This window comes from Equus quagga, chromosome 5 (genome assembly GCF_021613505.1).
Source record: "Equus quagga isolate Etosha38 chromosome 5, UCLA_HA_Equagga_1.0, whole genome shotgun sequence".
Taxonomy (NCBI): domain Eukaryota; kingdom Metazoa; phylum Chordata; class Mammalia; order Perissodactyla; family Equidae; genus Equus; species Equus quagga.
This window is the reverse complement of record NC_060271.1, coordinates 60863297-60921105: the sequence shown is the minus strand read 5'-3', so window position 1 is coordinate 60921105 and position 57809 is coordinate 60863297. Positions and strand designations below refer to the sequence as shown.

General features: G+C 43.5%; 2 protein-coding genes and 1 long non-coding RNA gene across 11 annotated transcripts; all 3 read left to right on the top strand.

The window, feature by feature from the left end:
- The first annotated feature begins 2760 nt into the window (after window positions 1–2760).
- ZNF2 (zinc finger protein 2) lies at window positions 2761–18026 on the top strand. Of its 7 annotated transcripts, XR_006888656.1 has the most exons (6): window positions 2911–5305; window positions 10281–10469; window positions 11904–12030; window positions 14523–14636; window positions 15145–16441; window positions 17710–18026. XR_006888656.1 is itself a non-coding variant. In XM_046661695.1 (5 exons), the coding sequence occupies exons 2-5, from the start codon at window positions 10437–10439 to the stop codon at window positions 16149–16151; spliced, it is 1281 nt and encodes a 426-aa protein (XP_046517651.1). In that variant the 5' UTR covers window positions 2761–2813; window positions 10399–10436; the 3' UTR covers window positions 16152–18026. The 7 variants fall into 7 exon arrangements, 6 of the variants coding, with proteins under 6 accessions (XP_046517651.1, XP_046517649.1, XP_046517650.1 ...); XM_046661695.1 differs by lacking the exon at window positions 2911–5305 and adding an exon at window positions 2761–2813 and having other exon boundaries at window positions 10399–10469; window positions 15145–18026; XM_046661693.1 differs by lacking the exon at window positions 2911–5305 and adding an exon at window positions 2773–2813 and having other exon boundaries at window positions 15145–18026.
- A 4043-nt stretch (window positions 18027–22069) lies between these two features.
- LOC124239550 (uncharacterized) lies at window positions 22070–34117 on the top strand. Its single transcript, XR_006888657.1, has 4 exons — window positions 22070–22127; window positions 22529–22888; window positions 26548–26632; window positions 30771–34117. It is a non-coding gene; the product is annotated as an uncharacterized LOC124239550 (long non-coding RNA).
- A 9165-nt stretch (window positions 34118–43282) lies between these two features.
- ZNF892 (zinc finger protein 892) lies at window positions 43283–55508 on the top strand. Of its 3 annotated transcripts, none has more exons than XM_046661689.1 (5): window positions 43283–43886; window positions 44685–44768; window positions 48072–48177; window positions 48671–48757; window positions 51037–55508. In XM_046661689.1, the coding sequence occupies exons 2-5, from the start codon at window positions 44736–44738 to the stop codon at window positions 52305–52307; spliced, it is 1497 nt and encodes a 498-aa protein (XP_046517645.1). In that variant the 5' UTR covers window positions 43283–43886; window positions 44685–44735; the 3' UTR covers window positions 52308–55508. The 3 variants fall into 3 exon arrangements, with proteins under 3 accessions (XP_046517645.1, XP_046517647.1, XP_046517646.1); XM_046661691.1 differs by having other exon boundaries at window positions 48004–48177; XM_046661690.1 differs by lacking the exon at window positions 43283–43886 and having other exon boundaries at window positions 44425–44768.
- The last annotated feature ends 2301 nt before the right edge of the window (window positions 55509–57809 follow it).

Genomic DNA, 57809 nt, shown 5'->3' with positions numbered 1-57809 from the left:
TAGATATGGATACAGGGTATTAGGTAGCAGCAGCAAAGAGGAGAAATGCTCAGAGAGAGAAGGTCAAAGGGTGTCCAAGAAGAGGGATCTTAGAACTGCAAGAGGTGGCCTGGGAGGAACAGAAATGGCTGGTAGAAGCAACTTGCAACAGCTTAGGAGACAACCACCCAGGCAAGCAGAACAACAGTGAGGCACAGCAAAAATGTTCGTTGAAACATGGACACTGCAAAGGTACCACCAGGGTCTCTGATTACAAGTGACCCTTCTCTTCTTTCTACACTCCACCCCGGCCTCCACCTCTCTCACAGAAAAACACCCATCCAAGATGAAGGTTAAAATCCACGTGGCAGGTTTTTTATTTTAATGGCTACAGATTCTTTGGCATGTCTCCCTTTCAGAGCTGGGCTGTCTGTTCCTTGCCCTTGAATCCGGGCATGTTTGTGGCTGTTTCAACCAATAGCGTACAGCACATGTGACACTATTGATTTTTGAGGCTAGGTCATAAAAGGCCATGCAGCTTCTGTCTTGTTCACTGGGACACTCCCTCTTGGAGCCCTGAGCTGCCATGTAAGAAGCCTGATTCCCCTGAGAGACTGCCAGGCTGTGAGAAAGTCCAAGCACAAAGAGAGGCAATATGTAGGGACTCAGTCCCAGCTGAGTCCAGCCACTGGAGCCAGTCCAGGTACCAGACCCATGGATGAAGAAGCCATTTGAGTCCTCTCAACCGAGGGTCCAGAAATCGTGAAGCACCAAAGCAAAGACAAGCCATCCTTGCTGTGCCCTGTCCAAATTCCTTACCCACAGAACCTGTTAGTATAATAATCTTGTTGTTATAAGCCACTAAATTTGGAGTGGTTTGTTACACAGCAGCAGACAGCCACAACATCCTGCAATTTGGCAGAGCCCACAGCTGGCGGAGCTAGGAGACATCTGTTTTATTCTAAACAAGATGAATATCTGTTGTTTCTTGGCATCCATATGCCCTTCCTAACTCTTTTGAGGAAATCAGCTAAAATTCTCTTAATCTTTCCAGCAATATGGCCAATTGGATACCCTGAACAACCCTCCTAAATGAAAAATCTAACAATGCTGAAAAGTTACATCTTTAGAAACACACTGGTCATCAGGCATGAAAATGAGAAATTTTCAAAGATTTTTTAAAAATGAAGTGAAAGCTAGAACTCTGAGAGGTAAGCTAGCAGCAAACCCAACTTTTACACTGCTAAACCCTGGAGAACTTCAGTTTCCACTCTGACAGCTACCCGGGGCCGTAAAGAGAGAGATGAAGACTAGGGCATGCCCAGGGGTGGGAAATTCTAGAAGGAAACTCATCTAGGACCGCAAGATTTCTGCTGTCAGCATAAGGCTAAACGAATAATAAAAGCCACTATGCAGAAGGCAACAGCAGGAAAATATGTCTGTCTTGGACATCATGACTTTAATCAAGTCCTAATCTTCTTGGAAGGTCCAAACCCCTTACTACAGCACAAAATCGTCCTCAACCTGGCCCCAAGTTACGGTTTATCAGCCCCTAAACCTTATCTGCCAGCCACTCATCTTGCTACTAATTCTTTGCACTTTGATCCTCTAGTCTCTATCTTTGCAGGTGCTATTCTCTCTGCTTAGGTTGCACTTTTCTTTCTTCTTAAGAAACTAATTACTCTTCTTCCAGTGTACCAGTTAGAGGAAGCCTTTGCCAACTTTCCCAGCCACAGTTAATTGCTTCCTCCGTTGGACTCCTATAGTATCTTGGAGGTGACGTAATTGTAGAACATAGTGCACTGTATTATAATAATTTCACATTCTCATTTTTCCATTGGACCTTGAGTTCCCTGGGGGCAGTAACTGTGCCATTTATATTTGTAACAATGCCTTGCAGTTTAGATTTTTTTAGTGAAAGTGTAGACTTCTTCCTGAAGTAGGATTTTATCATATTCTTTGTGTAATCTCCAGTCTTCCCTGAACCTCTAGCTCAGGGGTTCTTAGCTTTAGCTGCACATTAGAATCACCTGCAGATCTTTTCAAACCCTCGCTTTTCAGACTGGGCCCCCGGCATCAGTATGTTGAAAGCTCTTCAGGTGATTCCGGCCTGCGGCCAAGGCTGAAAATCCCTGCGATATGTCCAACAAGGGCCCTTCCAGACGTACCAACACGGGCAGGCCGGTGTGTGCTCAAAGTGTCGGAAGTCGGGCCGGCTGCCCAGTTAACTATACGTATATCGTGGACTCTTCTCTTCTTCCAACGCACAAATGTGCACGTTCCCTGCTTCAGGCCCAGCCCCGTCCTCAGAAAACTCTGGGTCTCTCCGGCCCAAATTTTAGAACCAAATTCCTTAACGTTGACAAACTGAAGCAAAAACAAGCCCCTTCCGAGCGCCAGAAAACAATGTCGTTGGCAGTCTTCTCGGGCGGTAAGAACCAGGGGTAGGGACGGGCCCCACGGATCAGAGAGACACATTTCCTTCGGACGGCCTTCTCATCGAAGGACTGGAGGGACGTGACACCACACGTAGGCAGTACTTCTAGGGTGACCACAAGCCTCCCAAGGATCCACAACAGCTCCCTCTTTCCGAACTGCAGCGTTTGACGCGATTCGGCGTTGCCTAACCCTGTCTCAGAAGCGTACGCTTGCGCAGATTGTCAGACGTCATATTAAAGCGCGCCGACCGCTAAGACTTCTGGGAAATGGAGTCCGTGCGAAGGCCGAGCATTGATTGGGGGCGCGGACGTGAGAACCCTCTGCGCAGGCGCATTTCTTTCCCCACCTGAAGAGGCGCCGTCTTCCTGGGTCCCGAGCACTCTGTGCCGGAGGAGGTGAGGGTTGTGGGTGTGTGTTTTCGAGGAGCGGAGTGAGCGCAGCGGCCGAGAGAAGGGGACCCTGAGAACTTGGGGGAGGTGCTGTGGGAGATAGAACGGGGTGACGCGAGCGGAGCCAGCCTGCAGAGTGTGTGTGTTTGTGTGTGGGGGTGTGTGTCTGTGTGTGTCTGGCGACGTCTCGGTTTGGAGAGGTGCTGATGGAGAGTTGTCCACACCTCCCCACCACGTGTGCGTGTGTTCCGTGGGGTGTGGATACTGTTACCAGTGGTCTTTCGGCGTGCACCCACTGTATGTCAGATCCTAGTTTTCAGGTGGGAAGTTTGGAGCCTTCCCGTACCTTCTTCGCATAATGGACGCTTAATAAACGTGGGTGGAATTGACACTAGATCTAGGGTGCCACCCACTCCAGCCCTCCCTCTTTCCCAGCAAGCTCCTCAGATGATTTAGCTCCCTCATTTGGGCCTCCACACAAGTGATCAGGGGGCCTTCATAAGGAGGTGTGATTTGCCATGAAAAAAAACACGAAAGAAGTAGCAAAGTGCTAGGCAGATTTGAGAGGGAAACTGTTTTTACTGGAGTGAAGTATGGAGGAATAGTGGGAAGCAAAGGTGAAGAAAGGTGCAGTAGGGCTGGGGCATAGAGGATCAGGACAAGACGCAGTAGGCAGCATGGATCGTCTGGGTCTGATCCCGGGACTGACAGGAATAAAACTGTCTAGAGACAGTTATTCTGCAAGTCATATCCAGGACAGAGAGAGAAAGGGCCTAGTGGCAGGGAGCCAGTTAGCAATGTGTGGTAGTGGTGGAAGTTCTCAAGCAAGCTGATAGGGACCTCAATTATGATAGTGTCAGTGGGAGCAAGGGATACAAATGACATTGCAAAAGAAGAGTCCAAAGGACCTGGTGACTAACTAGATTTGGGAGGAAAGAGCAAGTTAAGAGTTTGAATTTGGGGCAACTGGGAGAATAATAGAACATCTGATAGAAATGTAATGCCAAGGAGAGGGGTTGATGTGGGGAGTTACATAGGGGAAGATGGTTTTGAGGTGCTGGCAGAATGCCTAATTCAAAGTCTGGAGTCATTTAGAAATTCAAGATGAGTTTGGAAGAGGGATTGAGACTAAACTGAGCAACCATCTCTCTAGAGGTGGAAATAGAGCGCCTGGTGTGGGTAGACTTTCTGAGGGATAGGAAAAAGAACATTGTACAAATACTGTACACAGACGGAGCCTTGGCCAGCATCCATGTTTCCAGGGCAAGAGTGGGAAAAAGTCACAGAGAGATGCACTTTTAGTTGTAGGAAGAAATTCAGGCTAATATAGTATCCTAGCAGCTGCAGTATCTGCTTGAAGAAGCAGAAACTTGTCAAAACAGTCAAAAGCTGCAGAGAAATAAGGAGAAAAGGATCGTTGGAATTAGAGATCAGAAATTCATTGGTAATTTTCAAGCATGCAGTTTCAGGTGTGTGTGGGGTGTCGCGAGCAGAATAAGGAATTCAAGAGGAGGTGGTGATGATGATGTGGAGTCACTAGGTATGTAGTACTCATCCAAGAAGTTTGATTGTCAAAGGAAACCTAAATGAGAACTCTCTTGCTAGAGGGAGGCCATGGAATTCAGTGAAGATACTTTCACATAGAGGAGGATTGTATCTGTTTGAAGATATGGGAAGAAGCTACTGGAATGGTGGGAGATGCTTGAGAGAGAAAGACCGGATAATGCAGGGAGCAGATTCTGAGAGGGAATAGTAACGGAAAAGAAAGTAGGACAGATGTAGGACACTAGGGTAAAGTTCTGGAGACAGAGACATTTCTGTTTGGTTGACCTCACACCCATGCTGCCTAGCACATAACAGGTACTTGGAAATATTCGTTGAATGGTGGAAAGAATGAGTGGATGAATGGGTTGGTGTTGGGCAGTAGAAAGGAAAGAAACAGACTGTAAGATAAATGCTTTACATGAATTGTCTCCTTTACTATTTATGACTACTCTGTGAAGTAGGTATTAAACATCTGGAGGTTGACTGTTAGCTTGAGTAACTTGCTCAAGCCTTCACAGTTAATAGTTCCAGGCCTGTGGAATGCTTTCTACCACACAGTCCTGCCTCCCTTGGAACTCACTTCTGTGAAGCTTCAGTGTAGTAAAAGACGGTCTTCTGCCGAAATTGAGCGGTAGCCGTGGGGGTTTGGAATAGCTCTATAGCTAAGATGGGAATAGTAAAAGCTTTCTAGGCAAGAGCTCCTTTGAAGATCTAGAAGAATTTGAAGAGTGTTTTCTCCTGAAATGCTCTGAGATTCAGGAATAGGGAAAGAGAAAATGGAAGTGGAGGTGACCCTTTGCTGGCAGTGACTCCGTGTGAATTTGGGTGGATTCGAGGAGTCTTGAGTGCTATTGAGGACTTACTGAAGTGACTGCTGGTGGAGTCTAAACGTAGCAGAGAGTGAAGTCGGCCTGGCAGGGAGCCCACGGATGATGAGCACCCTGGGAATATCGGTGGGTTGTTTTATGGCCGGGGAGCTTTTACGCTCACCACCATGTGTAATTTGTTTAATGCTCACTTTATTATAGTCATGATCTAATAAATGAAAACATTTAAACATTGAGCACTTTCGACTGCAATTTCAGATGTAGTTCAACGGATTTGTTCAAAGGCTCAAACACTTTAGATAACGTATACAAATACTTTGATCCCAACGTTATTACTACAGTTACACTAAGCCTACTCTAAAACAGCAACAACACAGTGTAATCAATATTTTCATTACTTCTACCTGCCTAGCTTTATGACGTGACTTTTGGCTAATGCTAACACTTACCTAGCACGTTATTCTAAATGCTTTTTACATATTACCTATGTAAGCATCACGATAATTGTAGGAGATAAGTACTTTCATTATTCCAATTTTACAGATGGGCAAACTGAGAAGTTAAGACACTTGCCCAAGATCGCACAGGTAGGAAGAGGCAGAGCTGGACTGAGGTTTCAGGCAGTCTGCCAGAGCCTCTCCTCCTAATGGCTGTAGTCTCCTGTATCTCTAAATGCTAATTGTGACATCTTCTTAGGGCTTAAGAGTAATATTCTGAGATCCTCCTGGGGATGGAGGAATCTTAACAGACCAACAGGTGATAGAATACCGTCTTAGACAACACAGGTTGCAGGCTCCGCTTATCAACTGTTGATATGTATTTGTTTCCCTCTGTACATGGATCACTGTCTGCCTCTTCCTAGCAAGATTCAAACCCCAATCTCTCCTCCTCAGGTTGAGATTCTTTTTTATAGTTAACACTAAACCTGTTTTTCCAGTAAGATATTTTTTTTTAAGTTTTTGCCTTTCACATAGGTTTAAGTTTTTGCAAACTGGTATTCACTCTCAAGGGAATATTCTTTTAAAGTTTTGCTTGGCCACTGTTGACCTATTGTCTAGTAAATGTATAGTGATCTGGTCTTTCGGCTTTTTTGAAAACTTAACTGTACCTTACTAGTATCTTATAATTGCTAAGGCCAGCTGGAGGACCCATCTCCTAAGGGAGGAAGGATTAAGTCTGCATGCTTCCTTTGCCTCTTTAGAATCTGAGATTGGTTCCTCATGAGGAGCCCATGTTCTTCTTTCTACCTGGCCCCATTGCTGGTTAGTCCTTCCTGTTTGGGGTACTTCGTTCCTATTTCTGGGGTTACTTGGTTTATCCCCTTTCCCTAGGTTTCTGTTTTCATGCTTGTATGAATGGATACAAGTACACATCCCAAGGATACATCTATACTTTATGAATAGTCATGTAATTTATAGAAAAAAATAAAGTACCTATTTATATAACCAAAGGCTTAAACGTTGCCTTCTTTGGTGTTACAACCATTTTTAAAATACTTTATATTGACTTTCCTATTTTGACTATGAAACTCATGGTTTTTCAAAGTTCACATTATTTCATTTAGCAATAATAATTTTTACAACTTGGCAAGGGAAGCCAGCGTCATCTCATTTTTCCTTCAAGAAGGTGGGAACAGCTCAAATTCTAAATGTCCAAAACCGTACTTATTAGCTTTCCCCCAAATCTCCTTTTCTGTTGCTCCTCTCTGTGAATGGTACCATTATCCACACCATTACTGACATCAGTGACTGGGAGTCATCCTTGCCTCTCCCATCACCTTCAGCCTCCATTTCCAGTCAGTCTAATGTCTATTCTTAATGTCTTGACAGTAGTTCCCCTTCTCTCCATTTCTGCTGCCACTGCTTTTGTTCAGTTTTTCATCGTTTCTTGCTTAGTTAATGTAACAGTCCCCTCACTGGTCTACTCACCTCCATTCTTGCCCTCCTCTGATCCCATTCTGCCACAGCTACCCAGAGAAGTGTGGCTGCCTGTGCCAGGGGTCCCCAAGATCACCCCACATGCAGGGATTTGATAGGACTCAAGACTTGGCCTCTAGTTGTACTCATAGCTAAGATTATGACAGCAGTCTTGCAAGGATACACAGCCAGGTCATAAGGGGATGATAGGTAGAGTCTGGAGGAATCCGTGTCCAGGCTTCCTCATGCTCTCTCTCTCCCATGATTGGTCACACAGAGCACAGCCTCCTCCAGCAACGAAAATGCAGCAAAATGTGTGTGATGTTTCAGCCCAAGGAAGCTCATTGGAGACTCAGAGCCCAAGTTTTTTATTGAAGGCCAGTCACATAGGTACCCTTTGCCTAACACATACCAAAGTTCCAGACCCTCTAGCAGGAAAGCAAATGTTCAGCATATTCCACATTGTTTGCACAAATAGTTTAGGCGTAATGGGCCCCCTTATCTCTTAGGGAACCCTCCAAAATTGAAGTTCCCAGACCCCAGCCAAGGGCCAACCGTACAAGTAGACCTTTGTAAGAGTAGCAGTCTCGGGTCTACTATAACTTTTCTGCACGCCACCTTTCCTTCCTTCCTGTTATTTTCCTGTACACCAAAGTAAATACATACTTTTGTTAACAAATCAGAATGTAAAGAAGTGTAAGAAATAAAATAAAAATCACTTGTAATGCCATCACTCAAATTCCATTTACATTTTTGTATATATTCTTCCAGTCTTTTTTCTGTACTTATATGCATGCACAAATATGTCATTTTAAAAGTATGCATTCTTCATTTAATTTTGTGTGAATTTCTTTGGGTTTTGTTTTCTTTGGATTTTTTTTTGACAAAGAAAACATTACAAAGTTGAAGTCTCCTGGGTGTCCCTCCCCAATCCCATTTCCCTACCTTCCCAGAGATGCTCACAACTTGGTGCTTAGTCTCCTGGGTTCACATTCTACCTCAGCCTCTTACAAAGCCTAAATTTCCAATCTGCAAAACAGTACCTAACTTATTGATTTACGAGAATGAGATTAAACCATCCTTGTAAAGAGTACTTAACACAGTGCCTGGTAAATAGCAATAGCTCAATGAATGCTGGTTATTGTTAATATGATGTTTAATGATATTCCATTGTATGCAAAGACTGGACCATAAATTATTTAATCAAATCTCCTATTTTAAGAGGAAGATTGGCACGGATGTTGGCTCAGCAACAATCTTCCTTAAGCAAAAAGAGGAAGATTGGCAACAGATGTTAGCTCATGGCCAGTTGTTCTCACACACACACACACACACACACACACAAACCTCCTGTTTTAGAAACAGGATACTTCAAATTTTTGCTGTATTGTAAAGATTAAATGAGATAATTCTTGTAAAGTACTTAGGAAGCTGCCTCATAAAACTCAATAAAGATTAGTGTTAATGATGAGTAATAAAAAGCTTTGCATGTATTCTTGTTTCCTTAGGATAAACTTCTAGGAGAGAATTGCTGTGTTTATGATTAAGTGTTTCAAGGCCTTTGATACAAATTACCATGATCTTTCTAAAACACAAATCTGATGATGACACTTCCACGCTTAAATCTTTCTGTGATCGCATGCTTGTGGAAAAAGGACCATACAAAGCTCTCCTTGATCTCTCTGGCCTCTGCCTGCTACTCCTTCAACCTCATCTTTTCCCACAGCACTGCTCACAACCTGGACATCTACCGTTCTAAACTAATTATAGTTGTTAATCCTTTCCACGTAAGGATTAACGTTTTGGGAAAACTTGGTGTTTTTCCTGCCTAGAATGTTCCACCTCTTCCCCCAAATCAAAACTTATCTTAGGTCCCACTTCTGCCAAAAAACCTGCAACATTCCTCCCTCCCATCCAGGTTAGGCAAGTTTCTGATGTGCTCTCATAGTTTGCTGTGCACATCTCTTTACATCCTGCCGTGAAATATTATTTTGGTTACTTGTTAGCCCTGTGTGCTAAGCTGTAAGCTTTTAGAGGACAAGGAGAGTGTCATACAGTTTTTGTGCTTGGCATAAATAGTTGCTGCTGAGTAAATGTTGGTTGGATGGATGGATGAATGCAGAACAAGTATCAGTGAATATATTCGCTTGACTGCAGGAGAGTAGTCAGTGAGCCACAAACACACCTTTTCCTACTTCTCAGGACGACACTCCCACCCCACCCCACTCATGAATCCCAGAAATGCTTGATTTAACTAAGTTTTAATTGGACTCTTGACTGTGAGAAACTGAGATGTACTCAGTTAACTCAAGTAAAGGGAGTTTTGTGATAAAGATTCGTACAAAGCCTAAGAAGGTTAAGAGTTTTATGGAAATCCAAGAATAAATAACAATGAATAGGGCTGGTCTGCATTCAGAGTGGAGCCCGGGCTGGTACTAGGTGAATTGAGGGACTTCAGGGCCAAGAATTCTTGGGTCTTTGCTTCAGTGCTTCCCCACTAATGTGGCTGGGCTGTCCTTCCCCTGCCTGTGTTAGTCCCACTGTCTACTGTAGCCTGTTCTCTACCTCGTACCTCACACGTACTCATGGGTTCTGCTTCCTTGTGACCTTGGCTCCCCTCATCCTCATGGCTACTTCTGTCCCTCATGATATCCTTTCAGCTCATCACTCACTTTTTGTCTTGACATTTTTTTAGTTCACGTTGCTGAGGAAGGGTGGCATCTTTTCAAGCCAGATCACATCTTAGTCTACTGGTCAGCATGTGCATTGCCCACCTGTGGCCTAATCAATGTAGCTCCAGGAGGGAGACACAGGGTCACATGGAACAAATCGTGGCTGCCCAAGCACTGTTCCTTTAGCACAGACTATTGCTGTGAATGAGGTATTTTTCCTTTAAAGAGGCTACAGGTATTTACTTGATGTGACTTGTCCATATAGCCATTTATAAAATTTCTTATGCTTTTTGTCTAGTAATGATTTAGGGCAATATTGAGTGTGAATTTATAAACAGAGTATGAGCTTTAATAAGTTCTTGACTCCCAGGAACAGAACTTTGTCTTTATGATCATGATAAAACAAGCACCACATTTTGTTTAGAATAACAATACCCGCAGCCTTTCAATCCAATTCTGGGATGGGGTGGACTTGCTCCTGGCCTTGCTTTCCTTTGCCTTTCCTTTTTGTAGAGTGTCAAGAATGAGAGTGAGTACATAACTCTCTGGTATACAGAGATTTCTTGCTTCCTGGGTCAGAAAAGTACAACACAAGACTGGTCTTTCTCATCGCACACCTCTGCCTCATCAGGACTCTGCCCTTTTCTACACGGAGAGCCGCAGGAGGCAATGGCTGCTGTGTCTCCACTTGCCAGATGCCAGGTGAGGTGGACTTTTGTGTTTCTGAAATACTCTGTCTCCAGAATGTAACCACTTTTCTTTCCCTGTTCTGGAGCTTCTTTGATTGGACCCAACCAGGTGGATTAAGCACTCCATGGGAGTGCTTCCTTGCTATTTGACTTGTGGTATCCTTCAGGGATCTTTTCTTACCTTGAACATGTGCCCACTAGCCCATCACCGGGCACGCAGCCCCTGTGGCCTTCGCTCTGAGTGATTTTGCCTAAAACCCGATGGTATGGGTCTGAGTAGAAGGTTTCGGGAACAGCAGGCTGGTTCTATTCCTGACTTCCCTGTAGTACATCCACGTATGGACTGAGAGTGAGCCCCCATATCCTAGGGAGTGTTGGGTTTGGCAGGGGAATGTGACACTCATGGTAAAGCACCTCAGTGAAGCTGAAAGTATCCTGAAAGAGAGTTTGTGTGGGTAGAGACATGCGGCTTGCCCCATTCCTGCCCAAGGGCAGAGGGTCTTGAATTCTGTGCTCTGGCTTAGATCTTCTGCAGAGACACTGGAGACTCATCTGGGGTTATAGGATTGGGGTAAAGGTACAATCATAGAGTCACAGAGCATCAGAGTGAAATGAGAGGGATCCTGAAGATGATCTAATCAACATCATTATTTTAAGGATTTGTAAAAAAAACAGACAAGGGGCTGGCCTGTGGTGTGGTGGTTAAGTCTGGTGCACTCCACTTCAGTGGCCCAGGTTCACGGGTTTGGATCTCAGGCACAGACCTACACCACTCATCTGCAGCCATGTTGTGGCAGTGACCCAAATACAAAGTAGAGGAAGATTGGCCCCGATGTTAGCTCAGAGTGAATCTTCCTCACCAAAAATAAATGATTAATTTTTTAAAAGCCAGGCAATTGGTGAAATTTGAATAATGTTGTAGATTAGATAACAGTATAATATCAATGCTATCTTGATTTTTATAATTATACTGTGATTATGCAAGACAACGTCCTTGTTTTTACCAAATATACACTGAAATATTTGAGTAAAGGGACATCATATGTGAAGTTACTATCAAGAAGTTCAGAAAAAAGATAGGAGGATGTATTTATATGGAGAGAGACAGAAAAATAAAGCAAAAATGGAAAATGTTAACGTTTGGGGAAGCTGGGTGAAGGGTATATGGGAATTCTTTGTTCTATTCTTGAAAGTTTTCTGTAAGTCTGAAAAAAGAGCCCCTGATATTAACAGGCTCTGCTATGAATATAGTGGTGTGGGATTATGACTGAGAACTTCATGTCTTGAGGGATTATGCCACTTTCCCCAAGTGCTTCAAAGCCCTGCTTTGTCAGAATCATTTCCCTTCCACTCCCCATCCTCCAAGGCTGTCATCTTTATGACAATTTTGTCTGGTCCATGTAAAGAGAAGGATTATGAGTAAGGGAGAATGTGATTGTGTTTCCAGGAATCAGTGACATTTGAGGATGTGGCTGTGATTTTCACAGATGAAGAGTGGAGACATCTGGTCCCTATTCAGAGGGACCTCTACAAGGAGGTGATGCTGGAGAACTATAAGAGCATTGTCTCATTGGGTAAGGAGAGCTTCCCATATGAATTAGACTGTATACTGTGTTAATGTGGAGTTGAGGGGCTAATAAATTGATGCCTCTTCCTCTCCCACCTGAGTTCTGAACCACTCAGAGACAACACATAGGAGCATGTGGCTTAGGTGTGCAGCCACAGTGGGCGTCTGAGTCCTGAACCCCAGCATAGGACAGTCTTGCTTCCAGAGCTGTAAGCAGGCTGGACAACCACAGGCTCCCTTGCTCAGCAGCCTGCCCTGTGACACAGAGGGCCAGGCCAGGAGGAGTAGAGCAGAATGCGTGCCTGCTGCAGGGAGCTGGCTCTCCAGAGGGGTGTGAACAGAAGAGGCTGAGTTACATAAGCCCAGTCCTTCCCCCAACTCACCAGTCCAGTGGCTTACTCAGCTCCATCCAGGGGACTAAGGGTTGGGGGGCAAGTGAAGAAGTGTTTCCCTTTAAAAAGAGGGCAGTGTGGGAGTGGGAATACAAGGTTGTACCTCAGAGTAGGGCAATAGAAATGTTTGATTTTGAATATTTGTCTTAAGTGCAGTCTTAGAGAGATGCCCACAGAAGGCACTTTGCAAATACAGAGACTTACGTGACAAAAGGAAAATTAAGAGCTACTGCTGATGTCAGGTATTTGTGAGAAGTAAAATTGGGCTCCTAGGTAATGAGAAGCTCTCAGGAGCTTCCAGAGTAAGAGGCTGAGAAATGTGCACATTTAGAAACAGGCTTAAAATAAGCAGCAGGTGACAGTAAAAGAAGTCACATTGCAGATTTCGTGCGAGACAGGTCAAAAAAGCAAGCATAACACCCCCTGGATTAGCTTAAACAGGCCAAATATGGAAAATAGAGTAGAATGTTTGGGGAGCATTAAGGGAGACTGCTGAGCCTTTGTCACAGGCTTTGGTGGGATGAAATATTGGGGAAAATGGAATTCCTAAGGTCAGAGAGAGGAAGCCACAGGGAGGTGATGGGTGTGGCCATTTGTCAGCAGAGAATCAACATGCAACTGGATAGATGATCCTTGGGCCCCACAGGAAAGTGCCTCTTTCCTGAGTCGGGGGTCCCAGTGCAAGGAAGTTTAGACCTCAAGACCATTTCTAGGAGGGGATCCTTGTTTTTACATAACCAAAACTGGACAGATTCACCTCTAGAAATTTGTCCTAAGGAAATAATGAGATTGACAGCCTGTGGTCTTCACAATTGTGCATGATACCATTGTATGTTAATACCAAAACATTAAAAGCAGTCGGAAATATCTGTCAGCAGGAGATTAAATAAATAGTTATTCCATACAGTGTAATATCATGTAGCCATTAAAATGGTGAGGTGGAACTGTGCTAATTGAAATAAAATAATATTTTAAATTTATTATTATGTGAAAAAGTCGGATTTACAAATCAGCATTATTTCATCATCCAGTTGTTTTGGGTTTTTCTTTTTTTGCTTTCTTAGTGAGACTCTTCTGCCCAAAATGATCTTTTACACATAAAAGGGACTGGAGTGATATGTATTATATATATAGTGAATCATGTTGGATTTAGAAATTATCTACTTGTGGATGTCAAAATAAATCAAACAAATTATTTTAGATGGAGTAGTCTTAATTATTTTCCAAATAAGTCTCTCCAATAGTTTTTTTATTTATTTTTAAATTGAGATATAATTGTCATTATCCAGTTCTTAAACAGAATTTATCTATAGGTATCTTTCAGTATCAAAATGAATAGAAAAAGAAAAGAAAGAAAAAATGACTACAAAGTACAAACAGTTATTTATTTTTTTACTTGTACATACCCCTGATTTTCCTAGGATGAGCATGGTCCACTTGTTTAAATAAAAGCATAATACTAAAGAGTAAACAAACAAACAAAAATGGACACCTTCATGACATGTTTTTACTCAAGGTGATCTTTGTTCATTCTCTTCTTCCCCGAGCCAAGGACTCTTTCCCCCTGTTCTACCAGTGCCAAAGCTAGGGGCATCCCATTCGCTTCATGGGGAAGAATAAACATATTAATTCAAATGGATTTTATCAACTTTCTGACCAAATACTGCTGCTTCCTTTTTATTTTGTTTTTTTGTTGTTTGGTTTTTAGTTTTGGGGTTTTTTGTGAGGAAGATTGTCACTGAGCTAACATCTGTGCCAATCTTCTTCTATTTTTTTTTTTATGTGGGATGCTGCCACAGCATGGCTTGACGAGCGGTGCTAGGTCCACGCCTGGCATCCAAACCTGCGAACTTCAAGCTGTTGGAGCAGTGTGTGAACTTAACCACTGCGCCACTGGGCCAGCCCCTGCTTGTTCCTTTTTAGAAGCTCAGTCTTGACCTCCGTTCAGAGGTTCCTGCATTCTTTCACATTACTTTGTACTCTGCATTCCTGGTGTGCACTTTCTGCCTTTTGCATTTTCTCTCTGAAAAACTTAGACACTGGGATTAAGCTTTGGAATAGTTGTGTGATTTCACCACATACGGCTTGTTTATTTCTCCATGTGCAGGACTTCCAGTTCCTCGGCCTGATGTGATTTTTCAGTTGAAGAGAGGGGATGAGCCTTGGAGAGTTGATTGCCATGGAGCTGAGGAGAGGGAGTGTTCAGAGACCGTCTCTCTAGGTAACTGGGTATGAACAGAGCAGGGCAGAGTTTTGTTTTGTTTTGTGGTTATTATTTGGGTGCTTGTGGGAGGGAGTATTGGGTAATACCTTTTTCTCAAAATCAAATCTTCTGCTTTAGTGTTTCTTCACTATCACCCACCAGCTTTCATGTTTCCTTGAAGTGTTATTCATCTTTATTCACCAAATGCTTATTTTCTCAGATCTGTCACGTAGCCAAGTCACACTTTGATATTCCCATTCCTCACTATTGCCTCCACTTAGCATACTCTCCTAATTATCCTCTAATGGAAATTCTCCTCTTTTCTGAAATGTCCACTATCAGTTCTATTCCCTCCCTTCTTCATTCCCAAGTCTTGGTCTTTCCCTAGAGTATAAGACTATTTGTGGGAACAAGCAATGCAGTGACCATATAGTACTTCTCAGATTTATCATAGTATCTCTTCTTTCTGCTGTAATATTTGCTAGCCCAGGAAAGAAACTGCATCTGTATTTTCTCTCCATTCCAGGCTGGGAGACTAAACCTGAGATTCAAGGTGCTTCAGAAGAAGAAAAATCAGAAGGAACATTGAGGGAAAAGCTTGGAAGAAAAAATCCTCTGTGTCCTAAATTTGAAGTTCATGCACTGGAGGGGGGGTTGGAAACAGAGAAGGAAAGCCTTGCAGTGGAGACCTACAAGAAGTCCCTCTCCCAGAAGGAGAGCTTGCAGCAAGGGTCAACCCCTCCCAAGAAAATTCTCACTAAAGAGAGAGACCAGGAATGCAGTGACTGCGGCAAGACCTTTTTTGATCACTCATCCCTCATCCGCCATCAGAGGACTCACACTGGAGAGAAGCCCTATGACTGTCACGAGTGTGGGAAAGCCTTCAGTCACAGGAGCAGTCTCAGTAGACATCTGATGTCTCACACTGGGGAGAGCCCCTACGAATGCAACGCGTGTGGGAAAGCCTTTTTTGACCGTTCGTCCCTAACTGTACATCAGCGAATTCATACTGGAGAGAAGCCCTTTAAATGCAACGAGTGTGGGAAAGCCTTCTTTGACCGTTCGTCCCTTACTCGACACCAGAGAATTCATACTGGAGAAAGTCCTTATGAATGTAACCAATGTGGGAAAGCCTTTAGCCAGAAAAGTATTCTTACTCGACATCAGCTAATCCACACTGGCAGGAAGCCTTATGAATGTAACGAGTGTGGGAAAGCCTTCTATGGGGTCTCATCACTGAACAGACATCAGAAAGCTCATGCTGGAGAGCCTCGCTATCAATGCAATGAGTGTGGGAAAGCTTTCTTTGACCGCTCATCCCTTACACAACATCAGAAGATTCACACTGGAGACAAGCCATATGAATGCAGTGAATGTGGGAAAGCCTTCAGCCAAAGATGCCGGCTCACCCGACATCAGAGAGTTCATACAGGAGAGAAACCCTTTGAATGCAGCGTGTGTGGAAAAGTTTTCAGTTCTAAATCATCAGTTATTCAACATCAGCGGCGTTATGCCAAACAGGGAATAGACTGAGTTGGGTGAAAGCTTTAGTCAAGGAGCCTCCATTAAAACTCAAGATAGATCTTCCCCATCTTAAACAAATCCATCATTTGATCATTCTACCTATTCTGGCTACTACTCTTCTTTCCTGCCTCTGCTACCACAGTGTTTGAATAAACACTCTACCTACTGTGTTATAGAAGCAGTGTGGGATGCTGGCAATTAGGATGTGACTGAAGAGTCAACATTTTGCAGAAGTTCATCAGACAATAGGATAAATGTTAGGAGGCAATCCTCAGACACACCTCTTATCTGAGGCCCAGGTATCACTGCACTTTAAATAACCAGAGGCTACAACAGGAGGGGAAAGGCCAAATTATATCAGAGCAGCACTGTTGTTTCCAGAGCAGTTCTCTTTATAGCTGTTAGACCCTCTCTCTTGGAGCTCTTCTGGGCACTGACCTTGTTCTTTTGTGTCCCACCTCTTAGGTCTCTTAATACTACCACTACTACTAGGAGCTAGCACTTACTGAGGCTTGTTATGGGGTAAGCACTCAGCTGAGAGTTTTGCAAGGAGTAGATTATTTAGTCCTCTCACCAATCCTATGAAGTAGGTACTGTTACTATCCTCACCTTACAGATGTGCAAACTGAAGTTTAGAGGGGTTAGATAATTTTCCCAACGTGACACAGCTAGTAAAAGGTGAAGCCAAGTCTTGAATACAGGTCTTCATTCAAAGTCTGTTTTCTTTACCATTAGGCTATAGGGTTTGTTTTATAATTTATGCACATGTATTATCTCCTCAGCTAGATTGTAAGCACTTGGAGGTGTGACTTATTTGTCTTTGTATCTCACACAGTGCCTTGCAAATAATAGGTGCTCAGTAAATACTTACCTGAAGTAATGACTTTTCTACTTACCAAATTCTATTTAAAACACCTGTTGGATTTATATCCTTTCTCTGAATTTTCACAGTTTAGCCTATTCCTTTATCACTTCCTGATGCAGATTCTTCCCTCTTCTTTGTTGAAGAAGGGTATGCTAAGCTAGGGTGCCATGACAACTTAACTCCCAAATAATCAAAGACACATTTCTCACACAAAATCTGATGTGAGACAGTCTGTCTTACTCCATCCTGGTCATTTAGAACATGTTGCCTCCAAGATTGTTATGGAAGAGAAAGCTGGAGGATGTTTTGGGATGTTTTTAAAGACCATTACTTCTGTCCACATCTCATAAACCAGAACCCAGCACCAAGAGGCTAGGAAAGTAAACAAGTACCTCAATATTTGGCTAACATCAACAGCCTCTGTCACAAGTTCCATTTTGCTTGTTACTGTTAGTCCAGTCTTTCCAAATGACCCCTTCTTGCCCATCATCGCCTTACTCCAGACCTAAAATAGCTCCCAGTTTATTGAAAGCTTCTCTGAATATTTAAGATCTGCCTTGATGTGATCCCACATTGCTGAATCTTAAGTACTCACTCCCAAAGCTTTTCCCTGGGCCCAGCCCTATATTTTTATTTCATTAAAGGTCAGGCACTAGGCAACTTTCACTCTAGGCATCTGTGTTCCCTTTCTATTTGCTTAAGGTGAAGGCTGGAAGAGGACTTGATTCTGAAAGGCTGTCTGGAATTAGCTCACCCTGCATGAATCCCAGTGGACCAAGATGCATTTCTCCTGGGAGTTAAAGTCCAGTTCAAGAAGTTGGATTGCCAAACAGACCCCTCCCCAACCTACCAACAAACCTATTGGTCTACCCTTCTTAGAGCAAGTGAGCAGCAGGGAAGACTCTTCACGTGTGGACTGGTGAAGCAAGTTGAGGAAAAACACTTTACAGAGTGCAGAATCTATCAGAGTGGAAAATATCTGGTATTATTTAACAATGTCAAGTAGAAAATAAAAGAGACTATTGACAAACTTTTGGCTAATGACTGTCTCTGAGAGTTCTGACTCTAATTTACTGCCTTGTTAAAAGTAAATTGAAGGTCAAGTATTTCCCTAAGATATTCTGCCATTGTCAGCAACATGAGACCAGAACGAATTCAGAATTCTAATGGACCTTTCAGCACAGTGATAATGAAACAGAGTGGGGACAAATTCCATGGTTCTCCCTCTGTTCTCTTTCTAAATTTGGTGGTCAGCAGAGCTTTTTTTTTTTTTTTTAATGTGAAGTACTGTTGCCTCTCCAGCTAAAAATTCTGAGGAAAGGGCCATTTTCCCTTTTAATTGAAATCTCGCAATGGGGCAGGCAGTATTGGAGGCCTTAAATTTTGAGGTTTTAGCTTCACTGAATGGCCATTAGTAAGGTCAAATCCTGGAATCAGAAATTGGTCAAATTGGAAGTGTGCCAGCATTCTTAAGCTATAAGGCAAAGGACTTGCTAGTGTCTGTAGGGTTTTAGCCTAAGACTTAAATGAAACAATCTCTCTGGTGCTTAAATAAGCCCTATCTAAGTTTTGAGAGAGAATTGAATACTTACCACACGAATTAACAGAAGCACTCCATGAATGAGTTCTTCAAGGAAAAGCATCAGCAATGCTAGGGAACCTTGAGATGAAGAGAATGTGGTAGATAGAGAAAATCGGTGCCCTGAAGCCTGGACAGAGAGCTGGTGGGACTCCCAAGCCCAGAAATCCATCTTGGGTGTTAGGACGCTTCTGAGCTCTGCTGCACCCACCCCCCTCACTCTTCCCCAGGCCTGTTCTTCTAGAATAAATTAACCCTCAAGTCTTACATAAATTAGAGGCGAAGGAGGAGCTGGGGAGCAAGGCTACCCAGTGCCAGTCATCAGACAACATATTGAAAAAGAACGATGATTCCTCAGGAAGTCCAAGAGAAAGACAGCAGTGGATGTCAAGTTCCTTAGTGGTCTACATTATTGAAGTGGGACTCCTGTGGTAGAGAGGCAGAAGTCAAAGTGGACCGTGTTGATTTGGGGTGATGGGTATCCTAGTGAGGGTGCTTCCCTGAATACTCATTTGCAAGATTCTGAATGTACTGGGGAGATGTATATATTAGCTCATATTGATAGTAGAAGCGTGAAGATCGCATGGTGCCAATGTGGAGTATAAGGACACAGATCTGGCCTGGGAAAACTGCAGAATCTTTTCACTCCAGAACCACTAAATACCAGGTCAGTTTGGAGAGACTGTATGTCTCTGTCTAGGTATTTTAGATCAGCGCTGCCCAATAGGAATATAATACTAGCCATATTTTTTAAAATGAAATGAAATAGTTGAAATTAATTTTGATATTTCATTCAGTATTTGAATTCCATTCAAATATTTTAAATTTTTCATTCAATATCATTTCAACATGTAATCAATATAAAATTATTGAGATATTTTACTTTTTTTTAAACAATCTTTGAGTACTTTACACTTAACAGCACATCTCAAATTTGGACTAGCCACATGTCAAGTGCTCAATAGCCACACGTGGCTAATGGCTACTGTATTGTACAGCACAGTTTCGTATAATCAGGAACTTTTAGAGGTAAAAAGTAAAGGGATTATTTTGATCATCAGAGATGTTGGAGGGATGCTTGCTCTGGCCATGTGGCAAGCAGTCTACACCCACAGCAGGCAGTCTTCTGCTCCCAGTAGGATGTGTCTGGGTGGGGTCCAGGCCTGGAAAGCCTGTTGTCACCATCTCTCAGACACATTTTTCAACAACTTTCAAAACAGCTGTTTTGATCTCTGTATGCCTGGCTCCTTTGTTCTCTCTGAGTTGGATCAGGACTCAAGTGGAGAAGAGACGTTGCTTAATGAACCTCTAACAACCCAGCAAAGATATGGAGGAGGAAGTATCTAAGGTTGCCAGTTAGTGAAAGATAAAAGATACTTCATGGGATCATTTCACCTCTCTCTGAGCAGGCTATAAGAATCTGTTTATTACAATTCTGGAGGGAGGAGGATGCTCTATTAGAATGGGCAACGTATGAGTGAGTGCTGGCAATGAATGTGCCCAGTAGAAACCCCTGGAGCTCCCCCACCAAAGTTGTAAATATAAAACAGTGAGGAAAATTGCAGCCATGATGATAAAGTTGTTGGACCTGAGAGTGACTTGTCCCACCATTTCCCTTCTGATTCCTTGCTATGGCTGGTCAAAAAGCTAGATCCTGGAAGTTAACTATTATGGATATTACAGAAAAGTTAATGAAGTGGAGACAACTGTAGTCAGTTCTGTGCTTCACTGTGTTGCTATGTTGAAAGATAGTTGCAAGTCGCCCCTTGACTGGTATGCAGCCATTGATCTAGCTAACACATTCTTGTCTGTACCCATTAAATTGATCCACTAATAGTAAATTTAACTTTGCTTAACACAATAGCAATTTGCTTTTCTTGTCCTACCACCGAGATATTTGAATTTTTTGCCTTATAATCTGATAAATCAAGATTTAAATAATTAGAATACTGAAGTTACTCATTACATTAATGATAAGTATCAAAAAGAGAAGTAGAAAAAGCCAGTACAAGAGTATGTAATCAAGTTGGTCAATGCTGTGGGCAACTGAGGCTCAGTCCGACTGGGACCTGGGGAGTTATGTTGAATGAGCCTCAGAATTGTCTGCCCTTAATACGGAAGTGGGGAGCATTTATCTACCAGTTCCCATCCCCCATTGGTTAAGTGTTGCGGCATGAATACCTAGGGTTTCTATAGTCATCCTTTGTTGCAGAGTCAGAGAAACTCCAGGGAGGAAAGTGAGAAGTATGGGGTACAACTGAGTGATTTGTTATCTGATTATATCTGTGCAAAAGTGGCTGTTGCAGCATGGCTGGCGTGAAATCTGGCTCGAGAGAATATGAGGCAGTGCAGCCAAGGTATCTGATGTGAGGGTGGAGAGTGAGTTCATTAGAATATAATGAGCTTGAGATGCTTGTGAAATATCCAGACATATGTGGGAATGTTCTGTAGGCAGACTGACACTGAAAAGAGTGATCTCAGATATATAGAAGGTGTGGTGTAGGAAGAGACTAGGGCCTGGGACAGGTCCTTGAGGAACACCAAGATTTAAGGGACATGAAGAGAGGAAGAGCCCATAAAAGCAGAGTGAATACAAGAGGATAGAGAGGTCAGAGAAAGCCAGAAGACAGCAGTGTCACAGAAGTTAAGAGAAAAGACTTTTAGGAAGAGGAAAAAGCATTCAGTGTTGCTAAGTGGTAAGGAAAGACAAAGCGTCCAGTGGTGTTTGTCGGTAGCTTGGATGGTGGCGCCAAGGCCATGTTGGAATGAATTCGGTTAAGGAATGAGTGGGAAGTGGCAGGTAGAAATAGCAAGTATCCGTAATGCTGAGTAGTTTGGCTTTGCTAAGGAGAGAGAGAGAATGGTGGTTGGAGTGGGATGTGAGACCGAGGGAAGGTTTCTTTAAAAATGTTAGAGGATGTGAACATTTATCAGAACACCTTCAGGTGTCAGAGGCAGAAAATGCTTCCCCAACTTGCTTAAGCCTAAAAGGACTTTATTGACTGATGTAATTGCAAAGCCCAGGGATAGCTCTGTTTATTGCTACAATTAGGGCAGAAAGAATGGATGTGAAGAAAGACACATTTGTAGATCTCATTACAGGCAAGTATGGGAATTCTCTCTGATGCTTCTCCACCCCGTTCCCCCTGAAGTGTGGGAGAAGATAAAGTAGCAGGTGCCTGAGGACAGTAGAGAAAGTTTAAAAATATCCTCTTGGAAAACTGCATAGAAAGCTGCCTAGGAAACAGAGACATCCGCGGCAGGGCAGCAGGTCCAGCTGGGACAAGCGAACAGGGCTAGGAGACAGCTTTCGCTGTTCACTCGGCGGCTTTCCTCCATTTTTACTCTGGGTCGCAGTTCCACTTTTTCAATGATGCACCGGCGTACCTTGGGGGGCGGGGCCTCTGCAAGGGGGCGGGGTCCCGACTCCGCCGCTACTTCCGAGGCCCTCTGGGAATCGTAGTTTTCTGAGATCATTTTGCACCGGCACTCTGCGGTCTTTGCGCCTTATGGGGTCGCTGCAAGCAGGTTGGAGCCCCAGGTGAAGAGCTGAGACTGGGTGTGGTGGGAGTGCGGTCAGGTCGAGGAAGTGTTGAGGAAGGGGAGGGGAGTTAGGGAGGGATGCAAAGCGCGGTGACGTGAGAGTGGAAATGGGGTGTTTTCGAACTGTCTTTGGCCCCCGCCCCCAGGCCGACCTCGATCTGGCCTGCTGCGGGGCAGGGGAGAAGGCGCCAGCTGCGGCCCGGCGCGCCTCAGGATGACGCCGTGGCCGCGAGCTGAAGGGAGACCAAGATAGCCTGGGCGGGAGCGTCAGACTACGTGCCTTGGGGTGCGCAGGCCCGCGCTCCGCAGTGCGTGTCCGCCGGCGGGATGGCGCGTTTCAGCTCCGCGGCCCCGTGATGCGAGCTCGCAGTGCGATCCTTCTCCTGCTTGCTGTTATAGGGGCTCCGCACACCCTGATTGAACTGACTCCGCTGATTCCCGCTGATCAGTCTTTCTCGGAAAGCCCCTCAGATTGCTCGTTTGTCTCGGCTCCCTGGACCTGGTCGAGGCTTCAATCCCGTCCGCCAGGCTTGTTGCAGCTGGCCAAAGTGCTCCTTCTTATAATTCACGTTACTGCTCTGCCACCCCAACCAGACTTTCTTGCAAAACTTGGTATTTCAATTAGTCTGCAGATATTTCTTGAATACCAAATATGTGGAAGTAGCTTTCTTAGTGTGAGAAAAGCAAGATTTGACTCCCAAGACTCATCATCTACGTGGAAAGATAAAACAAAGACACAAATAGCTATAGTATAAGACGGTACGTACTCGGTGATTGAGAGAAATTTTAGAGTTCAAAGATAATGACCCTTGCGGCCGCCCGATGGCGTAGTGGTTAAATTCATGTACTCGGCTTTGAGGGGCCTGGGGTTCACGGCAGGATCCGGGCTCCGACCTACACACCACTCTTCAAGCCGGGTGTGACATCATCCCACATAACAAAATAAAGGAAGATTGGCACCAATGTTAGCTCAGGGATAATCTTCCTCAAGAAAAAAGGAAGATTAGCAACAGTTGTTAGCTCAGGGCCAATCTTCCTTGCCAAAAAAAAAAAAAGGAAAAGGAAAAAAGATGATGGCCCTAATCTTCATTTCGTGATGTGGATTCTTTTGGGAGTGGATTGGAAAAGAGTTTATAGGCTTGGCTGGAAACATCCACAGCTTATTTTCATGACATTGGTGGGCATCTTAAGATTAATGACCACCTTTTGGTTTTGTGAGCTACATTGGATGCTTTTCACCCCCAGGATCCCAAAGAGCTCTAAGAGGAGAGGTTGTGGTAGCAGAATATGAACAATGAAACCTCAGGTGAGGGAACTAGGAAGTAAAAGCTTGCTTCTGCTACCTGTCTTAGATCTCTTTGGGTTGCACGTTATGGACACCCAGCTCCAACCTGTATAAGGGGGATTGATTTTGAGCCTCCTTGGGTAGGTCATGGAACTCATGGAGAGGACTGGAGGTGTGCCTGTAAACTGAACCAGGGCCAGAACAAATTCAGGACCCTCTCCTAACCCCTTACCTCTGTGTACGAACTTAGGCTTCATATTTGCCTGTCACTGCTGACTGGCTTTTTCTGCTCTCAGATGGCATGACAAGATGTGACTACCAAGGGCTCCCAGGTTTTCCTGCCCTCAAATGGAGCCTCAGAAGAGACTGACCTCTTTTTATTGGTTTCACTTCCAAAATTCCAGGGGAAAGGCTCTAATTGGGTCAGATGCCAATCAGCTCTGGCCAAGAAATGGACTCAGTTTTTATTAATACATGGATGGTGGGTAAAGGTATTTTCTTGAAAAGTGTGAAGTATTGGCACAGCTCAAAAGACAGAACAATAGCTGCTGCTAGCTGCCTGTCACCTTGAAATACTGCTACTCAGAAAACTACTTTCTATAGAGTAGTAGGCCTGGCCTGGCCATAGTCCCTTTCTCTGAGAACTGCTCTTGTTCGTGCTCCTTCGCTACAGCTGATTGGGCAAGAAGTGGAAACATGATCAGAGACCATTAGGCTCTCAATGGCCAACAACCAACAGTGTCTTGAGAATTCCAACTAGGAGACACAGAGACAATAGTCAATTGATTGTGGGTATTAGACCAATAAATTCAGGAGGACTGGGCATTAAAGACATCATTGAACCGTGTCTGTATAGAGAAGAATGTTCTCTGAGAACATTCTCTTGAGAGATAAAGAGATGTAAGACCCATGTAGCCCTTGATGGCTTTAGAGAACAGTCTTGGTTCCAGCACCGTTCTCATTTGTGGTTCACCATTAGGTACAGGTCAGAAGCCCTGCCCACGTAGAAAGCATAAATATATCTTACTGTTATATTTCTGTAGTGTAATAGCATTCTAAATGTCCTGCCATGCTAAATGTTCAAGATGGCATACCTAGGTTCTCTGTCTAGAGATCTCAAGGAGCAAGAGATAAAGATGTGTACCACCACCATTTATCCCTTCAGTATCCAATAGAGCACGTCTATTAACAAAAGAAATAGAGTCTCATTGGTAGTGGATCACAACCATAGTTGGAGTCCAGAAGACGATGCCAAATGTGACTTATCCCATTGGATTGTATAACAGTGTATCACATAGAATCTGCCTCAGATGCACACTAATGGGTCCCTTTACCCCTAATTCCTTTCTCTCTTTCTTTTTCCAGCCTTCTACCCTCCCTCCTGCATACTGACTTCATCTTGTAACAGGCTTTGTGATAAAAACCTGGGAGAATATTGGTTCTGGAATTCCTTGTGGACAAATCTGGGGAGACCATTGGTCCTGGCTCCACTCCTGGAAGGGTCTTTCAGATTTTCAGAAGAAAACTCCTGTCAGACAAACGAATCTTTCCTGTGAGAATGTTGTTACCTCTTATGTCTTCCAGGTGCCTTTCTGTCATGAGGCTGTCTCCATACCAGGCCTAAATATGAGAAGGGCTGGAGAGAAGGGGACAGAGGTTCTCCGTCCTGCCCCAGATGTCTCTTTACTCTGTGTAGTGTGCTTGCATTTTTTGATGTTGGTCTGCTGACAGCTTTTAATCCTCACACCTCCTCTTCTTCTTGTGCCCCACACCTGGACAAGCTGATAAGGAAGCCTGAATGCTCTCTCCTTTGGCACTGGCAGGAGATTCAAACCACTCAAGCCCCTTCTCACAGGCATGTGGGAACCCTCACCCTGGCCCTACCCCATAACTACAATAAAAACCCAGGCCAGTCTCCATTGCTCCTTCTCTCAAGCCATTTTGGACCTGCTTGAGAGGCCTGCCCTGCTCTCCCCAGAGACCTCAATTACATAAGTGATGAACCTTTTCATCCTCTTGGTGTATGTGTGTGGCGTCATCAGTTTCAACGTTGGAACCAAACTTTGGATGGGGTCCATCTGCCTCTGCGGGTGACCATAACTCTCCAGATACCCCAGCTCTCTGGCTAATACTTTATCTCCCATGGTCCTCTGTGATACCAGCCAGTGCTGCAGGGGCCATGGTCAGTCAGTCCATCCCATTTGGTCCTGCTGCCCTTTTACCCTTGCTGGAGAAGCAATGGTATCCAGTCTTGGACTGAACATTGAATAGCTGGGTATCATTTTGAGGACAGGCTCTTAGTTCTGCATTTAAAAATGACCCTAACAAAGAGACTGGCGGGAATTTCTAGCATCTGGCTTCTGATTCCCTTTCTTGGCTGGATGGGACCCAGTCCGTTTCTTGAACCTGTACTTGGGACCCTTGACAATCAGGAAGGAATTAGGACAGAGACTGATGCTCTTCAAACCCAAGCAGGGGCCACCGTGCAGTTTGAATACAATATCTTTATAATGCCCATTGTACCCTAAAAATAACACACCAATTACCTGAGCTGGCTTGAATGTATTTCTGTTCCTTAGATCTAAACAAAACTGGACCAAGACTCAGTCATCTGTTTGCTTTTTTTTTTTTTAATTTTTGAGTATATAGGCTTCACACTAGCATTTTTTTTTTAAAAAAAAAAGTTAGTATAAGCATATACTGACTTTATGTTAGTATATCCTCCTGGTCCTTAAGTTAGTATATCCTCCTGGTCATATTGAATTTAAAAGTCAAATTGAGTTATTTATTAAATTGCTTATTTATGTCAAAATACTACAGAGCACAATGCTGATTGTAGATTTATAAGATGGGGTAAAAATTAACTTCAGTGTAAATTATTTGATTTTTAATAGTTTTCTGATGCTTGAACAGAGTTCTGTTCCCAGGAATCTGTTAACTCAGGAACAAAGTCGTGGCAATATCCATAATATCCATACCCTGGGAGAGGGCGAGTTTACCTCTAGGCTTGCTCTGCTCTTAGTAGGGTATTGGGAGGAAGGGCTGTTTCAAACCTAATTGATTTGGAGAGATTTTTAGCCTGGGTCAGACAACTACAAAATGGGATTGGTCTCTGTCATGTTTTCTTCTCTAGCTCTGCAGTCTCTGGACTGGGTCTTTTCCAAGAGGACACAGAAGAGGAGAGAATGGCAGCTGTGCCCCTAGCAGCCAGATGGCAGGTGAGTTGGACTTGCTTCAGTCTGGAGCTCCCTTGCCATCCAGAGTGTAGATGCCTGAGAGACAGGTCCTGTGCTGGTCAAAGATGGGCTCCGTTGAGAGTACTCACCAGTATCCTCCTGGCTCTAGATTCTCTTCTTCCTCACCGTACAACACAGCAGGGACCTTCCTTCTGAACTGCCCTTCATGAAGCCTTAATGACTGGCCCCGTCATGAGTTTGTAATGGTTGGGGAGCAGAGGGTTGAGGCAGCTCTGCCCTTAGCAATCGGCCCAGTGGTTCAGGGGGTGCTTAGAGAACTTTCATAAAAATTCTGAATCCTCTTGTCTGGACAGGATGTTATCTTCCTTTCAAAGGGGCACTATATCCTTTTATTTTTAATGGAAGTAACATTGGTTTATAACATTATATAAATTTCAGGTGTACATCATTACATTTCGATTTCTGTGTAGACTACATCATGTTCACCACCCAATGACTGATTAGCATTTGTCACCATACACGTGTGCCCAGTTACCCCATTCGCCCTCTTCCTTCCCCCCTTCCCTTCTGGTAAACACCAATCTAATCTCTGCATCTGTGTGTTTGTTTGTTGTTGTTGTTGTTTTTATCTTCTATTTATGAGTGAAATCATATGGTATTTGACTTTCTTCATCTGACTTATTTCGCTTAGCATAATTACTCTCAAGTTCCATCCATGTTGTCGCAAATGGCAAGATTTTGTCTTTTTTTTTATAGTTGAGTAGTATTCCATTGTGTATACATACTACATCTTTATCCCTTCATCTGTTGATGGGCACTCAGGTTGTTTCCAAGTCTTGGCTATTGTGAATAATGCTGCAATGAACATAGGGATACGTATATCTTTATGCATTTGTGTTTTCATGTTCTTTGGATAAATACCCAGCAGTGGAATAGCTGGATCGTACGGTAGTTCTATTCTTAATTTTTTGAGGAAACGCCGCACTGTTTTCCATGGTGGCTACACCAGTTTACCTTCCCACCCGCAGTGTCTGAGGGTTCCCTTTTCTCCACATCCTCTCCAACACTTGTTATTTCTTGTCTTATTAATTATAAGACAATTAATTATAGCAATTCTGATGGGTGTGAGGTGATAGCTCATTGTAGTTTTTAATTGCGTCTTCCTAATAATTAGTGATGTTGAACATCTCTTCATGTGCCTGTTAGCCATCTTTATATCTTCTTTGGAAAAATGTCTGTTCAGATCTTTTGCCCATTAGTCAGTTGGGTCTTTTGTTTCTTTGTTGTTGAGATGTATGAGTTCTTTGTATATTTTGAATATTAACCTCAAAGGGGAACTATATGTTTGATCCCATTTTTCTGGTTTCAGTTCTTTAGAGTATCCTTTATTACTCATACACTCATCATGGGTCTTCCCTTGACCTGAAAACCAGTTAGTCAGGCTGAGATCTCATGGATCCATTAGCGTTAGAGCTGGAAGAGACTTTAAAGATCATCTAACCTAATTCTTTCATTTTAGAGTTAAAAATTGAGGCCAAGTGACAGTGTCCCTGAAATTTGGAGGTTCTGCCATGAATATAATGGCATGGGGCCATAACCAAGAGTTTCCTGACTCAAGTCACAGCTCTGTACCTCTTCCTTAAAATATCCAGTGCCCTTGACATCGTAAAAACCATTTCTTTCCCATCCCATACGTCTTCCAGTGCTATCGTCTTTCCTCTTCCTCAGTGAGACATAAAAGAAGACATACAGGTGAGTAAGGATATGTTTGTCTTTTCAAAAGTCACTCAAATTTAAGGATGTGGCTGTGAAATTCTCAAAGGATAAGTGAAACAACTGGTTCCTACTTAAATCGCCCTTTACGGGGAGGTGATGCTGGAGAACCATCAGGATTTTGTTTCTTTGGGTAAGCATGACTTTCCTCAGTGACTCAGAATCTGCCATTGTGTGTGCATGCAAAGAATATGGCTTTTCTTTTCTCACTGGGGCAGAATTGTACATGTTTGGATAGATCCCTAGGAAGGGTAGAAGGATGGTTTGTGAGTTTATTTATTGTTTGTTGTTTGTTTCTGTTTAATGCCTGTCTTAGTACTAGGATTCGGTCGCTGCTTTGAAAACATGTTGCCTAGGAAAGTAGTAATAAAATCCTACCTCCTTACCAAGAGGTAAAGAACAGGTTCCTCTAGATGTCAAAAATCATTCAAAAGAGCGTGAATTACAGTCATAAGGAAGAGTAATGAAGGAGAGGTATAGAGGGAGCATACAGAATCTTGTAGGAAAAGGAACCACAAGACGGTTTTTTTGTTGTTTTTTTAAAGATTTTATTTTTCCTTTTTCTCCCCAAAGCCCCCCAGTACATAGTTGTGCATTTTTACTTGTGGGTGCTTCTAGTAGTGGCATGTGGGATGCCGCCTCAGCATGGCCTGATGAGTGGTGCCATGTCCATGCCCAGGATTCGAACTGGTGAAACCCTGGGCCACCGAAGCCGAGTTCATGAACTTAACCACTCAGCCATGGAGCCAACCCCACACAAGACAGTTTTTAAAATAAGAGAGGAAAGCCTGAGATAATGCCAGAATTCCCTGGACCAGTGTAGATGAACCAGAAGAACAGTAGGCAGAACAGGACACTGAAACAGAATTAAGGAGAACTGCTGAGTCCAAGTCACAGAAGCTCCTAAGGCCAGGGGCAAGAAAGTTCAGCAAGGTGGCCAAGGATGTGGCTGTCGTGTCGGTAAAGTCTCCATGCAGCCTGAGGGACACCCGGGGCTGAGAGGAAACAGCCTTTTTGATATGGATGGAATCTGTTGGATAAGGGAAGGTTGGACTGAGACCCTAGCTTTAATTAGGTAAAACTGAAAGTGAGTATGCTCTCTTCTGGGAATTATCCTAAGGGAAAAAATTTTTTTAAAAGGTTTATCTCAATTTTGCCTAAAATTGTGAAAAAATGGAAACAACATAGATACTTGGTAATAGAGATTTAGGTAAGTGAATTATTGTACATCCATAATGGACCACAGTATTGTATGAACCTTGAGGATGATATTTATACAGTTAGAAATATATTACTGATATATTGTTAAATGATAAAAGCAGGGTACAAAATGATTGGAACTTGAGTACATTTATAGCATATATTTACATGCATAGAAAAAGTCTGGAAGAACCTACACCAAAATTTTATGCCTAATTATCTTGGACCAGTAGGCTTACAGGTGACTTTTCGTTTTCTTTTTTTGGATTTCTTGATTGTCTACAATGAACATGGAATATTTTTAAATATTTTAAAAACTACAAAGAAGATGAGGAAACACATTTTTAAATGCAGAGTGATTAATGTCAAATTTGGTATAGTGGCTCCCTCATGAGGTGGAAGGAAGAGAAGATGAGGGGCTTCAATCTTGGTGTTAACGTTTATTTCTTAAGTTAGATGGTGGGTTCGTAGGTGTTTGTTTTGGTCTTTATGCCTTTCGTATGTCTTAAATATTTAATAATGAATTTAAAAACTAAACACAGAAAATTAAGGCTTTATAAATGTCACTGCTTTAAATTTTTAAAAGCCAAAGACATCATAGTTTCTTTTTAAGGATTTCTAAAAAATTGTTTATTGGTGTTTTCAGTTTTAAGTGTTTTATACTAACTGTACGTAAGTTGAATTATATTTCTAAAACTCTTCCAGTTTGATTTCTAGTTTCATCAAATTCAATACAATTGCACAGAATTATAATTAAGGGATAAAAATTTATTTAAAAAACTACAAAAGAAAATGGGATGGCCTCTTCACTTGAGTTCCTTGAGGGGCAGAACCTTCTCCGTGTTCCACTCCCCTCAGCTAAGAATTTTCCCTCAATTTGCAAGAATACTAGTTTCATCTGGAGAAGGTTCCTAGATATTTATCAGGGAAAAATAGTGAACTATTTCAATAGATACAGATTAGATTTTCTAGAAAGTCAGTCCTGACGTCCCTTCAGAGAAGGGAAATTAGCCTCTTCTTCTAGAAATAAGCATGTGCTTTCTGGATAGTTCCATTTCCCTCCCTCGAGAGTAAGGAAAGTAATTAAACCCTGAGTTGGCTAGGGATTTCCATCCCAAATAGCCATTTGTCATTTTGTTCTCTGTGAGCAGAACTTCTAATTCTTAAATCTGATGTGATTTTCCAGTTGAAGAGAGGCAAAGAGCCATGGAAACTTGATCATCAGGAAGCTGAAGAGAGAGAAGTCCCAGGAAGCACTTCTCTAGGAATGTGTGAGCTGGGCAGATGGGGCTTTGCTGGACAGTTCACTTAGAGACCACTCCTTAGGATCACATAGACCTATGAGATGGTCACTGCCACACTGGCCTTTGCCTGGAAAACTCGTACCATGTATAGCCACATGGCCTTCTTGTCACCTTTTTCAAGTTTTTGCTCAAATGTGCCACCTTCTCAGTCAGGCCTGGCCTGACGACCCTATGTAAAATTGAACCCTCTCCATCCCTTTGTCCCTCCCAGCCCCTGCACCACCCGGCTCTCTTCCCGACTCTGTCTTCCTAACATACTATAGTTTTACTTCTTCATTTTGTTGGTTGTCTGTCCACACCTACCCTCTGTTAAAGTATAAACTCCATCAGAGACTTTTTCTGTTGTTTGCTACTGTATCCCCAGTACTTCAAACAGTACCTGGTACAGAGCACACACTCAGGTATTTGTCAGATGAATGAATAAGTGGAGTGTGCATAGCAAGGCCCGCCCCCAATGGGTTTTTTGCAGGGAGGGTTGAGATCTATCGTCATTTCAACTCTGATATCACTTTCTTATCTTTTCTGCGTATCCTTTACTGTATCTCCTCCTCTTCCTTTAAATTACCATTCAGTGGCCATTGACAGTTCACTTTCTCAGGTGCTAGCCTATCTCCCCACTTTTTCTCTGCTGTTTACACTCATCGAGTAACAAACTGCCCAGTCATTTCCCCGCTTCATTGTGTATCTCCTATTTTTATGCACGTATCTCTCTCTCTGAAATGCTCTTCTTTTGGCTGTGTACTTGGTTAACAACTTTCAGATCTCAGCTTAAATGTCACTTCTAGATGACCGTTCTTAAGGGTCCCTCTAAAGAAGCCCCCACTCCAACTCTCATTCATCATTTCCTTTGCTGTACTTATCACCATCTGTTATATTTTGTTTATTTATTCTTTGTCTTCTGTCTAGTAGAATATAAGCATAACAAGGGTGGGGACCATGTCTGTCTTGTTCATTAGGGTCCCAATGACTTTTACCATGCCTCCTTACCACTTAGCAGGCCCCTGGTAAATATCTCATGAATGAATAACTGAAACTTGTTCAGTGGGCTAGATGCCCACCTTCCACTTCTGGTCTCTATTCCTCTTTTTTCCTCTGCCATTTTTCAGCCTCCCCGTAATGTTTTTTCTCTGAGGAGCTACCAATAAACCCAGCAGTATTTTGTATTTGTTCTTTTCTTAATATATATACAATGTTTTCCTTTTCACTAGCACTCAAACCCAGTTATATCTGTGTTTTCTGTTTGTTTTATACCAGAAGGCTAGACTTAAGAGCCAGGACTCAACTGAAAAGCAGGATGTTTCTAAAAAAGTAAAGTCATTACTGAAAATACAAGACATGAATGAAAAACCTCAGAAAAGATGGTCCTCTGGGTCCTGTACTTGGCCCAGAAAACCCTGAGGGCACAAAGAAAGAAAATGCTTCAGGGGAGACTTTGAAGAAATCTTCCCCCAAGGAGAAGGACTCAGGCAGGGATACACTCTTGCCAAACAAACTGACAGTAAGGAGATACAGTTGGAATGCAGCGTATGTGGGAAGACCTTATATAACCATTTACCCCTCGCTTGCCATCAGAGGACTCACACTGGAGAGAAGCTCTATGACTATAAAGAATGCGGGAAAGCCTTCAGCTATAGGAGTAGTCTTAAGAAACATTTGATGTCTCACACTGGGAAGAGCACCTCTGAAGGCAGCGAATGTCAGGAACCTTTCTATGACCAATTAACCCTTATTGAACATCAGCGAAGTCATACCAGAGGGAAGCCTTTTGAATGTAATGAATGTGACAAGGCTTTCTTTGTCCACTTGTGCTTTACTCCACATCAGAGAATTCATACTGGAGAAAGACCTTGTGAGTGTACAGAATGTGGGAAATCCTTTAGCCAGAAAAGCAATCTCAGTCACCACATGCTCACTCACCCTGGAGAGTGGCCCTGTGGGTGCAAGGCATGTGGCAAAGCTCTGCTTGACCACTCCTCCCTCATTCACCACAGGAAAGCGCACACTAGAAAGTCCCCTTTTGAATGTAATGAGTGTGGGAAAATTTTCTTTGACCCCTCATCCCTTAATAAGCATCAGAAAATTCATAGTGGAGACAAACCCTAGAAAGGCACTGAATGTGGGAAAACCTTCCTCCAGAAAAGACAACTTATTCAACATGAAAGAGTGCACACTGGAGAGAAATCCTGCAAGTACAGCGTGTACGGGAAAGTGCTCAGTTGAAAGTCATCTATCATCCGACATCAGTGACATTATGCAAACAGGCTTCAGAGTATCACAAAGGTGCTTCAGCTGGACAAGGGACCCCTGTAGTGACTTTGAAACCAGAGGCCAACTTGCTTTAACTATACTCAGTTAGTTGTCTGTTTGCAAAAGTAGTCAGATAATGCATTACTAAAACCTACCCTGTAAATAACATCTCTGATGCCTGGGTCACCATAGTAACAGGTGCTTGAGTTTTTCAAGAACTGAGAGTCGACTCCTTGTCCAGTTCAGGCTGGTTAAGACAACCAACTCATCAACTGGACCTGCGCAGATGACCAATAGGTGACACTGTGACATCAAGGAGCTGAAAACTCCACCCTCAGATCATGGTAATGCTACCATTTTGTGAACATGTGTCCTGTGAAGAGCCATGAAGCTTGACTACACTTGCACGGATCATCAGTTACCTCACTTCTCCTTACCTCCAATCATCTTTTCCCACTTCAGACCACCCTGCCTGCCCCCTTATCCCATAAATAACCCTAGTCCCCATTTTGGAGGGAGGTAGATTTGCCCACCTCCTCGCTTGGCTGCCTTGTGATTAAATCCTTTCTCTTTGCAGACTCGTCATCTCAATGATTGGCATAATTGTGTGCCAGGCAAAACAAACCTGGTTCAGTAACTTCAAGATAATGAAGATTTATCTTTGAGCGCCTTCTAACTACTGTTTATTCTCATGCCTCCATTTGGTACCAGAGTCTTAATAAATAGTCTCAATGGATCACACCATGGACTTCCCCTGGGGTACTTCAAATTTAAGATAATAGTCTGAGGAGCCCCAAATTGATCAGATCAGAAGCTGTCCAATCAACATGCTTTGTAAGTGTTTGAAGGGGATTCTAAGATAAGCATCATATATTTTATTTATTTATTTATTCATTCATTCATTGCTAGACTGCTCCATGAGAACAAGAACTTTTTCATATCCATGCACTGCTGTGTTCCCAGTGGTGCCTGGCACTTATTACGTATTTTCTGAATGAATGAATACGTGTCTAGTCATGAGAACTTGAGTCCCAAATCAAGTACACTTTCTAGAACTAGAAACTTCAGTAAGAAAATAAACATCAAGCTAATGTCTACTTAGGACTGCAAATACCTTCTCTATACTTGTGCTGTTAGTTTTTAATCCACCCTTCTTAGAGCTTCCTGGAGCTCTGATTTGGGCTATATGCTCTTGTTCTTCACTTCAGCTCCTCAGGAGCCTCCTCCTCCCTGAACTTTGGCTCTTCTGCCCTCTACCCTGACCTCTGGGCTCCGGTAGCCTAACCCATCACCCAACTATTCTTGTTTCTAGGATTGTGGTGGTTTTTATCTTTGTTTTAATCTCATTGATAACTGAGATTCCTTAGCCTGGCTCTGCAATTCCATAGATACCCTGGACACAGGCCTTCTCTTTCTCATGATGTATTCACTCATAGCTGCTGAAGGGAACAATATTCATACCAACAGTGCAAAGTCCAGTTGCAACAACCAGCTGCAGCCGTGGCAGCTGGGTGAGGTCCCAGGCTGAAGAAGTCAGCCACAATGACCCAGGGGATGGGGCTGTGTCTAAGCTCAAAGAATACCACAGAGTGAAAGTTAACTCCAGACAGAGCTCATCCATGAGTGGTCATCCTTCAGTACTAAAGCAGTGGATGCGAGGATGTAACTGAAAGCTAGGCCATCACATCCTATTAGACATGATGTCCTTCTTGCCCACAACATCGGTATCTCTGAAACCAAAATACAGGCTGTCCACACCTACACAGTGAAGACTTAGATTAGCTTCCTTATACCTACATCTTTGCGAATTCCTGCTTAGTAATAAAGCAATAATTCCAGAGAGCAGCTGAGAGAGCATGAGCACCAAGATGAGGAGGAGGACAGATTCCTAGTGTCTGGTCGTTTAAAAAAAAAAAAAGCACAATCATTTTAATTTCTTGTGCCATATCAGCACTCCAGTGAATGAAGGATAGAGAATTAGCATGGCACGCTCTTCTTTCATCTTGTTAATGAGCAGGAATCTGGGACTTTAGGCAGGACAAATGGCCAATAGCAGAGGCCACAAAAAATCAATCCCCATGGTAATCAAAGATCTGACCCCTGATGGTGCCTGACCTGTTGAACATGCCATAGGTATCACATAAGGATGTGGATTCCTTTCCATCATACATGTGTATCAAACCTGTGCAAAGTGTGCAGAAGAGGCAAATGACCAAATATTCTAGGATCAGCAGTTCAACTTATGAAGCCATTTTATAGAACTTCATGATAAAGTAACTTGCAATAGCTTAAAGTGTTGATAATGAGCATTGAGTAATGCTTACTATGGCAGAGGCTGTTAGTTGCCTAACTTGTGGTCATTCTTTTTTTTCTTCCTTACCAATAGGATATCTGAGTCTATTCTGAGCAGCAGAGTGCCCAACTATATTTCTCAGCCTCTCTTGCAGTGAGGTATGGCTAATCAGGCCAATGAAATACTGATATATCAAATATCAGGCCAAGAGTATATTGATATATCAAATATCAGGCCAATGATGTATTGATATAATTGTAATTTGTTGGGAAGGATTTCTGGGAAGGCAACTTAATAAAAGAGAGAGGGACGCTAGGAAATTCCCTTTTCCCTTCCCTTCTTTCCACCTGGAATGTGGATTTAATGGCTGGAATTCCATAAAGCATCTTGTGACTTTGAGGGTATAATCAAGGCCTAAAGGATGGGAGAGGAGAAGAACAGAAGACACTTGGTTCCCTGATGATCTTATGGAGCCTCCACACCAGCACTGGCTGCCTATTTCTATTCTTGAATGAGAGAGAAAGACTCTTATGTTTTCAACCACTGTATTCATAGCCAAAGGGAATTCCTGTTAAACTTTCCAAAGAAATACATAGAGTCAATATAAAAGGAACTAACTCTTCTACCCAGAGAAAATACTGCCTCAAACCAGGACCAGAGGAGAGGCAAGCAGTACCTCATTGTGAGGCTGGCATGACTTCAGAAGTGTAATAGACCACATCTGTTATGATCAGCTCTGGAGTATTCATGCCTCCAGGGTTGTACCTAATTGTGGCAGAGTAATGGAGACAGAGAAAGAGGTCTTCCCTGTCCCTTTAGCCCAGCATAATTCTTTGCAAATCCTTTATGAGGATCTGGTAGCCTGACCCTAGAGTCCTTTGAATATCCTTTTGCATGGCTGGTTTTCTTCAGGCCAACTTCTCTGCCACTCTTACTAAAAACATATCCATTTACCTGTAGACAACTATCTTCCTAAAGTACACAGAGAATGAATTATAAATTATATATATATATATACTTACACTATTTGAAGTTGGTTAACTTGTTGCCAAGAGTCAGTTCAATATGTAGCTCTTGACTGTTATTAAGCCTGTTTGTGGAGAGGCCTAGTAATCTTCCAGGTCTACCATTTGTCTCTTCCTGTTGTTTGTCGGTGTGTAAAAGGGAGGAACATGATGTGTCTCAGTGCAAAATGATGATATGATGTTGGCTGAAAGGTGTTTCTCATATAAAGGTCTATTGGTTTCTCTCACAATGCGAATGCCCATTCCCGTTATTTCTTTCCCGTTAACTCCTCTACAGTGACCCTGCTAGGAAATGGGAATTTTCTGTAACTCCCTTGAAAATCCTCATCAATGTCTATTTGATGGAAATATAAGATGGAGTAAGACCCACTTCAAAAAAAGTTACTTGAACAAGTAACTTCATGAGTTTCAAAGAATCCATACTATTATTATTTAGCTATTATGGGTGAACAAACCAAACCTACACCAGAAAACCACGGACAGGCTGAAACCAACCCTGAATGTCCTCTATCTGGGCGGAGTTGATGTTTTTCACTTGGCTTTATATAGACCTGCTAGATAGACCTCCATGTCTCAGATACCTTCAGATTCTTCTGTCTTGGGCATTGCCCCTTCCAAATTCCAGATAAAATATCCAAGCAGCATTTATCAAGTTCCTGAAGTAGATCCTGGTTGTTGCTTGTCATGTCACCAACCATCTTAGCTTCATTCTGTGGCTCTTTTCTGGACTGCTAGTTGCAACATCTCGTCTACCATCAGCATGACTTCATGCTGATGAATGCTCAGAAATTTTACATGTAAATTCCCGCTATGCTGTATTAGAGAATATGTATTCAGGGTTCCGTAAGCATTTGGACACTGACACTAAGGTATTTGCTTCCTTGGAACTCCTGGTGCTAGGACTAGAGACCCTCTATCATTCTCTCCCAGTGGCTTGTCTCCAGGCTCCTCCTTACTTGATCCAAGTCTCAGCCTGTGCCTCTGCCTTCATCAGCTGGTCTTAATAACTGCTTCTGCTTTACCATGGATACACTGCTCATGACTCACAGTTCTCCCCTGAAACAATGAGGCTATTAGAGAGACCAGGGCATGAGAGAAGGCTACATTCCCAGTCTTAGCCCAAATTTCCTAGGAAGCAGAGCCCAAGGCAAAGATTAAGAGCTGGGGCTTTATGAAGTACAGACCTAGGGCAGCAAGAGTGAGGACAAGGAAGTGAAGCAGGGAGGGATGGGAAGAAAAGCAAGGTGGCCTATTACCTATTGGCCATTGCTTCACAATGAGCTGAGAAGAGAGACAATAGGTTATTCAGCATGTGCATCTACTTGGCTCTGCAAGAAGTCTCCAGATGGTCTATGCGGAGAAACCGTGCCTTGGAGCAGTTGATTGGCAAAGAGAAGCAGAAGGAATTTATCTGATCTGATCCTTCTTGTTCCCCTCACACTTTCAGGTTGCATCATCCAGCCACCGCTAGGAAAGCCAGATCCCACAGCCCATTGTATGGCACTTCAGCAAGCCTGGAAGTGGTGCAATGAGTCAGAAGCCTGAGTGTGCAGTGTTGGGCCTGTGGCAAGCAAGGGGGAGAGACTGGCGCTCCCAGGCAGAACGCTGTCCAGCTGCAGGTGGTGCAATCAAATGGCTGAGTGTGTTGAGCAGCTCTGGCAGCTGAAGTGGAGAAAATAGCTGAGGGTCTGTGCAGAGGCAGAGGTAATGTGACGAAGCACAAGACTCGCATATGCCTGATTGAGTCCTTTTGCTGTTCACTCCAAGCCTGATTTCCTGCCTCAGGTCCGCCTTCCTCTCTCACTACCTGAGACCTTTAACACGTCTCTCTTCTGTTGAATCTCACATCCCTCAAATCTCCACCTCTTTGCCACCAAATCCTTACTTTACGTTTTCAGTTTTGCTCTCTTCCATGGTGATTAACAGATTCCTTGTTTACCTCTCTTAACATCAACTTTTACATCAAAGTAAATGGCCTTTCATGGCACTGTAGCTTCTTGAGGAAGGCAAGGATGCTTTCCTGGCAGGATGTTGTGGCAAAAACAAAGCCAGACTAGAAGGTAACAGGCCCTCACTAAATTTAGGAAAACTCAAGGGCCATCCACCCTTAAGAGACAATGGGACTCACTGGGGACCAATGGGTTTTCATCCCAAGATGTTTCAACTCCACTCTACTGCTATGTGACACCCATGTACATGCTTGGGCCAGCTGCTAGTGTCTAGGGCCACATTATTTTAAAGTAGAGCCTATGTGAATAAAGGCAGGCTTGTTAAGGAAGTCCGAGTTTTCTAAAAGCAAACAAATGAAAGCCAAGAAAAGCAATGAGGGCCATCTTAGTTTCAGGCACTTTTACGTTCTCTACAAGTATAGAGAAGAGTACACTCTCACTCAGTTATTGATCATCTAAGTACCAATAAATACTCTAGGGAATCTCCTTGCCCCGTGGAGCTTAATCTCTGGTGTATGTGTGTTGGGAGACACCCAATAAACAAAATTAATAATTATTTATTAGAAAAAGCTAAGTACTAAGGGGAAAAAATAAAACAAAGTGTGGTCAGAGAATGCTTCCCAGAGGAGGTGAACAAAGGCATGGAGGAGGTGAGGGAGCAAACCATGTGGATATCTGGGGAGGGATATTCAGACACAGGAACAAGCACAAAGGCTCTTTGGTGGAAGCATGCTTCACTTAATCAAAGAATGACAAGAGGCCAGTGTGGCTGCAGCAGAAAAAAGGAGGGGAAAGTAGTAGATGAGATTGGAGAGTTAGTGGGTGTGGATGATACAGATTTTGAAGGGCCTTGTGGGCCACTGTAAGGACTTTGGCCTTTGTTCTGATGTGGGAGCAACTGTGTTGAGAATAGGATGTGCAGTGCAAGAGTGGGAGTGAGAGCAGTTAGCAGGCATGTAGAATGGTCCAGGCAAGAGATGATGGATGTTTAGATGAGGTTGGTAGTGGTGGAAGTGGTGAGAAGTAGTCAGATTCTGCATACATTTTGAGAGTACAGCCAACAGGATTTGAGGAGGAACTGGATGTGGGTTGTGTGATAAAGAGAAGAATGATGACTCCAAGGTATTTGAACTAAGCAACTAGAAGTGAGGAGGATCAAGGCTGCCCCAGGGAGAGAAGCCCAAGGCATCCTGCCCTACACGCTGATCTATATCATCCTCCAGGAAGTATAGGACATCCTGACCTGATTTGACCTGACTCGTATCCAAAGTTATATGACCAGTCCTCACCTGCACTGATACCATTTTAACAACTTTTTTTCACATGATCTTTCCTTTGTCTAGTAAAGAAATAACTGACATACCTATGCCTTATAAATTTAGCCCTACCCTCAACCTGTTGCATCTCTTCACTGCCCATGGGTCCTGTCTCATGCTTGCAGCTCTTTGCTGTCCATGGGGCCTGTCCCCATGCTGTTCTCTGAATAAAGGAGCACTGCTAGCAGACCTTGAAAGTCCAAGAAATCTTTCTTTCAACTCCTCAGCTCACCAAGCCTGCATCAGAAGGATGGAGTTGCCATTTACTAAGATGTGGAAAACTTCAGGTGGAAGAGTTACGGCAGCGGGAGAGGAAGGACATCAAAAGTTCAGTTTTGGGGCTGGCCCCATGGCGTAGTGGTTAAATTCTGTGCACTCAGCTTTGACAGCCAGGTTCACAGGTTCAGATCCTGGGCATGGACCTACACCACTCATCAGCCAAGCTGTGGCAGAGACCCCCAACAACATAGAGGAAGATTGGCACAGATGTTAGCTTGGGGCAAATCTTCCTCAAGCCAAAAAAAGAGGAAGATTGGCAACAGATGTTAGCCCAGGGCAAATCTTCCTCAGAAAAAAAAAAAAGTTCAGTTTTGAACATGTTACATTAGACGTATTTATTAAACATCCAAGTAAAGAGGTTGAGGAGACAGCTTAAGGTTGGGGAAGAAGCCAGGCTTGAGATACAAATTGGTAGTTGACTACACGTGGATGGTATTTAGAACATCGAGACTGAACGGGATTACTAAGGAGTAATCTTAGTGCTGATAGGAAAAGAAGAGAGGCCCAAAAATTGAGCCCCGAACATTCCAACTGACAAATAAAAATGGCAAGCAATAGGATATATTGGAGAATATGAGGAAGCCATTTGGTATAAACCTAATTCAGCCTGACCTTGTCTTTCCAAAAGGGCCTGACCATGGCTGTTGAGCACGCGTTGTATATCTGCTTTAGATATTCCCTATGGCAAGAACAAAGGCCCTTGAGATAAAGGTGCAACTTCCCTCCCCCTCCCAATGTTGTCATTCCCTTAAGGATTAAGCATCTTTCCTTAGGCTAGAAACTGATTGCTGCGCTCACCTGTGACTGCCCAGCTCGAGACAATAGAATTGCCTCCTGCTACGCCCTCTGAGACAGCAGACCCACTACCTGCTGTGTCCATCAAGCGCTGTGCTGACAGGGCAATCTTGTGCCTATTGTGGGAGGGACATTTCAATCATATGTGAAACGTCCTGCTTGGGGGTATATAACCACTCTGTACACCTCACTTCTTTGGTGCCCTTTCTTCCTTTGGGAAGAAAGGCCCTGGGCCATGGTCCTCAGATTTCAGCTCAGAATAAACTCACCCAAATTTTCATTATAGATTGGTTCTGGATTATTTTCGTCAACACAACATTGAGTTCGTTCGCAAATGAGCAGCTTCAGCACCCCTTGAGAAGTTTTAGAAAGGCAAATTCTCAGGCCCCACCCCAGACATCCTGAATAGGGGTGGAATTAAAGGCTCCAGTTGAACAAGCTCTCCAGGTGACTCTGACCATGTTGTAGTTTGAGAACCCTTGGTTTAGAGGCTGGAAGAGGAGGAACTACTTAAGGAGACTGAGAAGGCGTGACCATTCAAGGAGGAAAACCAGAGAGTGTTTCCAGGAGGAGGGAGGAGTCAGTTTTAACTGCTGTTGACTGGTAAAGTGAGAAGAAGACTGAGAACTGACCATTGACATGGTAACTAAAGAAAAGGGATTGCTGTGATGGGGATGGTTAACAAAAGGAGGAAAAGTATTACCAGCTTTTCCAGACAGGTCAGCTGGTGGTGCCTTTCATACACACCATTTTTGAAAGGAACTGCCCACTGCTTATCTTTTGCTGATGGAAGCTGGGAGCAGGGAGCCCTTCAGCTATTCTTTGAGCTTGCAGGGCTGTGTTCTCTGCCACACGCCCTCTCTCCTCCCAGACCTAGCTGACTGGACCAAAAGCAGCCAACCTATAGACCAGTTAGGAGACAGACTTAGCAGAGACCCAGCATAACGGTGGCTTACACAACAGTTTACATCTCTCTCATGTTAAAGAGCAAGTTCCACCAAACCGTCAGGGGCTCAGTTCCTTCTATCTTGTTGGTTTGCCATTCCTAGTGTGGGGCCCTGAAATTGGCCACCCCAAGATATGTCTCTTTGGCATCAGGATTATTTGAGGCTGATTGCTTTTGATAAACTGGGACAGGGAAGGAGGCTCTGAGGAATGGAACTTGCCCTTCCTTAGGACACATTTACATTTGTAAGGTAAATCTCTATCTGTAAAAGGTGCCTCCCTCTCTGTACCAGGAAGAAGAAAGGAGATGACCTTCTCTCCAAAAACTCTTAATCAATACCAAAGGCAAGGACTTAAATCTGCATTTTATTGTGCTAGGCTGCTAACCTCCTGTATCTGACTTCCCTCCCCCTCCCAATGTTGGCATTTCTTTAAGGATTAAGCATCTTTCTTTAGGCTAGGAACTGATTGCTGCGCTCACCTGTGACTGCCCAGCTCCAGACAATCGACTAGCCTCCTGCTACGCCCACCAAGATAGCCAACCACTACCTGCTGTGTCCATCAAGCACTGTGCCGACAGGGCAATCTTGTGACTATTGTGGGAGGGACATTTCAATCACATGTGAAACACCCTGTTTGGGGGTATATGTGCACCCCACTTCTTCGGCCCTCTTTCTTCCTTCGGGAAGAAAGGCCCCGGGCCATGGTTCCTCATAAAGCTTTGTTTAATTTTCTCTTGCTATTCTGTCTCATGTGAATTTAATTCGTTCTCCGGCCACAGGAACCCACATTTGGGGAGAGGAAATGTCCTCCTCCCCTACACTAGGGTGTTAACGGTGTCCACGTGGTCATGATGACTTGTCTGTGTTCCAGCCAGTATTGGAGGAGCTTTCCTCTTTCCTTTAAGAATCACTTTGCTCTCATCTCCCTGGCAAGAGGCAGGGATGATGAGAAATGTAATCGTTACTCGGGGAAGCCTTAGGCCTACCTAAAAGTTGGGAACTCTATTAGAGAAAGGATAAACGGACATTGCGGCTGATACCCAAACAGGGACAGTTAGGCTAATCTGATTTTCTTTCTCGGGAATTTGAACCGGATGGAACATTGGCTACTTTATCGTGGGAAGATAAGTGAGAACATGCACCAGCCTGAAGACACCCCGACTCCCAGCAGGCAGCTCCTGGAGCTCCTCGGGAGTCAAAGTCTTTCATGTTCCAGTCCCCTTGAGGTCAGCGGTACCAGTTACTAACTGACAACTTCATGGGGCTCTGTTTCTGGGTTGATGTGATTCCCGAGACTGAGATATTACTTTTTCTTATTCCAAAGTGCAGCCTGGAATAAACATCCCGGGCTACTTGAGGTAACCTCTACCCTGCCGCAATGGGCCTACTGCCGAGGAGGCGCAGAAGGGAAGCGACGGCGGTGGGGTAACCATCCTTTGGGATGCGGCGCCTCCCTCTGAGGGAGTCCAGCAGCTACGAGGGAATCCTGGTGTGCTGGGGCGCAGCCATCCACCGGTTACAGCTGCAGGGGAGAGAGTGTCCCACGTGCGGCGGGGTCTGGTGCAGCCGAGCACATCTTCCGGGGCGGGAAGGCAGAATCGGCATCAGGAAAAGCCCGGCCCTTCGAACGCCCAAGAAGGACCTTTCTAAGGGCCCAACACCCCGGGAAACCCAGAACCGGGAGCCCCCATCGCGGGAGAGACAGCCCCGAGGGCGGAAGACCCCTGGCCAGCGTCCCCCGGAGTCCTCTGGGAAGCGGCGTACGGTGTCGCGAGCCGCGCCCTGCGGAGGATTCTGGGAGTTGTAGTTCAGCCGCGAGTTCGGGCAGGCGCGACCGGGCCCGGCCGGCTCCTAGATGTCTTTGTTGTCTGCCCCGGCTTCTTCCGTGTCGGGCGTGAGGTCGAGCCTGGGGTCGAACAGGACTGAGCGTGTGTCCTTCTAAGTCTCAGTGGCCGGAAGGAGGGCGGCTGGAGGGCCCCCGGGTCGGGGGCGCAGGCTGCCCCGCGAGGGTCGCGCGTGTTCCCCGCCCCTGGGTGGGCGACCTCCCTCCCAGCCCCCGGGCCCCTCGCGCGTTCGCTGCGCCTTTCTCTGCGGCGGGAGTCACCTGCGCGGGCCGGGAGAGAGTCGCAGGGAGCCGGGGGGCAGAGGTGAGAATTTGGGAGGGGTGCGGGCGCGGTGCCTGCTGGAGAGTAAAAGGAGAAAGGCTGCCCTCTGGCTGGGGCAGGCTCGGGAAGGAGAAGCGTCCTGTCTCTGTGTGAGAGAGCCCCTTCTTGCTGGTTATCCTCACGTTGGGGTTTTCAGGGAGAGCCCGCCGCCTGCCTTGCCCTGCTGGTCTTTAGGATGATGTGCGCCTCCCCTGCCCCCCAAATCAGCAGATCTGACTATTTGGCTTTTGATAATGACTTCCTTTTGTCCTCACAGGAACCCCATGAGGCAGTAGGATACCCATCTGGCAGATGGGGCAAGTGAGGATTCGAGAAGTCATAGGATTTGTTCAGAATCCTGGATTTTTTCCCACAAGACCCATCGCATTTCTGAGAAAGCCAGTGTTCTCTCTGAAAAGACAACGTTTAAAAAGAATTTAGTGTTCGTTCATCCTGTGAGCCTCGAATAGAACAGGGATGAATCATTAAGTGAGGCACCGACTGACACAAGAGACTTTGAGTGTTATTTGACTGTCACTCAGCAGATGAAAGATACAAATATGTATTTAGTTTATGTGTCCAGATTCTCATAGCAGAGTTCTACTGGAAGTTAAGGGCGGAGGAGGATGGGAGGAACCTGAGGCAGCAAGGTCATGGCTGTCTTGATTCAGGGATGTTGTGGGATTGTCCCTTGGTTCCTTGTGTCAGCTCTTCTTAGGTGACAAGTAGCTGCATATGACAGTTTCTGCGAGTTTACGGGAAGGCAAGAGTAATTATCATGATTTCTATCTTCACGTCTAGGGTCACTTTCTGAGGACTTAGACCTTCCTGGTGCTGGAAACCCAAAATAGCATGACCACTGTGCTGCTGACCATTGCCTCCCAGGTGGGTTTAGGTCCTTCTTTTATTTTCCTTGTGTTCTCAGAACGTAAATGTGGTTCCTTCCATTGTTATGGAATTGCTCAGCCCTGATTCCTAGACCACTGGGTTCATCTTGATAAAATGATGAATTGTGAACCTGACAGTACGTGCTCCTCACTTATGCAGGACTTTCTCTCCCGGCATTACTTCTCTGTCCACTTAGTGCTTGGTGCACACTTACTAACTCCTCAGTGCTGTACTTGGCCTCATGGTGAGATGCAAAGTGATGAAAGCCAGTTGTGCTGAAGTTTACTGAGGAGATAAGATATAGATAAGTAACATAGTTAAACAGCAAGAAGAAATGTATGTATTTCTAAATGCAGAAATGACCGGTACAGACAAGTCATAAAAGGCCTTGGAAGAGGTTTTCCATCCTCTACAGTATTTGGGGGAAAAATATTGGGATAAAATCTGTACTTTGAAAAGCAAGAGAAAATAAGTGGTTGGAGAATAGAATACAGGAATATTCCAAGAGAGAGAACAGGTTTGGCAAAAAAGAGTCTCCAAGTGATGAGAGAGTTAGAGATCTTCGAGGGGTATGTGTGTGTTACTGTGGAGTGAGCTGGAGTGTGAGGGAAGCTTAGGTATGTTGTAGCCAGACCACAGGCAAATCCACGCTGGGTCTTATTCCAAGGGCGATTAAGGCCCTGTGAAGGTTTTTAGAGGCTCAGCAAGATGAAACATGCCATGACTGGTTGGGGAGAGATTAGTCAAGATGCTTCTGTAGGATCTGGCCTAGGACCCTGGGAGAATGGCGGACCTTGGGAGAATGGCAGACCCTGGGAGAATGTGGTAAGGGCACTAGGAGTGCTTGTGAGCTTCAGACCTGGCCTCACAGCACACAGGAGCTGATGATCCATGTAAGACGCTGGGAGAAAAGGCCAGTACTGGTTCTGATCTGAATTGTAGATCTCTTTCAGAGGGAAGAGGGAAGAGAAAGTCAGTAGCATCTGCGGGACAGTGTCTGATTGGTCTGCCTCTGCCCTCCAGCCCCAGCACGTGCACACTGAGCAGCAGCTCCATAAACGAGTTTGATTGCTGAGGTTTTCTCAGGGAACTCCAGTCTGAAAGGAACTGCCAGTTAGTCTGTTACTGTGAGCATTATTTGTAAAGAAAGAAGACTGTACAAATGATATTGCTTGTGTTGATCACTCCTGAGGCATATGGCCTTAAGGGACCATAAACTGAAATGAAAAGGGTAGTGATTTCACACTTCAAGTATTAGAATAAAGAGTTAAATTATTTTGGGCAGGGGATTTTCCAAGTAGGTAGCTTTTAACTTTATTTCGTTAATGTGAGTTGTTTTTGGAGGGCTGTATCATAAACATTAGAATGATGAATATAAATAAAATTAACCATTATATTCATATCTATGTTCAGGGGTCTTTGGCAAAAGTGGTGGTTCGAAAAGGGGTAGGATTGGTTCATTTGCTAGCATCCAGGAACTGGTCTATTTAATGTGTCTCATTTAAATTGAAGTTGTATAGAAATTTTTTATTTTTTTATTATTATTTTTTAAAATTTTTCCTTCTTCTCCCCAAAGCCCCCCAGTACATAGTTGTGCATTTTTAGTTGTGGGTCCTTCTAGTTGTGACATGTGGGATGCCGCCTCAGCATGGCCTGATGAGTGGTGCCATGTCCGCACCCAGGATCCAAACCAGTGAAACCCTGGGCCGCCGAAGCGGAGTGCACGAACTTAACTACTCGGCCACGGGGCCAGCCCCTGTATAGAAATTTTTTTAATACAATGAAAAAATTATTAGGCATTTGTCTTATCGGTAGTAAACAGATTCAGCTACAGATTCAAAGTAGCATTACCCACCCTCTCCCTTGCCCCACATTTTAGCAGGCAGTCTAAACTTTGTGCCCATGATCTAGATTAAGGTTAGGCTGGAGTAAACACTCCTGCAGTGTTTTCCAACTTTAATACCCTTCTGTTCCTCTCCCCACCTCTGTTTTCATGCACATTTTACAGAACACCCCATTTAAACTTGTTTCTAGTAATTCTTGTTCAAGTGTTCCTTCCTTCATTCAATACTCTGAGAAGTATTTACAGTCTTCCTGCTCTGCACCACGTACTAGGGCTGCTTCAGTGAGCAAAAGCAGACCTGACCTCTGCTCTCATAGAGCCTACTGTCTAATGGGACAGTCAGACGATAATCACAAAGTCTCTCAGTGTGCCCGTAACCCAAGAGAAGGGAAAGAACATGGGGCTGCAACCCTGAGAGTCCGGGAAGGCTTCCCTGAGGAGGTGACATCTGAGCTGAGAGCTGAAGTGTGAGTAGGATTAAAATACCTGAAAGGGTAGGGCAGGGGGAGAACATTCAGGAACAGGAAGCTGCATGTGAAAAGGAGCAAAAGGGAATGTGGCATACATTTCAGGAAGCTGAAAGATGGCCTCCAGCTGGAGCACAGAGAATGCGGGAGGAGTAGCATATGCTGGGGTAGAGAGTAGAGGCAGGGGCCAGACCCATCAGGGCCGTTACAAGAAATGGCAAGAACACTTTGGGAACTTTCATAATAATTTGGGCTTGGGTCACTGTTTTACAAATAAATCTATATTCTGTGACACATGTAGCAGACTTCTTAATTTTTAATATATATTGGGCGAATTTTATTCCCAAAAGAAGACTAGAGAGGAAAATATTTCATATTTCTTAATCCCCTATATTGTAAAACTATACCATAAAGAAAATACTTAACTCATAATTACATTTGCTTCACTTCCCCATGTCTAAATATTAAGGGTTTCTATAATTTAGTTTATTTATCTTTATTAAGACTATAGGGTTTTTAGGTAACTGTATTGATCTTTTTCTCCACATTTTTTTAATTGAGGTAACAGTGGTTTATAACATTATGTAAATTTCAGGTGTACATCATTATATTTCAATTTCTGTGTAGAGTACATCATGTTCAACACCCAAAGACTAATTACCATCTATCACCATACACATGTGTCCAGTCACCCCTTATAATTTAGTTTATTGATACATAAACTAATAACTTGGTACCTTCAGATTTTATGGAGAGGTGCTTTCCTTCCTACTGGCAGGTAACATGCAGTTCTTATAGTTGGAGGCAGGGAGTGAGTCTGTGGCTGCAAATCCGCCTGAGAACCGTAGTATTGGAAGGGATGTTAGAGGTCGTTTTGTCTAACCTTCCTGTCCTTCCTGTCTTCCTTCTCCTGTGCTGTCAGTTTGAGTCCTTCTCAGAAGCCTCTGGAAGGAGGTCCCTTGGTGAGCACTGATGTGTTTGGTTCTTCAGGAGTCGTCGATGGTCAGGGATATGGCTGAGGCTCTCCCCAAGTGGGGGCAGCTGAACCCTCCTCAGGGAGATGCGCCCAAGAAGCATAGGAATCTGGTCTTGCTGGGTAAGGATGACTCCCCCTCCCCTGGGAGTTTACCTGTTGTACCTTTGCTTCCTCGGTTCCTAGGAGCTCTGGGGTTCTTAGATTCAAAGATTCTTAATCTCTAAAAGGCCTAAGACAGACAGTTTCTGCTGTTTGCTTCTGGATATAATTTTAACACTCCTAGAGTTAGAAATGGACACCTTTTTATTGTATTCACCTGGCAATAGCATCCTTCTTCTCTACTCCTTGACCAAGGATGTGAGACAAAGTTCTAGTGAAAACATCTCTTGAGAAATGAGTACCTATTCTTTTGATAGGGAGAGGGAAAAACAAGTGACTCAGTTGTTCTGAATGCAAGTAAACCTCGTATCAATCTTTCTGCCTTCTTCTGAGCACTGTTGAGGGAGAAATCCAAAACCAGCCCCTCTCTCTCTGTCTTATGTTGTCTTCCCTAATGACCAAGGAGCTAGCACTGAGCTCTTTACCAGACTCCTTTTTCTTTCCCCATGAATAGGGCTTCCAATTTCCAAGCCTGATGTAATCTCTCCGTTGGAGTGTAAGGAGGAACTGGAGAGAGAAATCCCAAAAGCGACTGGTCCAGGTGAGTGTTGGAGACAATGAACATAAAACTCAGGTGGTCAGTGGGAAAAGTATCTTTGAAATGCTTGTGGAGAAGCCTTTCCAGATTTCTCTAGACCCATGCAAAAGTTGAAGTGAAGTTCCTTTCTCCCGTGCCACACTCCAGCTCTGTGGATGATGATTTTTTAATAAATTCATAATTTTATTTGTTAGAATGTAAATGCTTTCCACCCTTTCAGACCGATTCTTTTTCCTAAATAAGATGAAATTAAATCAACATTTTTAAGTTTGTTAATAATTTGCTTGGGTGCAAGGTTCTAAACCTGGCTTTTTCATATATGTTATTTTATCTCTACAGGATTTTGCTACTTTTTGTCTCAGACCAATGACTATGAGTTGATCTCTGAGTTTTGCCTTGCCTTCCTCTCTATTTTATGGCAGGCAGCATAACATAGTAGTTAAGAATGCAGACCTTGGGGGCCAGCCTGGTGGTGCAGCAGTTAAATTCGCACGTTCCACTTCTCGGTGGCCTGGGGTTCACTGGTTCGGATCCCAGGTGTGGATATGGCACTGCTTGGCACACCATGCTGTAGTAGGTGTCCCACATATAAAGTAGAGGAAGATGGGCACGATGTTAGCTCAGGGCTAGTCTTCCTCAACAAAAAAGAGGAGGACTGGCAATAGTTAGCTCAGGGCTAATCTTCCTCAAAAAAAAAAAAGAATGCAGACCTTGGAACTAGTCTTCCTGGGTTCAAAGTCAATCTCAGCTGCTCACTAGGTCTGTGACCTTTAACAAGTGAGTTATCCTCTCTGTGATTCAAATTCCCCAACTGCAAAATGGGAATGATGATAATACTTAACTCATAGGGTTGTTGGGAGGATCAAATGAAATAACCCAAGAGAAGTGCTTAGAACAGTACCTGGCTATATGCTAAGCAAATGATAACTATTGATTAAGTCCTGGTAACTTTTTTTAAAAAGATGTCATGGATTTGACCCTATCATTTCTGTCAAACTTGATTATGCAATAGACTACCAGCTAATTATACTTTCTTTGGTCTTATCCTTCTGTAACTGAGGCAGCAGAATACTGCTAGATTCCCCACAGTGAGTTGCTTACTCTGCCACTTCTGCATTCCTCTACCTGCTTTCAAGGCCTTTGTTAGTCTACCTGCCTAGCCCTTTTGCCTTCTTTGTTTCTAACTTGACCCCTTAACACCAGGCAGGCAAGTCTGTTACTAGCCTCCACTGACCGTATGTTCTCCATGAACATTTGGGACTTTAATTCTTTCACTCCCCTTAGCTGAAAGTCCATTTGCCTTTAACCTATTTCTGCTTATTTTAAAATCTCAGACACTTCCCTGATTTTATGTACTTGAGAACACTGTAGTGATTTATTTCGTGTAGAGTCATGGTTGGAATGGATATTAAAGACCATTTAAGCCTGGAAATATTTAAACATTTTTAGCAGTAAAGCTTTTTCCCCCAAACCTTTAATGAGAAGTCTAGGGTTTTGGGGCAGGTATCCTGACAGGGGATGCCAGTCTGAGCACATGGGGATTTGACCTTCCCCTCTTCACACACTACCCTTTTTAAAAGAAAAAAAAATTAGTTCTTTTTACTCTTTGCAATTTGCTGGGTGTGGGGCAATCAGAGATGATTAGTTGCTTCTTAATTACTAAGCTTTGTGATGATTTGAAATTGTAAATCTGGGCCATTTTGAATGGTAGCTTCTAGAATTTGTGTCTTATCTTGAGAAGGTGGAAGCAGCAGAGTTATTTGTGTAAGAGAGATGGTTTTGAAAGATGAGTCTGTTAGCAGTGATTGATTGGGACATACTGGAATGGGAAATGATTGCTGGCAAGGAGATCAGCTCAAGATGGTCATCCTCAACACATGAAGTGATGAGGCTCTGCTGAGGCAGTGACAATGGGCAATCCCTGGGAGACCGTCTTTCTCTGATCCCAGCCCTGTCTCCACCAAACCCTGTTTTTTATCTGCCATTTCCCCACATCATATCTGCTTAGTCTTTTCTGTTATTCTTTCTTATTTCCTACCCTGCTGGATAGAGTAGTCTTGAGTACCTGCTCACCCTCCTCCTTTATGCAACTGCTCTTCTTTGCCCAGTCGACCTTTTTTTTTTTCATAGTCTCTCAAGATTGTAAGGCTATTTTTGAGAGCTTTTAAGTTCCTGTGTTCCCTGTAAGCATTTTTTGTTTGTTGGTTTCATATTATCCTACCATAGCACTTTTTTTTCTCTCCATGTAGGAAATGATATCTTTGTATTTTTGTGTTTTTCAGACTGGGAGACAAAACCAGAAAGCAAGGAGCAAACTCCAAAGCAGGACATTTCTGAAGAAGCATCAGCCCCTGGGGTGTTAATAGATAGATTTCCAAAGGAAAGTTCCGGTGAATGTGAGGCTTCTTTAGAGAGTCAGCAGGAAAACCATGAGAAACATTTAATGCAAGAGGTTGTCACTCAGAAGAGATCTTCTGGGGAGAGAAGTTACCAGTGTGGTGAATCTGGAAGAAATTTTAGTTGGAGATCATTACATGTTCAACAGCAAGAAGAAAGACTACATAATTGTGATTCATTCAAAAAGAACTTAAAACGAAATGCAGATCTAACGAGGCATGAGAAGATTTGTACAGGAAAGAAACCGTGGAAGTGTAATGAGTGTGAGAAGGCCTTTAGTTACTACTCAGCTTTTGTCTTGCATCAGAGAATTCACACAGGAGAAAAACCTTACGAATGTAACGAATGTGGTAAAGCCTTTAGCCAGAGCGTACACCTTACTCTACACCAGAGAATTCATACTGGAGAGAAACCGTATGAATGTCACGAATGTGGGAAAGCTTTCAGTCACCGCTCAGCCCTTATTCGGCATCATATAATTCATACTGGAGAGAAGCCCTATGAATGCAATGAATGTGGGAAGGCCTTTAATCAGAGTTCATACCTCACTCAACATCAGCGAATTCATACTGGAGAGAAACCTTATGAGTGTAATGAATGTGGGAAGGCCTTCAGCCAAAGCACATTCCTTACCCAGCATCAGGTCATTCACACTGGAGAGAAACCATATAAGTGTAATGAATGTGGAAAAGCCTTTAGTGATCGATCAGGCCTTATTCAGCACCAGAGAACTCATACTGGGGAGAGGCCTTATGAGTGTAATGAATGTGGGAAGGCCTTTGGCTACTGTTCAGCCCTGACTCAACACCAGAGAACTCACACTGGGGAGAAACCCTATAAATGCAGTGATTGTCCCAAATCCTTCAGTGACCGCTCAGCCCTTATTCGTCATCAGAGAACACACACTGGAGAGAAACCTTACAAATGTAAGGATTGTGGAAAAGCTTTCAGCCAGAGCTCATCTCTTACAAAGCATCAGAAAACTCACACTGGAGAAAAACCCTACAAATGTAAGGAATGTGGAAAAGCTTTCAGCCAGAGTTCATCCCTTTCTCAACATCAGAAAACCCATGCTGGAGGGAAAACCGGGGAATATGGAAAATCCTTTAGTGAGCATTCAGTCTTTAGCCAGCAAAAGAGAATTCATACTGGATAAAGATTATATAAATGTAGTACGTTCAGAGCATATTTATTGAACAATTACTATACATGCTGTGAGGGCTACAAAGGAATTTATGACTGTTACAAAAAAGATAGTCATTGAGAAGTCATTGTTGATATGGGACATAGCTGACAGAATGTGAAAGAGGAGTTTTACATTTTTTAAAGTGTTCTAATGGAGGACACTGAATTTCCCTGGGGAAAGAAGGAAATTATTTCCAATACCCTAATGTGTATGTAAGCTACCTAATCCTTGAGAGAGAAATAGGGTATGCCATGATGGAAAGAAGACATCTTGGCTGGGCTGGGTAGTCTCATAATGCTAAGGGGATGAGATTTTACAGAGATAAGTGCTTTTGGGGAAATTACAGGGGTAGAAATCAAGAGATTGAGAATTCACAATGAGTGTGTCCAGGCTTGGAGGTGGCAGTGGAAGGGAAGTTGTCCCTAGTCTTTATTACAAGGGCACTGAAGAGGTAGGCAGAAAGGATAGAGAAAAAGAGCTGGGGGAATGAACTCAAGAAATGTTGATGGAGAAAACTATTCAAACACATACAACCAGGAAAAGTATTAGTCAGACTTGTTAGTTGGTCAGTTGCAAAGTTTCCACCCTGAAGCCTAGGAACGTTGGCCTGGCAGTCCACTTCTGCACTTTTTGTCTTTTCGACCTTGCATATTGAGATGTCACCTACTAAGAATCACATTAACTCCAAGGGTCAAGATGGACAGCCTAGAAAGGGAGAGTACAGAAGGGACCTTTGATGTTTTCAGTCTGTTAAGCTATCTGAGTTACCTGAGAATGTGCTTATTTATAAAGATTTACCTCAGTTGTATGTAGTTTGTACTTAGACTTTTTCATACCATAGTAAAATTTAGTTGTGGACCTGAGCTGACACTGCATATTAGATTGTGAAAACTTGAAAAGACTTTGAAATTCTTGCCTGTCACCATTTTTCTCGGGGATAGAGGCAGATGACATCTTTGTGTATATATTTTTTTCATTGAAACTTTGAAGGTTATCACTGCAAATATTTTGAGTACTGGGTTTTTAGTTTCCACAAGTTTGTGATGTCTTGGTGTGGATTTCTTTGAGTTTATCCATTTTTCTGAGCTCTTGAATCTGTACGATTAATGTCTATTGCCAAATTTGGGGGATTTTTCAGCCACCATTTCTTTGGATACATTTTCAGCCCCCCACCCCCACCCTTTCTTTCCTTCCAGGACTCTGATGGCACAAATGTTAGATCTTTGATTGCTGTTCCACAGGTTCCTGAGGCTCTGTTCATTTTTTTTCAGTATATTTTTTTCTTAGTCTGCTCAGCCTGCCATAACAAAATAACATAGACTGGGTGGCTCAAACAACAGAAACTAATTTCTTACAGTTCTGGAGGCTGGGAAGTCCAAGATCAAGGTGTTGACTTTGGTCTCTTGCAAGTGTTCTCTTCTTGGCTTGCAGAAGGCCACCTTCTTGCTGTGTCCTCACGTGGCCTTTCCTTGGTTCATGCACGTGGGAAGAGAGAGAGATTCTCTCCGAATAGGCTCCGAGCGTTATGACCTCATTTAACCTTAATTACCTCCAAAAAGCCTTATCTCCAAATGTAGTCACATTGGGAGTTAGTGCTTCAACATATGAACTTGAGGGGACGTAATTCAGTCCATAGTGTTCTGCCCCTGCTCCCCCCAAATTCATGTTTTTCTCACATGCAAAATACATTCACACCATCCCAACAACCCCAAAAGTTTTAACCCATTCTAGCATCACTTCTAAAGTTCAAAGTCTCATCTAAGTATCACATAAATCAGATATGGGTGAGACTCGAGCTATAATTCATCCTGAGGCAAAATACTTGTCCAGCTGTGAATCTGTGAAACCACATAAGTTAAGTGCTTCCAGAATAGGATTGTGCGACAGGCATAGTGCAGATATTCTAAAAGGGAGAAACAGGAAAGAAGGAAGGGATGATGGGTCCCAAGCAAGTCCAAAACCTAGTAAGGCAAACTCCATGAGATCTTAAGGCGTGAGAATAATCCTCCTCGGCTTGATGCCCCACCTTCCAGACCCACTGGTGCAATGGGTCTGCTACCAAGGCTCTGCTGCACAACCCTGTGGTTGGAGGCTGTCTGGATTGTTGAAACTCATTGGTGTCCCCCCACTTTGAAACAAGAGGCAACCTGATGCGCTCTGAATCAGCTTGGAGTCATTCTTCTGGAACTTTCTTGAAGCATAGGGCATGTTTGCAGCTGAATACCTCTGTTGTCTGGGCCTGTAACATCTAAGAAGTCTCATGGCCCTCCTTCATTTGTCTGGTTTTTCATTCCCCTTTAGTCCCAGCTGGTGGTGTTTCTGCTGATATAATCTTATTTCTATTCCTGGCGTCTGCTGAGATGGCTGATTAAGTTTATGAGTCTCACTCATGATCTCTTTATCAAATGGTTGTTCAGCCACACCCTCTTCTCTTCAGATTGAGATTTCTCATATTTTACAGTATGGATAGATAGAATTATCCAAATCTCCAAGTTCTGGTTCCTTTTTGCTTAACAATTCCTTCTCTCTCTGCTCACGTTTTGCTGTAAGCAGTAAGGAGGACCCAAGCTGTACCTTCCCTGCTTTGCTTGGACATCTCTGTTGAATATCCAGTTTCATTGCTCACAAGTTCTGCCTTTCACAAAACACTGAGACACAGGTCAGCCAAGTCCTTTGCCACTTTACATCAAGAATCGTCTTCCAGTTTCCAATAATGCGTTCCTCGTTTCTGGCTGAGACCTCACCAGAAGGGCCTTTAACCTCCATATTTCTAGCGTGCACCTTGAAACTTTCCCAACCTCTATCTGTTACTCAGTTCCAAAGCTGCTTCCACATCTTTAGGTATGTGTTGGAGCAGCACCCCACTTCTAGGTACCAAAATCTGTCTTAATCTGCTTGGGGTGCTGTAAAAAACATACCATTGACTGGATGACTCAAAAGAAATTTATTTCTCACACTTCTGGAGGCTGGGAAGGCCCAGATAAGTTGCCAGCCAATTCAGTTTTTGGTAAGAGCTCTCTTCTAGGCTTGCAGATGGCCACTACTTGCTGTGTCCTCACAGCCTTTCCTTGGTGCATACATGTGGAGAGAAAAAGAGAATTCTCTTTTCCTCTTCTTATAAGGCTACCAATCCTATCAGATTAGGATCCCATACTTATGACCTCATTTAACCTTAAGTACCTTCTAAAAGCCCTATCTCCAAATACAGTCACGTTGGGGATTGGGGCTTCAACATATGAATTGGGGCAGGGGGGAGGGGAATGCGATTCAGTCCATAGCAATTTTCTCTCCGTTGTTCAGATTGGGTATTCTCTATTGTTCTGTCTTCAAGTTCACTGATTCTTTCCTCTGTGCCTTCCATTCTTCTGTTGAGCCCATCATCGGGTTTTATTTCATTTATTGTATTTTTCAGTTCCGTTTGGTTCTCTGTGTATTCTATTTTGCTGAGACTTTCTGTTTTTTAAATTTATGTCAAGCATGTTTGCAATTGCTCATTGAGGCGTTATTATGATGGCTGTCTTAAAGTCCTCGTCAGGTAGTTCTAACATCTACGTCCTCTCAGTGTTGGCATCTCTGGACTGTCTTCTCATTCAAGTTGAGATTTTCCTAGTTCTTTGTGTGATGAGTGATTTTCATTTGAAATTTGGACATTTTGAGTTTTATGTTACAAGACTCTGTATCCTGTTTAATGCTTTTGTTTGGGCACTCCTCTTCTGACACTGCTCTGGTGGAGAAAGGGTTTGGGGGACACTGCCTTATTGCTGTAAGTTGGCATTGGAAGTCCAGGTTCATCATTGGCCTCTATTGACACCTGAGGTGGTGGTCCTCAATACTGCTGATGCTAGGCCTCCTCTGATATCACAGGTTGGGGTGGGGTTAGGTGGGGAGTAACTGCATTACTGTTTGTCATTAGCGAAACTCTTGAATCTCCACTAGGCCTCTACTGATGAAATCAAGTAAGGAGGGGCAGAGATGTCTTGTCTCTGGATAGGGTTGGAGGCCCAGTCTCCCCACCTAGTCCCCAATGACACTACTGGAGTGGGATGGGGGGAGAGGTCACTTCTGAAAATCCTGTCTCCCACTTGACCTTCTCTGATATCACTCTGGAGTGGGTTGGGACATTAAGGAACCTTGTTAGAGCTTGGTGAGGGTGGAAGTGTAGGCTCCCCACTCAGCCTTTGTTGTTGTGGTCAGGGCCACAGTTTTTCCCATGGCCTTTGGCTGGAATGGGTGATTGTTGTCCAGAAGTTTTCTGTCTTGCAAGGATGCTTTTTCCTAGTCCTTTGGCTAGACAGAGGAGAGTTTTCTTGGGCCATTTTTTATCTATGCCTATTGGTGTTTCTGAGTTGCCAGCTTCTTCAGAACCCAGTCTTGGATAGATGAGGCAAAAGGAAAACTCCAGGAATGCAGTGCTGTGTCGTTCTTCAGGTCCAGAGGCCTCAGACATTCTGTATTCTCTCCAGCTTCAGAATCTTCTTATGTCGTTCTATATGTAATGTCCAGGAATTTTAACTGTATTTAGGGAGAGGAATAGGGGAAAGTACTACTCTACCTTTCCCATGACTTCCTTCCATTTGACACTGAAATGGCATGTCAAGTTGTGTCAAAGGTTTGTGGCAGACATGTCATTTGTAACCAGTTAGGATTAAGTACCAAGAGGAATGCTCACTTGTTTGCCCAAGATGAGCTGCCAAGTTGGTGGGTAGAAACTACCAGGCTGCAAGCTTCATCTAGCTTCACAGAAACTTTAGTTTTTAAGTTAGGGAAACACCAGTGTTTAACTGTAGATTACAAATTTGAGAAGGAAAGATAGATATGACTAATAATATAAACCATGGGGTTAATTTAAACATTTTTATTTGTATCTTTGTTCTGAGAGCATGTGAGAACCACTGGAAAATTGGATTCAGAATTTGGGGAGTTTTTTCCATTGTGTGTTATCTGTATGCAGATATCTGTTCATTTGAATTTGATACATGATATATGATATCATAGAGTACCAACAAAATAATGAAAATTGGGATTTGGGACAAATTACTTCATTCTCTTAAATGTTTCTTCATTTATATATTTTTTAAAATGTAATACCTACCTGGGAGTGATTAGATTAGGTAGATCATGGATGCACAGTAACTTGTAAGCTATCAAGTGCTATATAACTGTTATTGTTGATATAGTCCTTTATATAACCTGCCCATTATGTATGCTTTATGATGGTGTAGCCAAATAAAAATGACAATGAATATAATGGAATGTGCCTTTTTATCTTTTTTAAAAAATAGGTTTTCTTGAACAGTAGTAAAATCTACATCTTTTGAGATGATCATATGGTTTTCTTTAATCTGTTAATGTGGTAAATTACATTGATAAACTTTCTAATGTAAAAGAGTACTTGCATTCCTGTGATTTACCCAGGGGAAGTCCTAGGATAGCCCAATCCTGGGGTTTAATGATTTTTCCCACCCCTAGAAG

Coding starts and splice junctions, on each gene's coding strand:
- ZNF892 (XM_046661689.1), top strand. CDS start 44,736: ATGACCACTGTGCTGCTGACCATTGCCTCCCAG. Junction 44,769..48,071: donor TGCTGACCATTGCCTCCCAG/GTGGGTTTAGGT, acceptor TTGGTTCTTCAG/GAGTCGTCGATGGTCAGGGA. Junction 48,178..48,670: donor TAGGAATCTGGTCTTGCTGG/GTAAGGATGACT, acceptor CCCCATGAATAG/GGCTTCCAATTTCCAAGCCT.
- ZNF2 (XM_046661692.1), top strand. CDS start 5,282: ATGATGAGCACCCTGGGAATATCG. Junction 10,470..11,903: donor CTCCACTTGCCAGATGCCAG/GTGAGGTGGACT, acceptor TTGTGTTTCCAG/GAATCAGTGACATTTGAGGA. Junction 12,031..14,522: donor TAAGAGCATTGTCTCATTGG/GTAAGGAGAGCT, acceptor CTCCATGTGCAG/GACTTCCAGTTCCTCGGCCT.